The sequence below is a fragment of the Tinamus guttatus genome, unplaced genomic scaffold (genome assembly GCF_059628265.1).
Source record: "Tinamus guttatus ecotype Peru unplaced genomic scaffold, ASM5962826v1 Tinamus_guttatus_pri_ptg001137l, whole genome shotgun sequence".
Lineage (NCBI taxonomy): Eukaryota > Metazoa > Chordata > Aves > Tinamiformes > Tinamidae > Tinamus > Tinamus guttatus.
In genome coordinates, this window is record NW_028289671.1 from 1 (window position 1) to 66,205 (window position 66,205).

General features: G+C 67.5%; 5 protein-coding genes and 2 long non-coding RNA genes across 7 annotated transcripts; 3 read left to right on the forward strand and 4 right to left on the reverse strand.

The window, feature by feature from the left end:
* Positions 1 to 2,249: 2,249 nt before the first annotated feature.
* On the reverse strand, positions 2,250 to 12,318 carry LOC148590724 (RUS family member 1-like; the record flags this gene model as incomplete). Its single annotated transcript, XM_088538661.1, has 12 exons — positions 12,303 to 12,318; positions 10,927 to 11,003; positions 9,454 to 9,568; positions 8,515 to 8,560; positions 8,039 to 8,071; positions 7,557 to 7,665; positions 6,888 to 6,989; positions 6,349 to 6,419; positions 5,804 to 5,988; positions 5,191 to 5,251; positions 4,706 to 4,776; positions 2,250 to 2,365 (listed from the first exon to the last, which is right to left on the reverse strand). Coding segments are annotated over exons 1-12 (1,002 nt in total), but the record flags the coding sequence as incomplete, so codon positions are not given.
* A 1,865-nt stretch (positions 12,319 to 14,183) lies between these two features.
* Positions 14,184 to 33,719, reverse strand: LOC104565430 (E3 ubiquitin-protein ligase BRE1B-like). Its single transcript, XM_088538657.1, has 18 exons — positions 33,588 to 33,719; positions 32,639 to 32,806; positions 31,119 to 31,245; positions 27,763 to 27,827; positions 26,926 to 27,000; positions 26,362 to 26,481; positions 26,116 to 26,295; positions 25,031 to 25,166; positions 24,280 to 24,401; positions 23,958 to 24,011; positions 23,509 to 23,585; positions 22,772 to 22,889; positions 22,263 to 22,412; positions 20,211 to 20,423; positions 17,778 to 17,903; positions 17,004 to 17,144; positions 15,846 to 15,947; positions 14,184 to 14,360 (listed from the first exon to the last, which is right to left on the reverse strand). Exons 1-18 carry the CDS (start codon positions 33,717 to 33,719, stop codon positions 14,184 to 14,186), a joined length of 2,283 nt encoding a protein of 760 aa, XP_088394783.1.
* LOC148590725 (uncharacterized) lies at positions 28,073 to 29,516 on the reverse strand. The gene is made up of 2 exons (XR_015914268.1): positions 29,410 to 29,516; positions 28,073 to 28,218 (listed from the first exon to the last, which is right to left on the reverse strand). It is a non-coding gene; the product is annotated as an uncharacterized LOC148590725 (long non-coding RNA).
* A 3,578-nt stretch (positions 33,720 to 37,297) lies between the features above and the next one.
* On the reverse strand, positions 37,298 to 42,936 carry LOC148590726 (ceramide synthase-like). Its single transcript, XM_088538656.1, has 5 exons — positions 42,812 to 42,936; positions 41,323 to 41,406; positions 39,340 to 39,559; positions 38,131 to 38,226; positions 37,298 to 37,584 (listed from the first exon to the last, which is right to left on the reverse strand). The coding sequence occupies exons 2-5, from the start codon at positions 41,379 to 41,381 to the stop codon at positions 37,303 to 37,305; spliced, it is 657 nt and encodes a 218-aa protein (XP_088394782.1). The 5' UTR covers positions 41,382 to 41,406; positions 42,812 to 42,936; the 3' UTR covers positions 37,298 to 37,302.
* Positions 42,937 to 46,814: 3,878 nt separating this feature from the next.
* Positions 46,815 to 52,810, forward strand: ALDOA (aldolase, fructose-bisphosphate A). The gene is made up of 8 exons (XM_088538659.1): positions 46,815 to 46,942; positions 47,929 to 48,140; positions 48,740 to 48,794; positions 49,483 to 49,643; positions 50,366 to 50,449; positions 51,017 to 51,191; positions 51,776 to 51,975; positions 52,697 to 52,810. Exons 1-8 carry the CDS (start codon positions 46,831 to 46,833, stop codon positions 52,790 to 52,792), a joined length of 1,095 nt encoding a protein of 364 aa, XP_088394785.1. The 5' UTR covers positions 46,815 to 46,830; the 3' UTR covers positions 52,793 to 52,810.
* On the forward strand, positions 51,271 to 51,520 carry LOC148590727 (uncharacterized). The gene is made up of 2 exons (XR_015914267.1): positions 51,271 to 51,315; positions 51,486 to 51,520. It is a non-coding gene; the product is annotated as an uncharacterized LOC148590727 (long non-coding RNA).
* A 455-nt stretch (positions 52,811 to 53,265) lies between the features above and the next one.
* On the forward strand, positions 53,266 to 59,059 carry LOC104570997 (serine/threonine-protein phosphatase 4 catalytic subunit). The gene is made up of 9 exons (XM_088538660.1): positions 53,266 to 53,276; positions 54,159 to 54,260; positions 54,348 to 54,399; positions 54,991 to 55,041; positions 55,435 to 55,536; positions 55,606 to 55,779; positions 57,137 to 57,263; positions 57,780 to 57,969; positions 58,892 to 59,059. The coding sequence occupies exons 2-9, from the start codon at positions 54,163 to 54,165 to the stop codon at positions 59,019 to 59,021; spliced, it is 924 nt and encodes a 307-aa protein (XP_088394786.1). The 5' UTR covers positions 53,266 to 53,276; positions 54,159 to 54,162; the 3' UTR covers positions 59,022 to 59,059.
* The last annotated feature ends 7,146 nt before the right edge of the window (positions 59,060 to 66,205 follow it).

Below are 66,205 nucleotides of genomic sequence, written 5' to 3' on the forward strand. Positions count from 1 at the left end.
CCCCGGCAGCACGTGAGGGGGGGCGGGAATGTGGGGGGGGGGGCGGGAAAACCGGGAATGGGAGCGGGAATGTGAGGGGGGGCGGGAATGGGGGGGGGGGGGGAATACCGGGAATGGGGGCGGGAATCCCGGGAAGGGCCCCGGCGTCCGGGAATGACCCCAGTATCCGGGAGGAGGGGTCCTGGTGTCCCAGAAGGGGGTCCCGGTGTCTGGGAAGGCCCTGGGATCCGGGAATGACCCCGGTGTCCAGGAGGGGGTTCCCGGTATCCGGGAGGGGATTCCCGGTATCCGGGAGGGGATTCCGGTGTGCAGGTGTCCGGGATGGGATTCCCGGTGTCCGGGGGTGTCCGGGATGGGGTTCCCGGTGTCCCGGTGTCCGGGTGTCCCGGTATCCAGGATGGGATTCCCGGTGTCCGGGTGTCCCAGTGTCCGGGATGGGGTTCCCGGTGTCCCGGTGTCCGGGTGTTCGGTGTCCGGGATGGGATTCCTGGTGTTCCGGTGTCCAGGATGGGGTTCCCGGTGTCCTGGTATCCGGGGGGGTTGTCCCGGTGTCCGGGATGGGGTTCCGGTGTCCCGGTGTCCGGGATGGGGTTCCCGGTGTCCGGGTGTGCGGGTGTCCCGGTGCGCGGGCGCGTCGCCAGCGTCCGCCTGTTGCAGCTCCACGCCTGTTGCAGCTCCACCGCCTGGTGTTCGCCCTGCGCTACAGCCGGGAGCCCCGCGTGGACCTGGACCAGGAACCGGCGCCCAAGGAGGGACCCGGCGGGACCGGCGGCAGGGTCGGGAACGGGAACCCGGGAACGGGAACCCGGGAATGGGAACCCGGGAATGGGAACCCGGGAATAGGAATCCGGGAGTCCGGGAAGGGAATCTGGGAATGGGAATCGGGAAGGGGACGGGAATCCGGGAACGGGAACCCGGGAACGGGAACCCGGGAAGGGGAACCCGGGGAATGGGAATCCGGGAGTCCGGGAAGGGAATCTGGGAATGGGAATCCGGGAAGGGGACGGGAATCCGGGAACGGGAACCCGGGAACGGGAACCCGGGAAGGGGAACCCGGGAATGGGAATCCGGGAGTCCGGGAAGGGAATCTGGGAGATGGGAATCCGGGAAGGGGACGGGAATCCGGGAATGGAATCTGGGAAGGGGAATCCGGGAGTCCGGGAAGGGAATCCGGGAACGGGAATCCGGGAAGGGGAATCCGGGAACGGGAATCCGGGGAATGGGACGGGAATCTGGGAAGGGAATCTGGGAATGGGCCTGGAAACCGGGAATGGGCTGGGAATCCGGGAATGGAATCCGGGAAGGGGACGGGAATCCGGGGAAGGGAATCTGGAATGGGCCCTGGGAAACCGGGAAAGGGGCCGGAATCTGGAAGGGGCCTGGGATGTAGGAAAGGGGCCGGGAATCTGGGAATGGGAATCGGAGGACGGATCGGGTGGGGACGGGAATCTGGGAAGGGAATCCAGGAGTCGGGAAGGGAATCTGGGAAGGGAATCTGGAAAGGGAATCTGGGAATGGGCCTGGGAAAACCGGGAATGGGCTGGGAATCTGGGAAGGGGTCAGGATCTGGGAATGGGCCTGGGATGTAGGAAAGGGGCCGGGAATCTGGGAAGGGCCGGGAAACCGGGAAGGGGATGGGAATCTGGGAAGGGAATCCACGAGTCCGGGAATGGGGCTGGGAATCTGGGAAGGGGCCGGGAACCGGGAATGGGCCCGGGATCTAGGAAAGGGGACGGGAATCCGGGAAGGGGATGGGAATCTGGGAAGGGGATGGGATTCCGAAAAGGGGTCAGGAAACCAGGAAGGGGCCGGGGAAACCGGGAAGGGCCCAGGAGTCCGGGAAGGGCCCTGGGAACAGGGAATGGGCCGGGAATCTGGGAATGGGCCTGGGATCCAGGAACGGGGCTGGGATCCGGGAAGGGCCCTGGGATCCGGGAAGGGGCCCAGGGCGTCCGGGCCTGAACTAACCCCCCCCCCCCCCGATCCCAGATGTGGAGGCGGAGCCCCAGGCGGCCCCGCCCCCCGCCTCGGCCCCGCCCCCGGCCCCGACCCCCCGAGCCGGCCGCCTGGCGCCGGTTGGTGGACGCCAACGCGGTCGCCATGGCGGCGGTTCGCCGTCTTCCTGTGGGCCTATTTCGCCTGAATCCGCCCCAAAAACGTGTCCCCCCCTCCACCGGAAATGTACAAAAACACCCCAAAAATTCAGCGATTTTGGAACCGCTCTTTGAGGTTTTTGGCCCCGTTTTTACTGCGGGGGGCGGGGCTTGGGCGCGTCGGCCCCGCCCCCCGGCCCCCGCCCACTCCAGCCGCCATTCGTCGGTGGCCACGTGGTGGCGCTCGAGGTCCCAGCCCGCGGCCTCCAGCTCTGGGGGGGCAGGAAGTGACGTCACACGGCGTCGGGTGACATCACGTGACCGCGTGTGACGTCACTGCGGGGGGGGGGCTTGGGGGACCTCATGGGACAATGGGGGTGTGGGGGGGTGACAGGTGACATCATCACGTGACATCACACGTGTGACGTCACACGGCACCGGGGGGGGGGGGGTGGGATGGTGACGTCACCGCGCTGATGACGTCACCCGTGACGTCACCTCGCAGCATCCGGGTCGGCCAGGCGGGCGCAGGCGGCCAGGCGGCCCAGGGCACCGAGCCGGGCGCTGGGGGGACCCGAAACGGCCCCGATCGGCCCCAAAACGGCCCCAAGGGCCCCCAGACCCCCCCGTTGTCCCGCTGTCCCCCCCATTGTCCCCAACCCCCCCTTGTCTTCCCATTGTCCCCATGTCCCCCCATTATCCCCTTGTTGTCCCCCCCTTGTCCCCCCTGCCTCCATGTCCCCCCATTGTCCCCATTGCCCCCCACATCCCCCATTCCCCCCCCATTCGCCCCCCCACCCGTCCCCCATCGTCCCCAATATCCCCTGCGTGTCCCCTCTCATTGTCCCCATTGCTCCCCATTGCCCCCCATTGTGCCCGCGTCCCCCCATTATCCCCCCCATTGTCCCTCATTACCCCCCTTGTGTCCCCCCTATTGTCCCCATTCTCTCCTGTCCCCCCTTGTCCCCATTATCCCCATTGTCCCCCCCTTGTCCCCACTGTCCCCCCCTTGTCCCCATTGTCCCCCCATTGTCCCCATTGCCACCCCATTGGGTCCCCCCCACGTCCCCCCCCCATTGTCCCCATCGTCCCCCCCTGTGGCCCCCCATGTCCCCTCCCATTGTCCCCATTGTGTTCCCCCATTTCCCCCCCTTGTCCCCACTGTCCCTCCCATGTCCCCCCTATTGTCTCATTGTCCCCATTACCCCCCTTGTTCCCCTCATTGTCCCCCCATTGTCCCCATTGCCACCCCATTGTGTCCCCCCCGTGTCCCCCCCTCATTGTCCCCATGTCCCCCCCATTGTCCCCATGTTCCCCCCGTCCCCATTGTGTCCCCCCCGTGTCCCCCCCCTTGTCCCCATGTCCCCCCCGCTCACGGTGCCGCCCCCCCCGCAGGCTCCGCAGGCTCCGCAGGGCGGGGGGCTCCAGGGGGGGCTCCAGGGGGGGTCCCGGGGGGTCCCCCCCCCCCAGCAGCTCCTCCAGCAGCAGAGCCTGGGCCAGGGCCCGCAGGGGGGCGCGGGGGGCGGAGCCACGGCGGAGCCCCGCCCCCACCCAGCCTGGGGGAGGAGCAAGGGGAGGGGTCACGGCGGAGCCCCGCCCCCACCCAGCCGGGGGGAGGAGCAAGGGGAGGGGTCACGGCAGAGCCCCGCCCCCACCCAGCCGGGGGGAGGAGCAAGGGGAGGGGTCACGGCGGAGCCCCGCCCCCACCCAGCCTGGGGAAGGAGCAAGGGGAGGGGTCACCACAGCCCCGCCCCCACCCAGCCTGGGGGGGGGAGCAAGGGGAGGGGTCACGGCGGAGCCCCGCCCCCACCCAGCCTGGGGGAGGAGCAAGGGGAGGGGTCACCACAGCCCCGCCCCCACCCAGCCTGGGGGAGGAGCAAGGGGAGGGGTCACAGCAGAGCCCCGCCCCCTCCCAGCCTGGGGGGGGGGGCAAGGGGAGGGGTCACGGCGGAGCCCCGCCCCCACCCAGCCTGGGGGGGGGGCAAGGGGAGGGGTCACAGCAGAGCCCCGCCCCCTCCCAGCCTGGGGGGGGGGGCAAGGGGAGGGGTCACGGCGGAGCCCCGCCCCCACCCAGCCTAGGGGAGGAGCAAGGGGAGGGGTCACCACAGCCCCGCCCCCACCCAGCCTGGGGGAGGAGCAAGGGGAGGGGTCACGGCGGAGCCCCGCCCCCACCCAGCCTGGGGGGGGGGGCAAGGGGAGGGGTCACAGCAGAGCCCCGCCCCCTCCCAGCCTGGGGGGGGGGCAAGGGGAGGGGTCACGGCGGAGCCCCGCCCCCACCCAGCCTGGGGGGAGGGACAAGGGGAGGGGTCACGGCGGAGCCCCGCCCCCACCCAGCCTGGGGGAGGAGCAAGGGGAGGGGTCACGGCGGAGCCCCGCCCCCACCCAGCCTTGGTGGTTGTCACCATCCCGGGAGAGGGACCCGGACACGTGGGAACCCCCCCCGGGAATGACCCGGACACCGGGACCCCCAGGGACCCCCGGCCGCCTGGGCCCCTTCCCATTCCCGTTCCCATTCCCGTTCCCATTCCCATTCCCGTTCCCGTTCCCCTTCCCGTTCCCGTTCCCGTTCCCGTTCCCGTTCCCCTTCCCGTTCCCGATCCCGCGGCTCCCACCTCGCTCCGGCCGCAGCACCAGGATGTGGTCGGGGGAGCCGCATTCCAGGGCCTTGCGGAACTCGGCCTCGCTGGGGGGGACGGGGGGGTCAGCCCGGACGCCGGGAACGTCCCGGGAACATCCGGGACACCGGGAACGTCCCGGGATCATCCCGGGAACGTCTGGGACACCGGGAACATCCCGGACACCCCCCTGGACACCGGGAACATCCCGGGAACATCTGGGACACCGGGAACGTCCCGGGATCATCCCAGGATCATCCGGGACACCGGGATCATCCCGGGAACATCTGGGACGCCGGGAACGTCCCGGGAACATCCCAGACACCGGGATCATCCTGGGATCATCCCGGACACCGGGAACATCCCGGGAACATCCCGGGATCATCCGGGACACCGGGAACATCCCGGGAACATCCCGGGAACATCCGGGACACCGGGATCATCCCGGGAACATCCCGTCCCCCCCGCCCCCCCGCACTCACTCCCGGACCAGCCGGTGCAGGGGGAGGCCGATCTCGATGCGGAGGCCGGAGCGGCCGGAACCTGGGCGGGAAATCGGAAAAGACCCAAAATGACCCGAAATGCACCCAAAATCCCCTGGTGTCCCCCCAGAACGCCCGAATTCCCCCCACCCCCCATATCGCGGGATACCCCCCGATATTCCCCGCACAATTCCCGAAAACCCCTAATCCTGCAATACCCCCCCCATATCGTGGGATGAAACCCCCAAATCCCTCGATATTCCCCCCAAAACCCCAAATATCGCGTGATCTCCTTAAATCTCGCGATACCCCCCCACATTCTGCTGCCCCCCCAGATCTCGCGATACCCCCCGCCGTTACCAGGCAACAGCAGCTCCTCCCCCCCGCGCAGCTCCCCCGCCCACTTCCCGCTCTCGCGATACCTCCCCCCAACGCCGTTACCAGGCAACAACGGCTCCTCCCCCCCCGCGCAGCTCCCCCTCCCACATCCCGCTCTCCCCTCAATTCTCGCGATACCCCCCGCCGTTACCAGGCAACAGCGGCTCCCCCCCGCGCAGCTCCCCCTCCCATATCCCGCTCCCCCCTCAACTCTCGCGATACCTCCCGCCGTTACCAGGCAACAGCGGCTCCACGTGACGCAGGTCCTCGGGCGCGGGCGCCGCCCCCCCGCGCAGCAGCGCCGCCAGCGCCAGGCGCATGCGCGGCGCGTTCAGCGTGCGCAGCCGCAGTGCCCGCAGCGCCCGCACGTTGGCGCCCGCGTGCGCCGCGGCCAGCGCCAGCGCGGCCGCCCACGTGACCCTGCGGGACACGCCCCCTCAGCGCCGGGCACGCCCCCTCACGGCGGGACACGCCCCCCCACGGCGGGACACGCCCCCCGCCGCAGTCAACAACCCCCTCCCGCTGCAGGAGGAGCCCCCCCATTGACGAAGGACACGCCCCCTTGCAGGACACACCCCCCGGTGGACACGCCCACAGATGGACACGCCCCCCCCGGCGCTGAGTCAGGGACACGCCCCCTTCCCGGAGGACACGCCCCTTTATGGACACGCCCCCTCCCACTCCCCGAGGTCCCCCGCCCAGTACTGAGGCCCTCCGAAGCCCCGCCCCCGGGAGCCCCGCCCCCCTTGGGCAAGCCCCGCCCCCGGGAGCCCCGCCCACCATGGCCGCCCGTCCAGCAGCGGCAGCAGCAGCAGCCCCAGGAGCAGCCCCAGCAGGTTCACGAGGGTCTCCTGGGGGCGACAGCGGCGGTGACAGGCGGCGACACCCGGCAACACCCGGCAACACCCCCAGGAACATCCCGCAACACCCAGGAAACACCCGACAACACCCCTAGCAACACCCAGGCAACACCTGGCAACGCCCCCAGGAACATCCCGCAACACCCGGCAACACCCCTAGCAACACCCAGGCAACACCCCAGAAACATCCGGGCAACACCCGGCAAGACTTCCAGCCACACCCCCAGTGACACCTGGCAACACCCCCAGTGACACCTGGCAACACCCCCAGCAACACCTAGCAACACCCCTGACAATACCCAGGAAACACCCCCAATAACACCCAACAACACCCCCAGTAACCCCAGGCAACACCCGTAACCCCCGGTAACACCCCCCGTCCCCCCGGTAACACCCCCCCCGTCCCCCCGGTCACCCCGGCGACCCCCGGTCACCGCGGCAACGCCCGGCCCCGCCCACCTGGCTGCCGTCCTTGGCCGCCACGTCGGCCATGTTGTCCCTCCGCGCCTGGTGCACGGCCAGGGCCGCCCGCGTGGCCCCGCCCGCCACGCCCACGATGCACTGCGGGGGGCGGGGCCGCTGTCACCGTGGTGACAGGGCCCCTCCCACCCCCAAGGCACAAGCCCCCCCCAAGATCACCATGACAACAAGGCCCCTCCCCTCCCTAAAACACGAAGCCCCTCCCACTCCAAGTCACCATGGTGACAAGACTCCTCCCCTCTCTAAGACATGAAGCCCCTCCCATCCCACGTCACCATGGTGACAGGGCCCCTCCCCTCCCTGAGGCACAAAGCTCCTCCCACCCCACGTCACCATGGTGACAGGGCCCCTCCCCTCCCTGAGGCACAAGGCCCCTCCCACCCCAGGTCACCATGGCAACAGGGCCCCTCCCCTCCCTAGGGCAGGAGGCTCCTCCCACCCCGGGGCTGCCACAGCCGCGGGGCCCCTCCCCTCCCAGGGTTGCCATGACAACAGCGCCCCCTCCCTCCCCCCCGCGTCGCCGCGGCGACGGGGTCTAGCGGGGCCAGGGGAGCCTGGGGGGGGCGTGACGTCACAGCTGACGTCACGGGGGCGCGCGATGACGTCACGGCTGACGTCACGGGGGCGCGCGGTGACGTCACGGCGCACCTTGGCGACGGCGGTGACGCAGAGCAGGGGGGCGGCGGCCGCGCGGGGCCAGGCCGGCGCCGACACCTCGGCCAGCAGGGCCGCGTCGTTGAGCAGGTCGGCCGCCATGCTGGGGGCGGGGCCGAGCGGTGAGGGGCGGGGCCTGCGGCGGGGGCGGGGCTGGGAGGGGGTTATGAGTCTGGGGTGGGGCTAGGACAATGTGGGTGGAGCTAAAGGGAAGGGCGGGGCTTAGGATCTGGGGGTGGAGTTGGGAGTGGGGGTGGAGCTAAGGGGGGGCGGAGCCTGGGGGCGGGGCTCTGTAAAAGGGAGGGGCTACAGTCGGAGGCGGGGTTAGGGGCGGGGCTAGGACTCCAGGGGTGGGGTCAGGCCCCGGGGTGGGGGGCAGAGCCAGGATCAGGGGCCCAGGGGCGGGGCCGAGCACCCCAGGGGGCGGGGCCAGAGCCGAGGGGGCGGGGCCAAACCGAGGGGGGCGGGGCTCTCACCGCCACTGCTTGGCCTCACAGTCCAGGGCGCTCCTGAAAGACCCAGGGGAGGCGGTGACCTTTGACCCCTTCCTAAGCCACGCCCCAGGGCCCCCACGTCCCTCCGTGTCCCCATGACCCCCCCATGTCACCCCAATGTCCCTCCATGTCACCCCAATGTCCCCAATGTCCCCCACATCCCTCCCTGTCCCCCTGTGTTCCCCATTATCCCCCCATGTCATCCCAATGTCCCCAATGTCCCCAATGTCCCTCCATGCCCCTGTCTCCCCAATGTCCCCCACATCCCCCCATGTCCCCCCATGTCACCCTGTGTCACCCCATGTCCCCCCGTGTCCCCACATCCCCCCGTGTCCCCCCGTCTCCCCATGTCCCCCCATATCCTCCCATGTCCCCCCCATGTCCCCCCATGTCCCCCCGTGTCCCCCCATGTCCCCCCATGTCCCCGTGTCCCCCCCTGTCCCCCCGTCCCCGCTCACCCCTGCACCCAGGCGAAGCCGATTCTGGCCACCAGCCCCATCCCGTCTGCAGCAGGGGATTTGGGGTGAAAAACGGCCCTTTTGGGGGCCCCGAGGCGCCGTTTGGGGCAAAACGGGGCCGTTTGGGGGACCTGACGGGGAGGGGGGCGGCTGGGGGGTCCCAAGGGATTGGGGGGAACTGAAGGATTTGGGGTGAAATTGGGGGATTTGGGGTGCCCCAGGGAGGGATTTTGGGGTTAAACATGGGGATTTGGGGCACTGTGGGAAGAATTAGGTGCAAAACTGGGGGATTTGGGGTGTCCCGGGGGGAATTTGGGGTGAAACGGGGGGATTTGGGCACTGTGGGGCGGATTTTGGGGTGGACCGCGTGGTTTTGGCACCATGAAGTGGATTTTGGGGTGAAATGAGGGGATTTGGGGTGCGCTGGGGAGGATTTTTGGGTGAAACGCAGGGATTTGGGCACCGCAGGGAGAACTTCGGGGTGAAACGGGGGGATTTGGGCACCACTGGGCAGATTTTGGGGCCGAATATGAGGATTTTGGCGCCGCAGGGCAGATTTTGGGGTGAAACGGGGATTTTGGCACTGTGGGGCGGGTTTTGGGGTGAAACGGGAGGATTTCAGTGCTGTGGGGCGAGTTTTGGGGTGAAACAGGGCCGTTCTGGCACCGCGGGGCGGATTTTGGGGCAGTTCTGGTGCCACGGGGCAGATTTTGGGGTGAAACGGGGCAGTTCTTGTACCGTGGGGTGGGTTCTGGGGTGAAACCGGGGGATTTCGGTGCTGCGGGGCAGGTTTTGGGGCAGTTCTGGCGCCGCGGGGCAGGTTTTGGGGTGAAACGGGGGGATTTCGGCACCGCGGGGTGGATTTTGGGGTGAAACGCGGCGGTTCCGGGACACGTTTTGGGGTGAAACGCGGCGGTTCTGGCCCCGCGCGGCACCCACCGCGCAGCAGCCAGGTGACGGTGGCCCCGGTGGCCGTGGCCGCGCTGTCCCCGACGCCCAGGACGGCCAACGTGGAGCGGGCGGCCAGCGCGGCCAGCAGCGACGAGCAGAGCCCCTGCGGGAGGTGTGGGGGCTATGGGGGCTATGGGGGCTATGGGGACCCTATGGGGCCTATGGGGACCCTATGGGGTTATGGGGCCCTATGGGGGCTATGGGGCCTATGGGGCCCTATGGGGTTATGGGGGCTATGGGGGCTATGGGGGCTATGGGGGCTATGGGGGCTATGGGGACCCTATGGGGAGCCTATGGGGCCTATGGGGGCTATGGGGAGCCTATGGGACCTATGGGGCCTATGGGGCCTATGGGGCTTTATGGAGCCCTATGGGGTTAGGGGGACCCTATGGGGACCTATGGGGAGCCTATGGGGCTTTATGGAGCCCTATGGGGCCCTATGGGGTTACAGGGACCCTATGGGATTATGGGGACCCTATGGGGCCTATGGGGCCCTATGGGGCTCTATAAGGACCCTATGGGGTTATGGGGATCCTATGGGACCCTATGGGGCCCCTATGGGGAGCCTATGGAGCTCTACGGGGACCTTATAGGGTTTGTGGGGCCCTATGGGGTTATGGGGGCTCTATAGAGCCCTATGGGGACCCTATGGGGCTACGAAGACCCTATGGGGCCCTGTAGGGGCCTATGGAGAGCCTATGGAGCCCTACGGGGACCCTATACGGCTTGTGGGGTCCTATGGAGCCCTATGGACCTCTAGGGAGACCCTATGGAGCCCTATAGGGCCCTATGGAGACCTACAAGGACCCTATGGGGTTATGGGGACCCTATGGGGCCCTATGGGGAGCCTATGGAAGCCCTATGGGGCCCTACGGGGACCCTATGGGGCCTATGGAGCTCTACGGGGACCCTATGGGGCTACGGGGGCCCTATGGGGTGTATGGGGCCCTACGGAGCCCTACGGGGACCATAGGGGGACCCTAGGAAAACCCTATGGATACCCTACGGGACCCATGGACCCTTACGGAGATCCTATGGGACCTATGGAGATCTATGGGGACTCTATGGAACCCTACAGGGACCTTATGGGGATCCTACGGGATCCATGGGCTCCCTACAGTGACGCATATATGGACCTTATAGAACCTGAAAACACACGGAAATTCTCAGGTGGACTGTATTGAGTTATAACAACTTCTAAGGATCCCTACGGAACTATAAAGGTGTGTAAGAACTGTATAGAATCTACAGGACCAGAAGAGCCGCTGAAGACCCCTATGGAGACTGTATGGAGCCCTGCAGACCCCCAGGGCCCGGGCCATTCCCGGCCATTCCCGGCGTTCCCAGCCATTCCCGGCATTCCCAGCCATTCCAGCCATTCCCGGCGTTCCCGGCATTCCTGGCCATTCCCAGCCATTCCCGGCATTCCCAGCCATTCCCAGCCATTCCCGGTGCTCCCACCTGCACCGCGTCCCAGCCCTGGTACTCCAGGTAGTCGGGGCTGACGCTGTCGGGGAAGCCCTGGGGCAGCAGCACCGCTGGGGGGCAGAGGGGGGTCTGGGGGACGGAGACCCCAAAAACACCCCAAAAACACCCCAAAAACACCCCCAAAACACCCCCAAAACACCCGGATAACCCCCCAAAACACCCCCCAAAACCCCTGGGTACCCCCCCAAAAACACCCGGATAACCCCCAAAACCGTCTGGAGACCCCCCAAGGCACCCCCAAAAACACCTGGATAACGCCAAAAACACCCCCCAAAACACCCGAATACCCCCCAAACACCCCCAAAACCCCTGGGTACCTCCCAAAAACACCCGGATAACCCCCCAAAACCCCAATACCCCCCTAGAGACCCAAAAGCCCCCAGACACCCCCCAAACACCCCCCTGAGGGACCCCGAAACCCTCAAATTTCCCCCCAAATCCCCCCAATTCCCCCAAAACCCTCAAATTTCCCCCAAAATCCCTAATTCCCCCCAAAAATCCCTAATTTCCCCCCAATTCCCCCCAAAACCCTCAAATTTCCCCCAAAATCCCTAATTTCCCCCCAAATTCCCTAATTTCCCCCCAAAATCCCTGATTTCCCCCCAAAATCCCTGATTTCCCCCCAAAATCCCTAATTTCCCCCCAAATCCCTAATTTCCCCCCAAATCCCCACATTTTCCCCCAAATCCCCCGATTTCCCCCCAAATTCCCTTAATTCCCCCTAACCCCGCCCATTCCCCCCGCTCCCCCCCCCGCTCACGGCGGCCGCTCCGCGCATGCGCGCGCCGAGCCCGGGCGGGGCCTGCCCGGGGGGGAGGAGCCGCTCCAGGCCCCCCCCCGGGGCCGCCACGTAGCGCGCGACGGGGCGGGGCCCGAGCAGCTCCGAGCACAGCGGGGGCGGGGCTGCGGGGGGCGGGGCGTCAGGGGGGCGGGGCCGCCCCGGGACCCCCCCGGAAACACCGGAACCGCCCCGGAACCGCCCCGGAAACACCGGAACCGCCTCGGAGCCCCCCCCCGGAAACACCGGAACCGCCCCGGAACCGCCCCGGAAACACCGGAACCGCCCCAGAAACACCGGAGCCGCCCCGGAAACACCGGGACACCCCCCGAAAACACCGGAGCCCCCTCGGAACCGCCCCCGGAAACACCGGAACCGCCTCGGAGCCCCCCCCCGGAAACACCGGAACCGCCTCAAAACCGCCCCAGAAACACCGGAGCCGCCCCGGAACCGCCCCGGAAACACCGGAGCCGCCCCGAAAACACCGGAACCCACCCAAAACCGCCCCAAAACCGCCCCGACAGCGCCCAAAAAGCCCCGAAACCGCCCCAAAATCCGCCCGCCACGGTACCGCTGGGCGCCGCCATGTCCGCCGCGCAAAGGCCGTTGGGAGCGCCGCTCGCCTTATTTGCATAAACACCGCCCCGTCATTTGCATAATTAGACACCCTCTATTTGCATAAGCACCGCCCTTTCGCCTCCAGAGGCACCACCCCTTCATTTGCATAGCCCGCCCCGGAGCACTGAGCGCGCGGGCCGGAGCGGCAGCGCGACGGAAGTGACGCGCTGGGCGGGCGCTTCCGCCGCCGCTCTATGGCGGTGTGGCTCTGCGCTCCATGGCGCCGCGTTTCTATGGCCGCTGGGAGGTCAACCCACCCCCGCCATTTCCGCGTCTCTATGGTTGACCCGGAGGTCTCTACTGCTCCCGCCCCCTCCCCGTCTCTATGGTTGCCTGGGGAGGGGGCGCTCTGGTACCTCTTGGCGCCGCTCTCTACTGCTCCCCTCGGCGGTCCCCCCCAACACGGACCCAGGCGCCATTGGGGGCTCCAAGCGCTTTATTGGGGTCAATAAATTTATTGGGGGTCAATGGGGGGGGGGGGTCATGGGGGAGGGTTGGGGACACCGTGGAGGACCAATGGGGGGGGGGACACACCCGGGCTGGGGGCTCTTGGGGTGGCCATGGACACCCTGAGGTGACGGGGGACACCTACAGGTGACAAGGGACACCCACAGGTGACAAGGGACACCCATAGGTGACACAGGACACCCCTAGGTGACACGGGACACCCCTAGGTGACGCGGGACCCCCACAGGTGACAAGGGACACCTATAGGTGACACACGACACCCATAGGTGACACAGGACACCCCTAGGTGACGCGGGACACCCATAGGTGACAGGGGACACCTACAGGTGACAAGGGACACCCCTAGGTGACGCGGGACGCCCACAGGTGACAGGGGACACCCATGGGTGTCCACGGGACTCAAGTGACGTCATCATGGAGGAAACGCTGGGTTGGGACCCTGGGCCAATGGCTCTTGTGGTGGCCACAGACGCTCTAGATGCTCCAGGGCACCCATAGGTGACCTGGGGACACCCCTGGGTGACAGGGGCCACCCCTGGGTGACACAGGGCACCCCCAGGCACCATGGGGACACCCCTATGTACCATGGGGACGCCCCTGGGTGACACAGAATGCCAGTAGTGACATAGGGACATCCCTAGGTGACACAGGATGCCCTTAGGTGCCATGGGGACACCCTTGGGTGCCACGAGGACACCCCTAGGTGACACAGGACACCCTTCGGTGCCATAGGGACGCCCCTAGGTGACACAGGACGCCACTGGGTGACACAGGACACCCCTAGGTGCCAGAGGGACGCTCCTAGGCGCCATGGGGACACCCCTAGGTGACATAGGACACCCTTAGGTGCCATGGGGACACCCCTGGGTGCCAGAGGGACGCCCCTAGGAGACACAGGGACACCCTGGGTGACACAGGATGACCATAGGTGACACAGGGGACACCGCTCAGCTGATGTAGACGCGGTGGAAGTCGTGCGCGCCGAAGGCCGCATTGCACAGGACATGGGGACACCCCGGGGGACATGGGACACCCTGGGTGACACAGGGACACCCCTAGGTGACACAGGATGACCATAGGTGACACAGGGACACCCCGGGTGACCCAGGGACATCCCAGGTGACGCAGGGACACCCCTAGGTGCCGCTCAGCTGATGTAGACGCGGTGGAAGTCGTGCGCGCCGAAGGCCGCGTTGCACGGGACATGGGGACACCCTGGGTGACACAGGATGACCATAGGTGACACAGGGGACACCCCGGGTGACACAGGGACACCCTGGGTGACCCAGGACGCCCCTAGGTGACATAGGATGACCACAGGTGACCCAGGGACACCCCGGGTGACCCAGGGGACGCCCCGGGGCGCTCAGCTGATGTAGACGCGGTGGAAGTCGTGCGCGCCGAAGGCCGCGTTGCACTTGGGGCACTTGCGCTGGCGGCTCTCGTAGCGGCCGCGCACGCACTCGAAGCAGAACACGTGGAAGCACTTGGTGAGGACGGCGTCCTTCTTGCGCGCGTTGCAGCAGGGGCACGTGAGCCGCGCCTGGGGACGCAGCGCGCTGCCACCGCGGCCCGCGGGGTCCCCACGGTGTCCCCGTGTCCCCATGGTGTCCCCACGGTGTCCCCATGTCCCCACACGGTCCCCATGGTGCCCTCCCTGTCCCCACGGTGTCCCCACAGTGCCCTCCATGTCCCCATGCTGTCCCCATGTCCCCACACGTCTCCACGGCGCCCTCCGTGTCTCCACGGTTCCCCACGTCCCCATGGTGTCCCCATGTCCCCACACGGTCCCCACGGTGCCCTCCGTGTCCCCACGGTGCCCTCCACGTCCCCACGGTGTCCCCACGGTGTCCCCATGTCCCCACACGGTCCCCATGACGCCCTCCATGTCCCCATGCCGTCCCCACGGTGTCCCCATGTCCCCACGGTGCCCTCCGTGTCCCCACGGTGCCCTCCGTGTCCCCATGCCGTCCCCACGGTGTCCCCATGTCCCCACACGGTCCCCATGGCGCCCTCCCTGTCCCCACGGTGTCCCCACAGTGCCCTCCACGTCCCCATGCTGTCCCCATGTCCCCACACGGTCTCCATGGTGCCCTCCGTGTCCCCATGCCGTCCCCACGGTGTCCCCACGGCGTCCCCATATCCCCACACGGTCCCCATGGCGCCCTCCCTGTCCCCATGGTGTCCCCATAGTGCCCTCCACGTCCCCATGGTGTCCCCACGGTGTCTCCATGTCCCCACACGGTCTCCACGGCGCCCTCCGTGTCCCCACGGAGTCCTCCGTGTCCCCATCTCCCCACTGTGTCCCCATGTCCCTCCATGTCCCCCCATGTTCCCGTGTTCCCGCATCCACACAGCGTCCCCATGTCCCCCAAGTCCCTCCATGTCCCTCCATGTCCCCATGTCCCCATGTCCCCCAGTGTCCCACCATGTCCCACTGTTCCTGCATCCCCACGGTGTCCCCATGTCCCGCAATGTCCCCCATGTTCCCGTGTTCCCGCATCCACACAGCGTCCCCATGTCCCCCAATGTCCCCCATGTCCCTCCATGTCCCTCCATGTCCCCCAATGTCCCACCATGTCCCACTGTTCCTGCATCCCCACGGTGTCCCCATGTCCCTCCATGTCCCCATGTCCCCACACTGTCCCCGTGTCCCCACGGTGTCCCCGTGTCCCCCAATGTCCCACATGTCCCCCAGTGTCCCCATGTCCCCACACTGTCCCCATCTCCCCGCAGTGTCCCCATGTCCCCACAGTGTCCCCGTGTCCCTCCATGTCCCCACCCTGTCCCCATGTCCCCACGCTGTCCCCGTGTCCCATTCTGTCCCCGTGTCCCCCAGTGTCCCCATGTCCCCACGCTGTCCCCATGTCCCCACCCTGTCCCCGTGTCCCCACGGTGTCCCCGTGTCCCCCAATGTCCCACATGTCCCCCAGTGTCCCCATGTCCCCACACTGTCCCCATCTCCCCGCAGTGTCCCCCTGTCCCCACGCTGTCCCCGTGTCCCCACGCTGTCCCCGTGTCCCCGTACCCGGTACTCCTTGATCTCCTCCTGCAGGATCTGGTCGGCGTCGGCGTAAACCTCCACCTTGCGCTGCTTCTCCAGCTTCCGGCGCAGCCGCGACAGCTCCTCCTGCGGGGACGGGGACGTTGGGGACACGGGGACATGGAGGGTCATTGGGGACACGGGGGACACTGGGGACATGGGGGCCATTGGGGACACGGGGACATTGGGGACACGGGGACATTGGAGACACAGGGGACATTGGGGACACGGGGACATGGAGGGTCATTGGGGACACGGGGGACACTGGGGACACGGGGACATTGGGGACACGGGGACATTGGAGACACAGGGGACACTGGGGACACAGGGGACATCCCGAGCTCTCCCAGGGACACAGGGGACATCCAGGAACGTGGGGGACATCATGGGGACACAGGGAACAGCCCAAAGACCCAGGGCTGCCCCATGGGACCCTCCTGAGCCCCACGGGACCTCCCAGACCCCCTGGAGGACCCCCAGGAACCCCAAGAACCTCCAGGAACTTCCAGGAACCTCCCGGACCCCCAGGAATCCCCAGGACCCCCAAGGAACCTCCAGGAACCTCCCAGGACCCCTAGGAGCCCCCAGGAACCTCCTGGGACCCCCAGGAACCTCCAGGAACCCCAAGAACCTCCAGGAACCTCCTGGGACCTCCAGGAGCCCCCAGGACCCCCAAGAACCTCCAGGAACCTCAGGGGACCCCCAGGATCCCCAAGAACCCCCAAGAACCTCCCAGGACCCCCAGGAACCCCCAAGGCCCCCAGGAACCTCCCGGAACCCCCAGGAGCCCCCAGGACCCCCAAGAACCTCCAGGAACCTCCTGGGACCGCCAGGAACCTCCAGGAACCTCCTGGAACCCCCAGGATCCCCAAGACATCCCAGGAACCTCCAGGGACCCCCCGGAACCCCCAGGAACCTCCCGGAACCCCCCAGAACCCCGAGGAGCCCCCAGGACCCCCAGGATCCTCCAGGGACCCCCCGGAACCCCCAGGATCCTCCTGGAACCCCCAGGAGCCCCCAGGACCCCCAGGAACCTCCCAGAATCTCCAGGAGCCCCCAGGATCCTCCAGGAACCCCGAGGAGCCCCCAGGACCCCCAGGATCCTCCAGGGACCCCCCGGACCCCCCGGGCGCCCCGTCCCACCTGGGCGCGCTTCAGGCTCAGCGACTCCTTGTCCTTGGCCGCGCGGTTCTCGGCCGCGCAGGCCTGGAGCTCCCGCAGCCGCCCCTGCACGTGCTCCCCCTGTGCGCGCAGGTCCTCGGCCAGCTGGGCCGCCTCCACGGCCTGGGGACACGGGGACATCCCGGAGATCGGGGACGTCCGGGACGTTGGGGACATCCGGGACAGCGGGGACGTCCGGGACGTTGGGGACATCCCAGAGATCGGGGACGTCCGGGACGTTGGGGACATCCCGGGCGTTGGGGACATCCCGGGCATTGGGGGCGTCCCGGACACCGGGGGCGTCCCGGGCATTGGGGACATCCTGGGCACTGGGGACATCCTGGACATTGGGGGCATCCCGGATATTGGGGACATCCCGGACATTGGGGACATCCCGGATATTGGGGACATCCCAGGCATTGGGGACATCCCGGACACCAGAGACATCCCCAGGCATTGGGGACATCCCAGACATTGGGGGCTTCCTGGATATTGGGGACATCCGGGACATTGGGGGTGTCCCGGACACTGGGGGCTTCCTGCCCACCAGGCTCCCCCGGACGCCGGGGCCCCTTTCCCAGACACCAGGTCCCTCTCCTGGACCCCAGGGCCCCTTTTCCAGACATCTGGACCCTTCCTGGACCCCAGGTCCCTCTCCTGGACCCCGGGCCCCCCCCCCGGACGCCGGGGCCCTTTCCCGGACCCCAGGTCCATTTCCCGGATCCAGGTCCCCCCCGGCCGCCTGGCCCCCCGCACCTTCCTCTTGTTGAGCTCCAGCGCCTGCGCCCGCAGCGCCAGCTCCTTCTCCACGGCGCCCAGGCTGCCCTGCAGCAGCCGCTCCTTCTCCTCCAGCTTCTGCACCAGGAGCAGCTGCGCGTCCACCTGCGCGGGGACATGAGGGGACAGCGCGGGGACAATGTGAGGACATGAGGGGACAACATGGGGACGGGGACAGCATGGGGACAGCGTGGGGACAGGGACAGCGCGGGGACATGAGGGGACAGCGTGGGGACGGGGCAGCGTGGGGACATGAGGGGACAGCGTGGGGACAACGTGGGGACGGGGGGACAACGCGGGGATGGGGGGACAACGCGGGGATGGGGACAGCGCGGGGACATGAGGGGACAGCGCGGGGACGGGGACAGCGCGGGGACATGAGGGGACAGCGTGGGGACAGCGCGGGGACATGAGGGGACAGCGTGGGGACAACGTGGGGACGGGGACAGCGTGGGGACATGAGGGGACAGCGTGGGGACAGTGTGGGGACGGGGGACAGCGTGGGGACAATGTGGGGACGGGGGGACAACATGGTGACAGGGGACAGTGTGGGGACAGGGGGACAACATGGGGACAACATGGGGACAGCGCGGGGACAGGGGACAGCGTGGGGACAATGTGGAGACACGTCTGGGACATGAGGGGACACAGGGGGACAGCGTCGGGGACACGAGGGGACAGCACAGGCACGGGGGGACAGCGCGGGGACACGTGGGACGTGTTGGGGACATGGAGCGACACATTGCGGACACGAGGGGACGCGTTGGGGACATGGAGGGATGCGTTGGGGACACGCAGGGGACGTCTCAGGGACACATAGGGGTATTTGGGGACATTTTACGAGACGTTTAGGGACATTCAGGCACGTTTTGGGGACGTTTCAGGACATTTAAAGGACACCTGGGGGATGTCGTGTCCCCACCTGCGCCTCGAGCGCCAGCACCTCCCCGGCCAGCCTGTCCCCTCGGTGTCCCCATGGTGTCCCCACGGTGTCCCCTCGGTGTCCCCATGGTGTCCCCATGTCCCCCCATGTCCCCCCACCTGCGCCTTGAGCGCCAGCACCTCCCCGGCCAGCCCGTCCCCTCGGTGTCCCCATGGTGTCCCCATGTCCCCCCATGTCCCCCCACCTGCGCCTTGAGCGCCAGCACCTCCCCGGCCAGCCCGTCCCCTCGGTGTCCCCATGGTGTCCCCACGTCCCCCCATGTCCCCCCACCTGCGCCTTGAGCGCCAGCACCTCCCCGGCCAGCCCGTCCCCTCGGTGTCCCCATGGTGTCCCCATGTCCCCCCATGTCCCCCCACCTGCGCCTTGAGCGCCAGCACCTCCCCGGCCAGCCCGTCCCCTCGGTGTCCCTATGTCCCTATGGTGTCCCCATGTCCCCTCGGTGTCCCCATGGTGTCCCCCCGTCCCCACGGTGTCCCCATGGTGTCCCCATGTCCCCATGGTGTCCCCCCGTGTCCCCACCTGCGCCTCGAGCGCCAGCACCTCCCCGGCCAGCCCGTCCCCTCGGTGTCCCCATGTCCCCAAGGTGTCCCCATGTCCCCAAGGTGTCCCCATGGTGTCCCCATGTCCCCACGGTGTCCCCATGACCCCCCACCTGCGCCTTGAGCGCCAGCACCTCCCCGGCCAGCCCGTCCCCTCGGTGTCCCCATGGTGTCCCCATGGTGTCCTCATGTCCCCCCATGTCCCCATGGTGTCCCCATGGTGTCCCCATGTCCCCTCGGTGTCTCCCCGTGTCCCCATGGTGTCCCCACGGTGTCCCCATGTCCCCCCACCTGCGCCTTGAGCGCCAGCACCTCCCCGGCCAGCCCGTCCCCTCGGTGTCCCCATGTCCCCATGGTGTCCCCATGTCCCCCCGTGTCCCCACCTGCGCCTTGAGCGCCAGCACCTCCCCGGCCAGCCCGTCCCCTCGGTGTCCCCATGGTGTCCCCATGTCCCCCCATGTCCCCATGGTGTCCCCATGGTGTCCCCATGTCCCCTCGGTGTCTCCCCGTGTCCCCATGGTGTCCCCATGGTGTCCCCATGTCCCCCCACCTGCGCCTTGAGCGCCAGCACCTCCCCGGCCAGCCCGTCCCCTCGGTGTCCCCATGTCCCCATGGTGTCCCCATGTCCCCCCATGTCCCCTCGCTGTCCCCACCTGCGCCTTGAGCGCCAGCACCTCCCCGGCCAGCCTGTCCCCTCGGTGTCCCCATGCCCCTATGGTGTCCCCACGGTGTCCCCATGGTGTCCCCATGTCCCCACGGTGTCCCCCTGTGTCCCCATGTCCCCACGGTGTCCCCATGTCCCCCCACCTGCGCCTTGAGCGCCAGCACCTCCCCGGCCAGCCCGTCCCCTCGGTGTCCCCATGTCCCCACGGTGTCCCCATGGTGTCCCCATGTCCCCCCATGTCCCCCCATGTCCCCATGTCCCCCCACCTGCGCCTTGAGCGCCAGCACCTCCCCGGCCAGCCCGTCCTTCTCGTCGCGCAGCAGCCGCTGGATCTGGTTGGCCTTGATGCGCTCGGACATGAGTTTGAAGTTGGCGTCGTCCTTCTCGCGCAGCTGCTGCAGCAGCCGCAGGTTCTGCTCCTGCATGTCCTCGAAGGCCTGGCCGGTCACGTCCATCTCGGACAGCAGCGCCTCCTCCTCCTGCGGGGGCGTGGCGGCAGCGTGACGTCAGCACGATGGCAGCGTGACGTCAGCGCCACGTCAGTGTGACGTCAGCGTGACGTCAGCGTGAGGTCAGCGTGACGACAGCGTGAGGTCAGCGCAACGTCAGCGTGACGTCAGCGTGACGACAGCGTGAGGTCAGCGTGACGTCAGCGTGACGACAGCGTGACGGCAGCGTGACAGCAGCGCGACATCAGTGTGACGTCAGCGCGACGGCAGCGTGACGTCAGCACACCGTCAGCGCGACGTCAGCGTGACATCAGCGTGACGTCAGCGTGAGGTCAGCGCAACGTCAGCGTGACGTCAGCGTGACGGCAGCGTGACGGCAGCGTGACGTCAGCACAACGGCAGCGTCACGTCAGCACACCGTCAGCGCGACGTCAGCATGACGTCAGCGTGAGGTCAGCGCAACGTCAGCGTGACGGCAGCGTGACGTCAGCGTGACGTCAGCACAACGGCAGCGTGAGGTCAGCGCAACGTCAGTGTGACGGCAGCGTGACGTCAGCGCAACAGCGGCGTGACGTCAGTGTGGGGTCAGCGTGAGGTCAGCACAACGTCAGTGTGACGTCAGCGTGACGTCAGCACGACGTCAGCACAACGGCAGCGTGACGTCAGCGTGACGTCAGCATGAGGTCAGCGCAACGGCAGCGTGACGTCAGCGTGACGTCAGCGTGAGGTCAGCGCAACAGCGGCGTGACGTCAGTGTGGCGTCAGCGTGAGGTTAGCGTGACGTCAGCATGACGGCAGCATGACAGTGCCATGACATCAGCACAAGGTCAGCGTGACGTCAGAGTGACGTCAGCGTGACATCAGCGTCACAGCGGCATAAGATCAGCGTGACGTCAGCGTGACGTCAGTATGAGATCACCACGATGTCACCGCAACGTCAGCGTAAGGTTAGTGTTACGTCAGTGTGACGTCAGAGCAAGCTCAACGTGACATCAGCACAACGGCAGCGCGACATCAGCGTCACAACAGCATGACATCAGCGTGACATCAGCGTGACAGCAGCGTAAGGTCAGCGTGACAGCAGCATGAGTCAGCGTGACGTCAACGCGACGGCGGTGTGACGCCATCACAACAGCAGCATGACATGAGCATGATGACAGCATGATAGCACCATGACATCAGCATGAGGTCAGCATGACATCAGCACGATGTCAGCATAAGGTCAGTGTTACGTCACAGTGAGCTCAGCATGGCGTCAGCGTGACATCAGCGTGAGGTCAGCACGATGCCAGCGCAACAGCAGCACGAGGGCACCATGTCGTCAGCATGACATCAGCGTGAGCTCAGCATGACATCAGTATGAGGTCAGCGTGACGCCAGCGTGACGTCACCGGCAGCGCCATTGGCGGGGTGGGAAGGGGACAGCCTGGCCCAAGAGCGGCGTGGCCGCGTCCTGCTCGTTCTCTGACGTCACCCATGACGTCATCGTGATGTCATGGGGTTGGGGACAGGCGCAAGCGCTGCAGGTGCTCGATGGTGTCCGAGGCCCCGCCCCTCCGTGTCCCCGCCCCTCCGTGTCCCCGCCCACCCCGAGGCCCCGCCCACCTGCTTGGTGGCCGCCAGCTTGCGCTGCAGGTGCTCGATGGTGCCCGAGGCCCCGCCCCTCCGTGACCCCGCCCCCCGAAGCCCCGCCCACCCCGAGGCCCCGCCCACCTGCTTGGTGGCCGCCAGCTTGCGCTGCAGGTGCTCGATGGTGTCCGAGGCCCCGCCCCTCTGTGTCCCCGCCCCCCATGGTCCCACCCACCCCGAGGCCCCGCCCACCCCGTGGCCCCGCCCACGAGGCCCCGCCCACCCCGAGGCCCCGCCCACCTGCTTGGTGGCCGCCAGCTTGCGCTGCAGGTGCTCGATGGTGTCCTCGGCCGCGCGCAGGCGCCGCAGGGCGTCGTCGTCGGCGCCGCGGCGCCCGTCCCGGCGCTCCCGCTCCTCCAGCTCCCGCGCCCGCGCGCGCAGCTCCTCCACCTGCCGGGAATGCCGGGAACGACCGGGAGCGCCGGCAGGAGCGAGAAAACCCGGGGGGATAACGGGAAATGCGGGATGGGGAGGGATTCGGGTGTGCGTGGCGTGCTTTTTGGCATGTTTTTGGCGTGTTCTTGGCATGTTCTTGGTGTGTTTTTGGCATGTTCCTGGCGTGTTTTTGGCATGTTCCTGGCGTGTTTTTGGTGTGTTCTTGGCATGTTCTTGGTGTGTTTTTGGTGTGTTCTCGGTGTGTTCTTGGCATGTTCTTGGTGTGTTTTTGGTGTGTTTTTGGCATGTTTTTGGCGTGTTCTTGGTGTGTTTTTGGCATGTTCTCAGCGTGTTCTCCGCGTGTTCCCGCTCACCTCGGCCTTGCTCTTGCGCTCGGCCGCCATCAGCGTCACCTTGTCCCGCTGCTCCTTGGGTGCCGACTTGTACATGTCCAGCAGCAGCTTCATCTCCTTCTGGCTCTCCTGCGCCTTCCTGCGCACACGCGTGGCACATCCATGTCACACCCGTGTCACACGCGTGTCACACCCGTGTCACATCCGTGTCACACGCGTGTCACACCCGTGGCACATCCGTGTCACACGCGTGTCACACCCGTGGCACACCCGTGGCACACCCGTGTCACACCCGTGTCACACCCGTGTCACACCCGTGGCACACCCGTGTCACACCCGTGGCACACCCGTGTCACCCCCCCATGTCCCTATCCCACCCCCACGGGGAGGAGGGGGATGCGAGGAGGGGGGAACACGCGTGTGCTTGGCGTGTGCTTGGCGTGTGCTTGGTCTATAGCCCCCCCGACACCCCATAGGACCCTACAGAGACCCCAAACCCCCCATAGGTGCCCCCCACAGCCCCCCCCGGCTCCCTATAGACCCTATAGATGCCCCCTGGCACCCTACAGCCCCCCCATAGCCGCCCCATAGACACCCCATCACCCCATAGCCCCCTATAGCCCCCCCATCACCCCATAGCCGCCCCATAGGCCCCCCCATCACCCCATAGCCCCCTATAGCCCCCCCATCACCCCATAGCCCCCCACAGCCCCCCCCCAAAACGCCCTATAGCCGCCCCCCCTGCAGCCCCTCCTCACTTAAGCTCCGCCCGCAGCTGCTTCAGTAGCTCCGCCTCTTTCTTCTTAGGCTCCTCCCCCGAGGAGGAGGAGGAGGCCTTGGGCCGGGCCCCTCCCCCCCCGGGGCCCCTCCAGCCCCCGCGGGGGGGGGCCGGGGGAGGCGGCGGAGGGGGCGGTTCCCGGGGGCGGGGCGGGGGCGGGGCCACCGCTGGCTCCTCCTCCTCCGGCCGCCGGGCGCCGCCCCCCTCGCTGGGGGTGGGAGGGGGCGGGGGCTCCTCCCGTGGCCGGGGCGCGGGGCGGGGCTCGGTGGGGGGCGGGGCTTGCGGCGCCGGCCCCGCCCCCTCCTTGGGCAGCGGCTCCTCCTCCTTGGGCGGGGCCTCCTCGGGGCCGCCCCCCCCTCCTCCTCCTCCTCCTGGAGCTGGGGGGGCAGGGGAGGGGCCGGGGGTGGGGCCTGCGGGGGGCGGAGCCACCGCGGCCGCGGGGGGCGGGGCCTGAGGGGCGGCACCGCTCGCCTGGAGGCGGAGCTGGAGGGAAGCAGAGACGGGGGCGGGGTTAGGGGAGGCTCAAAGCCCCCCCAGTGCTTAGCCCCGCCCCTACAGGTTTGACCCAGCCCCGTGGAGCTGTGGCCCCGCCCCCAGGCACTTTAGCTCCGCCCTCAAGGTTATCAAAGCCCCCCCCACTTGGTCCCGCCTCCAGGCACTTTAGCTCCACCCCAAGCTTGTCCAGGCCCTGCAAGGCCTGGCCCCGCCCCCTCGGGTTGGGCCCCGCCCCCGGCACCCTGGCCCCGCCCACCTTGGCGATGTCAGCCTGCGCCTCGCGCAGCTTCCGCTTGTAGCGCTGGACGTCACCCTTGAGCTGGTGGTTGTGGTTCTGCAGGCTGGAGATGAGGTGGCGCATCTCGCGGTTGATGGGGCCTGGGGACACCAAGGGGACATGGGGACATTGGGGACATCTCGCGGTTGATGGGGCCTGGGGACACCAAGGGGACATGGGGACACTGGGGACATGGGGACATCTCGCGGTTGATGGGGCCTGGGGACACCAAGGGGACACTGGGGACATGGGGACATCTCGCGGTTGATGGGGCCTGGGAACACCAAGGGGACATGGGGACATTGGGGACATCTCGCGGTTGATGGGGCCTGGGGACACCAAGGGGACATGGGGACATTGGGGACATGGGGACATCTCGTGGTTGATGGGGCCTGGGGACACCAAGGGGACATGGGGACATCTCGCGGTTGATGGGGTCTGGGGACACCAAGGAGACATTGGGGACATTGGGGACATGGGGACATCTCGCGGTTGATGGGGCCTGGGGACACCAAGGGGACATGGGGACACTGGGGACATCTCACGGTTGATGGGTCCTGGGGACACCAAGGGGACATGGGGACATTGGGGACATGGGGACATCTCGCGGTTGATGGGGCCTGGGGACACCAAGGGGACATGGGGACACTGGGGACATCTCGCGGTTGATGTGGCCTGGGGATGTGGGGACGTTGGGGACGTTGGGGACATCGCGGACGCGGACACGGACCCGCCTGCTCGTTGGCCGCCAGGTTCTGCTCGAACTCGATGCGCAGCATCTCGTACTCCTTGCGCACCTGCGCCAGGGTGTCCTCCAGCTGGATCACCTCCGTGCGCAGCTTCTTCTGCACGTTCAGCTCGTCGCTCTGCGCGGAGCGCGGGCGCGTGAGCGGCGCCGGGACCCGGCGGGACCCAACACAACCCAACGGGACTCAACTGGACCCAACAGGAGCCAATGGGACCCAACACAACCCAACGGGACTCAACTGGACCCAACAGGAGCCAATGGGAGCCAACAGAACCCAACGGGACTCAACTGGACCCAATGGGACCCAACGGCAGCCAATGGGACCCAACAGGACCCAACTGGACCTGGCACGACCCAATGAGACCCAATGGGACCCAACGGGACTCAATGGGAGCCAATGGGACCCAGCGGGACTCAACTGGACCCGACGGGACCCAACAGAACCCAACGGGACTCAATGGGAGCCAACGGGACCCAGCGGGACTCAACTGGACCCAATAGGACCCAACAGAACCCAATGGGACCCGGCACAACCCAATGAGACCCAACGGGACCCAACAGAACCCAACGGGACTCAATGGGAGCCAACGGGACCCAGCAGGACTCAACTGGACCCAATGGCACCCAACAGGACCCAAAAGGACTCAACGGGACCCAGCAGGACCCAACAGAACCCAACGGGACTCAATGGGACCCAGCAGGACCCAATGTAACCCAGTGCGACCCAATGGGACCTAATGTGACCCAGCGGGACCCAACATCAGCCAACGCAACCCAATGTGACGCAACAGGACCTAATGTGACTCAATGGGACCCAACATGAGCCAGCGGGGCCCAACGCGACCCAACGCAGCCCAACAGGACTCAATGCAACCCAATGGGACCCGGCAGGACCCAATGTAAACCAACATGACCCAACGGGACCTAACGTGACCCGACAGGACCTAATGGGACCCAACATGACCTAACCCAACCTAATGTGACCCAATGGGACCCAACGCGACCCAACGCAGCCCAACAGGCTGCAACGCAACCCAACGCGCCGCAAGGTGTCCCCGCGGTGCCACCTCCATGTGCTCGATGTGGCGCAGGTGGCTGTTCTTGGTGGCCAGCAGCAGCGCGCGGGCCTCGTCCAGCTGCGTCTTCACCTGGAGGCTCTCGTTGTAGAGCAGCGAGAACTGCGACTGCAGCACCTTGTACTCGAGCGTCTCCTTCACGGCCTCCTCGGGCAGCGCGCGCAGGGCCACCTGCGCCAGCGGCGTCACCGGGCGTCCCCGCGCGGCCCCGCGGCGCCCCGCGTTCCCCGCGCCCACCTTGAGGCGCTCGTGGCCCCGCACGGCCTCCTGCAGCTCCTGCTGCAGCTTCTCCAGCTCCGCCATGCGGCTGTTGGCCAACTCCTGGTTGCCCTCGAGCTCCGCGTTCAGCATCTCGAACTGGGGGGAACGGGGCCGTTCGGGGGGTTCTGGACGCTCGGGGACGTCCCCAGGGCCCAAGGGACGTCCCTGTCCCCATCAAGTCCCCAGTGTCCCCCTAGATCCCACAGGAACCTCCCAGGAACCCCCTAGGTCCTCCAGATCTGTGTACAGCTCCCCAAACTGTGAGGAAATGGGGCTTTTGGGGCATTTTGTGGGATTCTGTGGACTCAGAGACACCCCCCCGCCCCCAAGGGACATCCCTGTCCCCAACAGGTCCCCAGGGTCCCCCTAGACCCAACAGGAACCTCCCAGGAACCCCCAGATCCTCCCGCCCCATGGTTGATATTTCAAAACACAAGGAATAAGGGAACAATTCGGGGGTTTTGGGGTGTTCTGGTCACTGAGGGACCCCCCAGCCCCCCGGGACACCCCCGTGTCCCCAGTGTCCCCAAGGGCTGTCACCTTCTGCATGCTGAGCGTGATCTGGCCTCCCTGGAAGCCCCCCGAGCTCCCGGACGCGTAATAGCCCGAGTTGAGCTGCCACCGGGGGGACACGGGGGACACGTCAGGGGACACCTCAGGGGACACGTGTCCCCATGTGCCCCGTGTCCCCTCATATCTATCCATGTCCCCCATGTCCCCCCCCGCGTCCCCCATGTCCCCCGTGTCCCTCCGTGTCCCCTATGTCCCTCCATGCCCCTCTACGTCCTGCCATCCCCCACATATCCCCAATGTCCCCATTATCCTTGATGTCCCCAAATGTCCCCAATGCCCCCCATGTCCCCAATGTCCCCAATGTCCCCGTGTCCCCAATGTCCCCGTGTCCCCATTGTCCCCAACGTCCCCTGTCACCTGCTCCAGCGCCTCGGCCAGGTGCCGGTTGAGCCGCTGCTCCCTCTTGCGCACAGCGCGCGCTGTCCCCAATGTCCCCGTGTCCCCAATGTCCCCATGTCCCCATTGTCCCCAATGTCCCCATTGTCCCCAATGTCCCCGTGTCCCCTGTCACCTGCTCCAGCGCCTCGGCCAGGTGCCGGTTGAGCCGCTGCTCCCTCTTGCGCACTGCGCGCGCTGTCCCCAATGTCCCCAATGTCCCCGTGTCCCCAATGTCCCCAATGTCCCCGATGTCCCAAATGTCCCCATTGTCCCCGTGTCCCCGTGTCCCCTGTCACCTGCTCCAGCGCCTCGGCCAGGTGCCGGTTGAGCCGCTGCTCCCTCTTGCGCACGCAGCGCGCTGTCCCCAATGTCCCCAATGTCCCCGTGTCCCCAATGTCCCCAATGTCCCCAATGTCCCCGTGTCACCTGCTCCAGCGCCTCGGCCAGGTGCCGGTTGAGCCGCTGCTCCCTCTTGCGCACGCGCGCGCTGTCCCCAATGTCCCCATGTCCCCAATGTCCCCAATGTCCCCGTGTCCCCATTGTCCCCAATGTCCCCATTGTCCCCAATGTCCCCGTGTCACCTGCTCCAGCGCCTCGGCCAGGTGCCGGTTGAGCCGCTGCTCCCTCTTGCGCACGCGCGCGCTGTCCCCAATGTCCCCATGTCCCCCAATGTCCCCGTGTCCCCAATGTCCCCGTGTCCCCAATGTCCCCAATGTCCCCAATGTCCCCTGTCACCTGCTCCAGCGCCTCGGCCAGGTGCCGGTTGAGCCGCTGCTCCCTCTTGCGCACGCGCGCGCTGTCCCACTGCAGATCCTCCACCGTCGTCTCCATCTCCAGCACTTTGGTCTCGGCCGAGGTCGCCTTGTCCTGCAGCTCCGCCAGCTGCCACCGCGCGCCCCGTGTCCCCGTGTCCCCGAGGGAGAGAGGGCGGCGTCAGGGGGCCACCAAGGGGTCCCCAAGGTGTCCCCGAGGGTGCCCAAGGGAGACAGGGTGACATCAGGACACTGGTTTTGTCCCCAGTGTGTCCCCAAGGGGGTCCCCAGGAGGACAGGGGCACCCTGGGGTCCTGCAGCTCCACCGCTTGTGTCCCCAAGGTGTCCCCAAGGGGTCCCCAAGGGTCACAGGGTGGCATTAAGGGGCTGCTCTGGCCACTTGTGTTCCTGTGTCCCCAGGGTGTCCCCGAGATGTCCCCAAGGGTCACAGGGTGACATTAAGGGGCTGCTTTGGCTACTTGTGTCCCCAGGGTGTCCCCAGGGTGTCCCCAAGGGGGGGTGCTCTGACACTCAAGGAGGTGACAGGGACCAGGAAAAGGTGACAACAAGTAACAGAGACCCCAGAGAGAAAACAGAAAGTGACAGCGGGTGACAGGTCATGGGAGACAACAGAAAATGACAATGGGTGACAATTGGTGACAGCGGGGCACAGCAGGACATTAAAGATGACAGATAATAACAGCTACTACGAAACCATAGAAAATGGCAGTAAATGAGAAAAGATGACAAGAAACAATGAGAGGCAACAAGAGCTGCCAGTGGGTGACAGCGGGTGGCAGGAGGTGGCACTGGGGGCAGGGAGGGCGCAGCAGGTGACGCGGTGGCACTGGGGACGCAGCGGGTGACAGCAGGTGACATGGGGACGCGGCGGCACTGGGGACACAGGGGGCGCAGCGGGTGACACGGTGGCACGGGGGACACGGTGACGCGGGTGACACGGGTGACGCGGGTGGCACTGGGGACAGGGAGGGCGCAGCGGGTGACGCGGGTGACACGGGTGACACCGGGTGACGCAGTGACGCGGCGGCACTGGGGACAGGGAGGGCGCAGCGGGTGACACGGGTGACACGGGTGACACCGGGTGACGCAGTGACGCGGTGGCACCGGGGACAGGGAGGGCGCAGCGGGGTGACACCGGGTGACACGGGGGACGCAGCAGGTGACGCGGGTGACACCGGTGACACCGGGTGACGCGGCGGCACCTCCAGCCCCGCGCGGTGGTGCTGGGGACAGGGAGGGCGCAGCGGGTGACGCGGGGGACGCGGGTGACACCGGGTGACACCGGGTGACGCAGCGGCACCTCCAGCCCCGCGCGGTGGTGCTGCTCCTGCAGCTGCAGCGCCAGCTCCTGCAGCCGCCGGTTCTCGCGCAGCAGCTCCCGGGTGACGGCGCGCGGGGCCTCGGCCACCTCGGCTGGGGACAGGGGACACCGCGACGTCACCGCGATGTCCCCCCTTGTCCCGGGCGTCCCCACAATGTCCCCATGTCCCCCCCCCGGTGCTCACTGTGCACCAGCAGGCGGGCACCCGGCTCCCAGCCGTGTGTCCCCCATGTCCCCCCGTGTCCCCAATGTCCCCACATTGTCCCCAATGTCCCCCATGTCCCCCCGTCACTCACCGTGCACGAGCAGACGGGTGCCCAGCTCCCCTGTCCCCAGCAGTGTCCCCAGTGTCCCCCCGTACTCACCGTGCGCCAGCAGCCGCGCTCCCAGTGCGTGTGGCCGCCGCTGCGCTGCCACCAGCCGCGTCCCCGTGTGTCCTCATGTCCCCTCATTGTCCCCATGTCCCCCTCATTGTCCCCATGTCACTCACCGTGTGCCACCAGCCGTGCTCCCAGCGCGTGGGGACGCCGTTGTGCCGCCGCCAGCCCCCGCACCAGGCGGCAGAGCAGGGCCCGCGCCGGCGCCAGCCGTGTCCCCGTGTGTCCCCATGTCCCCTCATTGTCCCCATGTCCCCTCATTGTCCCCAATGTCCCCATGTCACTCACCGTGTGCCACCAGCCGTGCTCCCAGGGCATGGGGACGCCGTTGTGCCGCCGCCAGCCCCCGCACCAGGCGGCAGAGCAGGGCCCCGCGCGGGCGCCAGCCGCGTCCCCGTGTGTCCCCATGTCCCCTCATTGTCCCCAATGTCCCCATACTCACCGTGTGCCACCAGCCGTGCTCCCAGGGCATGGGGGACGCCGTTGTGCCGCCGCCAGCCCCCGCACCAGGCGGCAGAGCAGGGCCCGCGCCGGCGCCAGCCGCGGCCGCAGCTGCAGGGCCCCCTCCTCGGCGCTGCCCCCCGCCAGGGCCGCCAGCAGCGACGCCAGCGCCGACGGCAGCGGTGACGGCAGCGGTGACGTCACGCAGGCCCCGGGCGGGGGACGGCGCCGCCGGCCCCCCCCGGCGGGGGAGGGGGAGGGGGGGAGGAGAGGGGAGGGGAGGGGGCGGAGGGGGGGCGGCGGGGGAGGGGGGGGGCGGCGGGCGGAGGGGGGGGCGCCTGGGGGGGCCGCCCAGGGCGGGTCTGGGGGAGGGGGGGCGGGGTTAAGGGAGGCTCCTCCCCCATGAGCCCCCCATGACCCCCCTCCATTGACCCTGGACCCCCCCCACCTGGATCCCTCCCCCATGAGCCCCCCACGACCCCCCCATTGACCCCACCCACTTGGAGCCCCATGACCCCCCCATTGACCCTTGACCGCCCCCCACCAGGACCCCCCCCATGAGCCCCCCACAACCCCCTCATTGACCCTGGACCCCCCCCACTTGGACCCCCTCCCCCCATGAGCCCCCCCATTGACCCTCGACCCCCCCCCACACCAGGACCCCCCCCCCGTGAGCCCCCCCGCAACCCCCCTATTGCCCATCGACCCCCCCTTCTCCTCCAGGGCCCCCCCCAGATACCCCAGGGCCCCCCCAGCCCTTTGCCCCCTCCCCAAATAACCCCCCATGTCCCCTCCCCCCATGTCCCTTTGTCCCCCCCCATGTCCCTTTGTCTCCCCCCCCCCCATGTCCCCTCGTCCCCCCCTCCTCACCGCTGCCCGCGGGGGGGTCTCCGGGTGCAGGGGGGGCCCCCGGGGGCTCGGGGGGGTCCCCGGGGGGGGGGCTCTCGCCCTCGACCCCCCCCCGCCGCAGCAGCAGCGCCTGGAGCTCCGTGTCCAGCTGAGGGGACAAGGGGGGGACGTTGAGGACACGGGGGGACACTGAGGACACGGGGGGACATTGTGGACACGGGGGGACATTGGGGCCAGTTTGGGATGTTCTGGGGTCACTTTGTCATCTCGACCCATTCTTGATCACTTTGGGGTCATTTGGGGACAATTGAGGGAAGTAAGAACTGCATTAGGAGCAGTTGACCCAAAATTCGGCACCCTGGACCCATTATCGCTCCCACAGAGGCCGTTTTGGGCCATTTCCAGTCACTTTGGTGACGTTTTGGGCCATTTTCATTCCCCGGAGCCATTCAGGGCCAATTTCACTCCTCTTTGGGCCATTCTGGACCAATTTTGGGCACCTGGGAGCCATTTTTGGCCATTTTCACTCCCCTCGGGGCCATTGAGCACCATTTTCAGTCACCCTAAGTCCATTTCGGGCCATTTCCAGTCTCCTCAAATCCCTTTTAACCCATTTTCAATCACCTCGGGTTCATTTAAGACCATTCCCAGTCACCTATGGGCCACTCAGTGTCATTTTCTGTCCCCAGAACCCATTCAGGGCCATTTAGGGCCACCTGGGGGCCATTTCGGGACATTTCCTGCCCCCCGGCCCCATTCAGGGCCATTTCGAGCCCTCCGGGTGCCATTTCGGGCCATTTCCAGTCTTCTTGAATCCCTTTTAGCCCATTTCCAGCATTTCCAGTCACCTGCAGTTCATCCAGGGTCATTTTCTGTCCCCAGAACCCATTCAGGGCCATTTACGGCCATCCGGGTGCCACTTTGGGCCATTTCCTGCCCCCTGGGCCCATTCAGGGCCATTCCGAGCCACCCGGGCGCCCTTTCGGGCCATCCCCCCGTCCCCAGCCCCATTCAGGGCCATTTGGAGCCGGGTGCCATTTCAGGCCATTTCCCCAGTCCCAAGGACCCGTTTAGGGTCATTTAAAACCCCCCAGGTGCCATTTCGGGCCACGTGGAGCCCCCCAGCCCCATTTTGGGCCATGTGGAGCCCCCCAGGTGCCATTTCGGGCCATATGGAGCCCCCCGGGCGCCCCTCGGGGCCGTCCCCCCGTCCCCAGCCCCATTCAGGGCCATGTGGAGCCCCCCGGACGCCCTTTCGGGCCATTCCGAGCCCCCCGGACGCCCTTTCGGGCCATGTGGAGCCCCCCGGGGGCCCCTCGGGGCCGTCCCCCCGTCCCCAGCCCCATTAAGGGCCATTCCGCACCCCCCGGGTGCCATTTCGGGCCATGTGGAGCCCCCCAACCCCATTTCGGGCCATGTGGAGCCCCCCCAGCCCCATTAAGGGCCATTCCGAGCCCCCCGGACGCCCTTTCGGGCCATGCGGAGCCCCCCGGCGCCCCTCGCGGCCGTCCCCCCCGTCCCCGGCCCCGTCGCCGTCCCACCTGCGCCCAGTAGCGGTGCACCAGGCGCAGGGTGGCGTCGTCCGTGGCCTGGCGCTTCTCCAGCTTCTCGATGCGCTCGCGCAGCTCGTCCTCGCACGCCTGCCGCTGCTCCAGCCGCTCCGCCAGCTTCTTGTTGCGGAACTGCAGCACCTTGGCGTCCATCTCCTCCTGCGGGGGGGCCGGCAAGTCGGGGGGGGGGTCTGGCGTCTGGGGGGGGGGTCTGGGGGGGGGTCTGCAGGGCCCCGGCGTCCGGGGGGGGTCCGGGGGGGGGTCCGAGAGGGGGTCCAGGGGGAAGTCCGGGGGGTCCAGGGGGCCCCGGCATCCAGGTGGGGGTCGGGGGGGGGGTCCCGGGGGCCCCGGCGTCCGGGGGTGGGTCCAGGGGGTCTGGGGGGGTCCGGGTGGGGATCCGGGGGGCCCCGGCGTCCGGGTGGGGGTCCAGGAGGGGTCCCGGGGGCCCCGGCGTCCGGGGGCGGGTCCGGGGGGGCCCCGGCATCCCGGGGGGGGTTTCTGGGGGGTCCGGGGGGCCCCAGCATCCGGGGGGGTCCGGGGGCCCTGGCGACCGGGTGGGGGTCCGGGCAGGGTCCGGGAGCCCCGTTATCCGGTTGGGGGGGTCCGGTGGGGGTCCAGAGGGTCCAGGGGGCCCCGGGGTCTGGGTGGGGGTCCAAGGGGGGGTTCCGGGGGCCCTGGTGTCCGGGGGGGGTCCCAGCGGGTCCGGGGGCCCCGGGGTCCGGGTGGGAGTCCAAGGGGCCCCGGCATCCGGGGGGGGTTCCGGGGGGGGTTCCCGGGGGCCCCGGTGTCCGGGGGGGGGTTCCGGGGGCCCCGGTGTCCGGGGGGGGTCCCAGGGGGTCCGGGGGCCCCGGCGTCCGGGGGGGGGTTCCGGGGGGGGTTCCCAGGGGCCCCGGTGTCCGGGGGGTTCCAGGGGTTCCGGGGGCCCCGGCCCCCCGCGCACCGTGCTCGACACCCCCCCCAGCCGCAGCGGCTCCATGAGGGTCGTGGGCGGCTGCTCCTCCCGCGGCGCCTTCTTGTCGGGGGGGCCGGCGCCCCCCTCCCCCGCCGCCCGCTTGGTCCCCGCCCCCGACATGGTGCTGGGGGGGGCGGGGCGGGGCCTGGGGGGGACCTGCGGGGAGAAATGGGGTAAAAAAGGGGGAAAATGGGGGCAGGAGAAGGCCAACTGGGGGAGGAACACGGAAGAGTCCCGGCCCCCCTCCCCGAGGGCTCTGATCCCCCCCGGCCCCATAGACCCCCCCCAAACTCCCCCATAGACCCCCCCTGGACCCCATAGACCCTCCGGGCCCCATAGACCCTCCGGGCCCCATAGATCCCCCAAGCTCCCCCATAGACCCTCAACCCACCCCACAGACTGCCCGCGGGCCCCATAGACCCCCACCCGCCCCATAGGACCCCCAAATTCCCCCATAAATCCCCCTGGGCCCCATAGGCCCCATAGACCCCCCCGGGCCCCATAGGCCCCATAGACCCCCCCCAACCTCCCCCATAGACCCCCCCCCGGCCCCCACCCTCGGGCCGCGGCGCCTCGCGCAGAGACACAGAAGCGACGGAGGCGACGCCGGAACTGACGTCACCGCGCGCGCCTCGCGAACGTAGCAGACGGGGTGGGGAGGGCGGGGGCGTGGCCAGGCGCCCTAGTGCCGCGCGGCGGAAGCGGCCGCCATCTTGCCGTACGGCAGAGACGGCTGCCATGTTGCCACGGGGCAGAGGCGGGCGCCATCTTGTTGTCCCGGGCGCCTTCCTGTCACGGGTCGGGGCAGGCGGGGCGGCCCCCCGGCGGCGCCGTCTCGATGGTCAGGCGGCTGCTCTGGGCCGCCCTCCAGGCCGACTCTGTGGTTTCCTGGAGGTGTAACGGTCTGGGGCACGTCCCCCCTTGTCTTCCCCTTGTCCCCCTGTCGCCTTATGGCCCCCCGCGTCCCCATCGTCCCCCCATTGCCCCCCTGTCCCCCCGGCGCCCTATGTCGCCATGGGCTGCACGGGGAGTGCGCAGGCGCGGAGGGGGGGGGGCTGCAGGGGGGCGCGCAGGCGCAGTGGGGGAAAGCGCACGGGGAGCGCGCAGGCGCAGTGAGGGGGGTTGCATGGAGCGTGCGCAGGCGCAGTGCGGCGGGGCGGGACCGTGCCCGCTCGCCCCGCCCCCGCGCAGGAGGGAGGCGGGCGCGCGCCGAGGCCTGACGTCACCCGTGACGTCGTTCGCGCCGGGCCCGAGCTGCAGGTGGGCGGGGCCTCCGCTCGTGGGGAGGCGGGGCCTGTGCAGGAGGCAGCGGGGGGGGGGTCGGTACAGGGTGGGTGGGGCCTTGCAACCCCAGAGGGGGCGGGGTCAACGGGGAGAGGGCGGGGTTACCAGACGGATGTGGGTGGGGCCTGGAAGGCAGAAGGTCTCCTGGTCCTCCGGGGGCGGGGCTCCCGCTTGGGTGGGCGGGGCCAAGCGAGCCCTCCCTCCGTGGGAGGCGGGTCCTGGGACAGGGGGTGTGTCCCGGGGGCGTGTCCCGGGGGGCGTGGTCCCATGAAGGCGCAGCTGCTGTGGGGGCGGGGCCTCCAGGCCGCCCTCGTCACGGATGGCCCCGCCCCCCTCAACCTCTGCGCGGGGGCTGCTGGGCCTGGCCCCGCCCACGGCCCCGCCCCCGTGCCCGGCCCCGCCCCCTGAGCGGTGCGGCCCCGCCCCCTCCCTTGCCCGTACACCAATAAACGCAGCTTCAGCCGCGGCGGTGTCATATGTGGGGGCGGGGCTGTGACATCATAGCTGCGGGGGCCATGTTGTAATCATTGGGAGAGCCGTGATGTCATAGCCCATGTGATGTCACCACGCTGGGCTGCGCGTCGCTGTGATGTCACAGCCCAGGGGGCAGGGGGGACAGCTATGAGGTCACCATTGCAGGCCAGCAGTGGTGTCTGTGACGTCAGCAAGCTGGGAGTGTGATGTCATCAGGAAAAGGTGTGATGTCATCAGGCTGGGGCATGATGGGGGGTGGCACAGGGTGATGTCACTGGGCTCCAATGTGACATGGGGGAGGGGTGATGTCACCAGAGCAAGGTGTGACATCACCAGGGTGCGGTGTGACATCACAGGGCTCGGGGGGGGGGGGGGGTGACGGCGATGCGGGCCCGGACGCCTGGGCCCCCAAGGAGGACACAGCAGCTCCAGAGGCTCCTTTAATACTGAGGTTATTGCTGCCGGGGGCCCCGCCCCCGCGGTGACGTCACCGACGCGGGGACACGGGGGCTGCTACAGTCCTGGGGACACCCGCGGCGGGGCGGGGGGTGTCCTTTGGGGACACGAGTGACACCTGCAACGGGGGTGGCCGGTTCCTTGGGGACACCCGGGGGGGCTCCCAGGAGCCGGTCACCAACCTGGTGACACCCCTGGGTGCCCCTAGGAGGGACATGTGGCCTTGGGGACACCCCGGTGACACCGAGTGACACCCCTGGGTGCTCCTAGGAGGGACGTGTGGCCTTGGGGACACCCCGGTGACACCCCTGGGTGCTCCTAGGAGGGAGCCGGGACCTCGGGGACACCCTGGGGACACCGAGTGACACCCCTGGGTGCTCCTAGGAGGGACATGTGGCCTTGGGGACACTCTGGTGACACCCCTGGGTGCCCCTAGGAGGGAGCCGGGACCTTGGGGACACCCTGGTGACACCCCTGGGTGCCCCTAGGAGGGACATGTGACCTTGGGGACACCCTGGGGACACTGAGTGACACCCCTGGGTGCTCCTAGGAGGGACATGTGGCCTTGGGGACACCCCGGTGACACCCCTGGGTGCCCCTAGGAGGGACGTGTGGCCTTGGGGACACCCTGGGGACACCGAGTGACACCCCTGGGTGCTCCTAGGAGGGACATGTGGCCTTGGGGACACCCCGGTGACACCCCTGGGTGCTCCTAGGAGGGACATGTGGCCTTGGGGACACCTAGGGGGACTCCTGGGGGCCACTCACCACCCCGGTGACACCCCCGTGTCACTGGGTGTCCCCATGTGTCCCCGCGTCCCCCCGCGGTGTCACTGGGTGTCCCCCCGCGGTGTCCCCGCCGTGTCCCCGTGGCGCAGCAGGCGCCAGGCGCGGCGGCAGAGCAGCCCGAACCAGTAGATCTGGGGCGCCAGGAGGGACCCCCCGTGTCACTGGGTGTCCCCACGTGTCCCCACGTGTCCCCCTGTGTCACTGGGTGTCCCCACGTGTCCCCGCGTCCCCCCGCGGTGTCACTGGGTGTCCCCACGTGTCCCCGCCGTGTCCCCGTGGCGCAGCAGGCGCCAGGCGCGGCGGCAGAGCAGCCAGAACCAGCAGACCCGGGGTGCCAGGAGGGACCCCCCCGTGTCACTGGGTGTCCCCACGTGTCCCCGCGTCCCCCCGCGGTGTCACTGGGTGTCCCCGCGTCCCCCCGCGTCCCCCCGCGGTGTCCCCGCCGTGTCCCCGTGACGCAGCAGGCGGCAGAGCAGCCCGAACCAGTAGATCTGGGGCGCCAGGAGGGCCCCCCCGTGTCACTGGGTGTCCCCACGTGTCCCCGCCGTGTCCCCTCGCGGTGTCCCCGCGGTGTCCCCGTGGCGCAGCAGGCGCCAGGCGCGGCGGCAGAGCAGCCCGAACCAGTAGATCTGGGGCGCCAGGAGGGACCCCCCGTGTCACTGGGTGTCCCCACGTGTCCCCGCCGTGTCCCCTCGCGGTGTCACTGGGTGTCCCCCCGCGGTGTCCCCGTGTCCCCGTGGCGCAGCAGGCGCCAGGCGCGGCGGCAGAGCAGCCCGAACCAGTAGATCTGGGGCGCCAGGAGGGCGGCGGCGGCCGCGTTGACGCCGGGGGGCAGCGCGGGGGGCACCCGCAGCAGCGGCAGCCCCCGGTGCCGCCCGTAGGCCCAGTACAGGTAGGGGAACAGCAACACCCGGCAGCCCAGGAAGGTGACGAGCGCCGCGGCGCCGTTCAGCTTGTGCAGGGCCGTGTGCTGCCGCTTGTACTGCGGACAGGCGGACGGCGTCACCCGCGCGTCACCCGCACAGCCCCATGTCACCCACGCATCACCCCCATGTCACCCACACATCCCCCGTGTCACCCGTGTGTTCAGCTTGTGCAGGGCCGTGTGCTGCCGCTTGTACTGCGGACAGGCGGACGGCGTCACCCTCGTGTCACCCCTGTGTCACCCGCACATCCTCCCTGTGTCACCCGGGTGTTCAGCTTGTGCCGCGCCACGCACTGCCGCTTGTACTGTGGACAGGTGGTGTCACCTGCACAGCCCCCTGTGTCACCCGCGTGTCACCCCCGTGTCACCCACACATCCCCTGTGTCACCCAAGTGTTCAGCTTGTGCAGGGTCATGCGCTGCCGCTTGTACTGTGGACAGGCGGACGGTGTCCCCTTGGGCCCCCCTGTGTCACCCGGGCGTTCAGCTTGTGCCGCGCCATGCGCTGCCGCTCATCCCCATGTGTCCCCCCGTCCCCGTGTCCCCCCGTGTTCCCGTGTCCCCCCGTGTCCCCCCGTGTCCCCGTGTCCCCCCGTGTCCTCACCAGGATGAGCACCTTGCCCAGGCACACGAACGGGGTGCTCAGCTCGGCCATGAGGAGGCAGCCCAGGAAGAAGTCGCCCTTGTCCTGACGCCACAGCTGGGGACACGGGGGGGACCCGGTGACTCCAGCATGTCCCCGCGGTGTCCCCAAGGTGTCCCCGCGGTGTCCCCAACCCCGTCCCCACTCACTGTGGCCACGGGGAAGCAGACGAGCACCATGGCGGATCTAAGGAGGTGGCCCCTAGGCCACATCCCCACGCGGTTCCTCCAACCCCAGCCCATCTCAGTGTCCCCAAGGTGTCCCCGAGATGTCCCCAAGGTGTCCCCGAGGTGTCCCCAAGCCCGTCCCCACTCACGGTGGCCATGGGGATGCACACCAGCACCATGGCGGCCACCACGAGATCCACGGAGGTGGCCCCCAGGCCACATCCCCACGCGGTTCCTCCAACCCCAACCCATCTCAGTGTCCCCAATGTGTCCCCGGGGTGTCCCCGAGGTGTCCCCGCGGTGTCCCCAAGCCCGTCCGCACTCACGGTGGCCACGGGGAAGCACACCAGCACCATGGCGGATTTAAGGAGGTGGCCCCTAGGCCACATCCCCGTGCGGTTCCTCCAACCCCAGCCCATCTCAGTGTCCCCGAGGTGTCCCCAAGGTGTCCCCAAGCCCGTCCCCACTCACGGTGGCCACGGGGAAGCACACCAGCACCATGGCGGCCACCACGAGATCCACGGAGGTGGCCCCCAGGCCACATCCCCTTGCGGTTCCTCCAACCCCAACCCATCTCAGTGTCCCCGAGGTGTCCCCGAGGTGTCCCCAAGGTGTCCCTGAGGTGTCCCCGCGGTGTCCCCAAGCCCGTCCGCACTCACGGTGGCCACGGGGAAGCACACCAGCACCATGGCGGCCACCATGAGATCCACGGAGGTGGCCCCCAGGCCACATCCCCATGCGGTTCCTCCAACCCCAACCCATCTCAGCGTCCCCGAGGTGTCCCCGAGGTGTCCCCAAGGTGTCCCCCAGGTGTCCCCAAGCCCGTCCGCACTCACGGTGGCCACGGGGAAGCACACCAGCACCATGGCGGATCTAAGGAGGTGGCCCCCAGGTCACATCCCCACGTGGTTCCTCCAACCCCAGCCCATCTCAGCGTCCCCGAGGTGTCCCCAAGGTGTCCCCGAGGTGTCCCCGCGGTGTCCCCAAGCCCGTCCGCACTCACGGTGGCCACGGGGAAGCACACCAGCACCATGGCCGCGTGGTGCAGCACCATGAGCAGGTCCTTGCGCAGGTAGGCGGCGGCGGCGGCGCGCAGCGGCGGGGGCGGCCCGGCCTCGTGGCCCTTGACGCGGCCGCGGTGCCGGTGGCACAGGAACATGGCGTAGACGTCGTACACGAAGTAGGGCACCGCGAAGGGCGGGTAGGCGCGCGCCAGCCAGTGCCTGCGGGTGTGCGGATGAGCGCGGAGGGGCCCTGGGGGACGGGGGACGGGGGGACCCGGGGGGACGGGGGGACATGGGGGACAGGGACACCTTGAGGGGACGGGGACACGTGGGAGGAAGGGACACCTGGGGGGACAGGGACACATGGCGGGGACAGGGACACCCAGCAGGGAGGGACACATGGGGACACCTGGGGGGACAGGGACACCCGGGGGGGACAGGGACACCCGGGGGGATGGGGGGACATGGCGGGGACAGGGACACCCGGGGGGGAGGGGCCCCGGCATCCCAGGACTCTTTGGTCACCGCTAGGGGGACCCGGGTGGCCGGGGGGGGGTTGGCCCTGTGACTCCCATGTCCCTCCATGTCCCTCTGGGTCTCTCCATGTCTCCTCGTGTCCCTCTATGTCCCAAAGTCCCCCAATGTCTCTCCGTGTCCCCTCGTGTCCCTCCATGTCTCCTCATGTCCCTCCATGCCCCACAATGTCCCCCAATGTCTCTTCATGTCCCCCATGTCCCTCCATGTCTCTCCATGTCCCCCATGTCCCTCCATGTCCCCTCGTGTCTCTCCATGTCCCCCATGTCCCCTCGTGTCCCTCCATGTCCCCCATGTCCCTCCATGTCCCCTCATGTCCCTCCATGTCCCCCATGTCCCTCCATGCCCCCCATGCTCCTCCATGGCCCCCAATGTTCCCCGATGTATCCCCATGTCCCTCCATGTCCCTCTGGGTCTCTCCATGTCTCCTCGTGTCCCTCTATGTCCCAAAGTCCCCCAATGTCTCTCCATGTCCCCTCATGTTCCTCCATGTCCCCTCGTGTCCCTCCATGTCCCCCATGTCCCCTCGTGTCCCTCCATGTCCCAATGTCCCCCAATGTCTCTCCATGTCCCCCAATGTCTCTCCATGTTCCTCCATGTCCCCCATGTCCCTCCATGTTCCTCCATGTCCCTCCATGTCCCCCATGCTCCTTCATGCCCCCCAATGTTCCCCGATGTATCCCCATGTCCCTCCAGGTCCCCACGTGCCCGTGTCCCCTATGTCCCTCTATTGGTGACCCAGGCATCCCGGTGCCACCCCGCCCCCCCCCCGCAGAGGGCCCAGGCATCCGGGCACTGCCCCTCCCCCCGCCGAGGGGCCCCGGCGTCCGGGCGCTCCGGGTTAATCCCCGCCAAGGACGGACGGGGCTGCGGAAGGGCCCAGGCGTCCGGGGGTCACCCCTGCCCCCCGCCGCGGAGGGCCCAGGCGTCCGGGCTAATCCCCATCTGCCGGCCCTGCCTAATCCCCCCCCGGAAGGGCCCCGGCGTCCGGGCCCCTCCCCCCGCTCCGCGGGCCCCGGCGTCCGGGCGCTGTCCAGTGCTGAAGCGGCGCCAGCGCCTGCGGGGCCTATGGGGCCCTATGGGGAGGAGCTGGGGGGCTGATGGGTGCCCTATGGGGCAGAGGGAGCTGCCCTGGGGGGCTGTGGGGCAGGGCTGACACCCTATGGGGTGGAGCTGGGTGCCCTATGGGCTCCTATGGGGCCCTATGGGGTGGAGCTGGGTGCCCTATAGGCTCCTATGGGGCCCTATGGGGTGGAGCTGGGTGCCCTATGGGCTCCTATGGGGCCCTATGGGTGCTGTAGGGCAGAGCTGGGTGCCCTATGGGCTCCTATGGGGCCCTATGGGTGCTATGGGGCAGGGCCGGGGTCCGTTGGGTCCCAGCGTCACCCCGGGGTCCCGGTGCCACCCCCCGGTCCCGGTGTCACCCCCCCGGTCCCGGTGTCACTCACTGGTCATCCATGACGTGGTGGCAGGAGCTGGAGATGATGTAGCCGGCCGTGGAGGCCATGATGGCCTGGACCGAGGACACCAGCCTGCGGGGACAGCAGCGTCACCGCGGGGGGACGGGGGACATGAGGGGACATCTGCCTGCTGGGGGCCCCTCCCCCTCTGTCCTCACACTGTCCCTGTCCCCAGGGCCACCCCTGTCCCCTCCTTGTCCCTTCAGGACCCTGTCCCCCTCCATGTCACCACGATGTCCCCGTCCTCGTCCCCTCCCCCCCCGTGTCCCTCATTGTCCTCCCAGTGTCCCTGGCCCCGCCCCCTCCACCATCCCTGTCCCCACAGTGTCCCCTCGATTGCCCCCCCCGCGGTTCTTGTCACTGTCACCTCAACGTCCCCTCAGCCCCTCCCCCCGTCCCTGTCACCATCCCCCCCATTAATGTCACCTCTGTCCCCCCATTCCTTCCAATGTCCCCTCAGGATCCCCCCCCCGTCACTGTCCCCTCCATGTCCCTCATGTCCACCCCCGTCACGGTCCCCTCAACGTCCCCCCCCCCGATTAGTGTCACCTCCCCCCCCGTTCCCGTCACGGTCCCCTCGGTCTCTCCTCACGTTTCCCGCCGTCCCCCCCGTTCCCGTCACGGTCCCCTCGGTCTCCCCTCACGTTTCCCGCCGTCCCCCCCGTTCCCGTCACGGTCCCCTCGGTCTCCCCTCACGTTTCCCGCCGTCCCCCCCGTTCCCGTCACGGTCCCCTCGGTCTCCCCTCACGTTTCCCGCCGTCCCCCCCGTTCCCGTCACGGTCCCCTCGGTCTCTCCTCACGTTTCCCGCCGTCCCCCCCGTTCCCGTCACGGTCCCCTCGGTCTCCCCTCACGTTTCCCGCCCTCCCCCCGTTCCCGTCACGGTCCCCTCGGTCTCCCCTCACGTTTCCCGCCGTTCCCCCGTTCCTGTCACGGTCCCCTCGGTCTCCCCTCACGTTTCCCCCCGTTCCCCCGTTCCTGTCACGGTCCCCTCGGTCTCCCCTCTCTCCCCTCACGTTTCCCGCCGTCCCCCCCCATTCCCGTCACGGTCCCCTCGGTCTCTCCTCACGTTTCCCGCCGTTCCCCCCGTTCCCGTCACGGTCCCCTCGGTCTCTCCTCACGTTTCCCGCCGTCCCCCCCGTTCCCGTCACGGTCCCCTCGGTCTCTCCTCACGTTTCCCGCCGTTCCCCCCGTTCCCGTCACGGTCCCCTCGGTCTCCCCTCACGTTTCCCGCCGTTCCCCCCGTTCCCGTCACGGTCCCCTCGGTCTCCCCTCACGTTTCCCGCCGTTCCCCCCGTTCCCGTCACGGTCCCCTCGGTCTCCCCTCACGTTTCCCGCCGTTCCCCCCCGTTCCCGTCACGGTCCCCTCGGTCTCTCCTCACGTTTCCCCCCGTTCCCGTCACGGTCCCCTCGGTCTCCCCTCTCTCCCCTCACGTTTCCCGCCATTCCCCCGCGCTCCCCGCCCGCTCCCGCCGTTACCGCGCGGCCACGATGACGGCGTCGGGCTCGGGCCAGCGCAGCCCCGGGAGCCGCCGCAGGGCCGCGCGCGCCGCCACGAACAGCAGCGGGAAGAAGGCGGCGCCCGCGGCCAGGAGCGCGGCCGCCGGCGCCGCCATCTGCGGCCTCGCGGGCGGCGGGGGCGGGGCCGGCGGGGGCGGGGCTAGAGGGGGCGGGGCCGGCCGGGAGAGTAACGGACCAGCCCAGCATCGAGGTACGGGGGGGCGGGGCCAGCAGGGGGCGGGGCCAGCAGGGGGCGGGGGGAGTAACGGACCAGACCAACATCGAGGTACCGGGGGGCGGGGCTAGAGGGGGCGGAGCTAGAGGGGGCGGGGGGAGTAACGGACCAGCCCAGCATCGAGGCACGGAGGGGCGGGGCCAGCAGGGGGCGGGACTAGAGGGGGCGGGGCTAGAGGGGGCGGGGAGAGTAACGGACCAGCCCAGCATCGAGGTACGGGGGGCGGGGCCATCAGGGGGCGGGGCCATCAGGGGGCGGGGGGAGTAACGGACCAGCCCAGCATCGAGGTACGGGGGGCGGGGCCAGCAGGGGGCGGGGCCAGCAGGGGGCGGGGGGAGTAACGGACCAGCCCAGCATCGAGGCACGGGGGGCGGGGCTAGAGGAGGCGGGGCTAGCGAGGAGGGAGGAAGTAATGAACCAGCCCAATCAGAGCATGGGGCGCCGGGGGCGGGGCTAAAGGAAGGGCGTGGCTAGAGAGGGGGCGGGGGGGCTAGGGACCGGCCCAGCTGGAGCACCTGGCACCGGGGGCGGGGCCGGCAGGGGCGGGCCTAGAGAGGGGCGGGGCCAGAGAGGGGGCGGGGGCTCACGGGGAGAGTAATACCCCAGCACAGGGAGGCCCCAGTATTTGCACATGTTTGCATAAATCTGCATAAATTCGCATGCGGGCGGCGCTATTTGTTGCCTTGCCACACGCCCCTCCTCCTCGAGGGCGCCGCGCGTTGCCGCGGCAACGGCCGCCGCGCATGCGCAGCGCTCCGCTAGTGCCCCTCCCCGTTGGCCGCAGCGCCAGCCAATGGGAGCGCGTTGCCAGGCAGAATCTCGAGGCGCAGCGTGGACAGGACGGCGGCTCTAATTGGCTCCAGGGGATCGGCGCCTGAGGCCCCGCCCGCAGCGTCCTCATTGGCTGGGTAACGCCCACCCATCCACCCCAGCCAATAGAAAGCCGCGACAAGAGGTTTCCATGGCAGCCGCGCAGGTGGGAGGGCGGGGTGTCGCCGCGGTGCGCGCGCCACAGTGGCAACCCAATATCCATTACGTCACGATGAATATTCATGAGGGGCGGGGCCGCGCCAGGACAGATAACATATATCATGAATATTAATGAGCGCACCTCATTAATCGCTAACTACGGCGCTGCTCCTCCCTCCACGTGACGCTGGAAAATGCTCCCCCCCCCGTGCGCGGGGGGGGGGGGGGGCTGTCTGGTTGCCATGGAGACCCACAGCCTACCCCATCGCCATGGCAACTGTGAGCTCGTTGGGGGGGGCACTGGTTGCCATGGCCATGGCGGGGGGTTGCCACGGCAACCAGCAGCCTCCCCCCCCCTTCCCTATGGCAACTATCCCCCCCCCCCAGGTTCTGGGGCCTGGACCGTTTCCATGGTTACCCGGAGCCTGCAGGCAGTGCTGGGGGGGAGGGGAGGGGGTCAAGATGGCGGCGGGGGGGAGGGGGTGGCCCCTCCTCCCGGTTAATGTCACGGGGGGGGGAGGGGGCGGGGGGGGCTATTTTTGGCTCCCCGCAAAGGGCAGGGGTCGGCGGGAAAGGTCGCGGGGGGGGCGGCCCTAGATAAGGGGCGGCCGCGGGGCCGGGGGGGCAGAGGGACCCGGTGCTGCCCCCAAGGTGAGTGCGGGGGTCCGGGCCCCCCGCCCCGGATACCCCCAAATACCCCCGGATACCCCACAAATACCCCCCAAATAACCCTGGATACCCCCGGATACCCCACAAATAACCCTGGATACCCCCCCACTACCCCCAGATACCCCCCAAATACCCCACAAATGCCCCTGGATACCCCCCAAATGCCCCCAAATAACCCCGAATAACCCCCCTACTACCCCCAGATACCCCCCAAATGTCCCCAAATAACCCTGAGTACCCCCCCACTACCCCCAAATACCCCAAAATAGCCCCACATACCCCTATACTGTCCCATATATCCCCCCTCTGGCACCCCTATATTGCCCCCAGGGGCCCCATATACCCCCCGGCAACCCTATATCCCCCAGGGACCCTATATACCCCCCCCCCAGCACCCCATATACCCCCTTGGCAACCCTATAGCCCCCACATTCCCCCCCCCATCACCCCTGTATTGCCCCCAGGGACCCTCCCCCGGCAGCCCTACACCCCCATGCACCCCATATACCCCCCAGCACCCATATATTGTCCTCTAGGGAGCCCTTACAGCCCTGCCAATACCCTATAGAGCCCCTTGGCAACCCTATACCCCCCCCGCTGACCCTATAGGCCCCTGCAGATACTCTACATGCCCCCCCAACACCCTATAGCCCCCCCAACACCCTATAGCCCCCCCCCCAACACCCTATATACCCCCCTGACACCCTATATCCCTCCCAACACCCTATATACCCCCCTGGACACCCCCCCGCGCAGCCCCATAAGCCACCCCCCAGCTCCCTGGTACCCTATATACCCCCCACACCCTATATAACCCCCTGGAACCTCCCCCAGACACCCTAAACACCCCCTTAGATACCCCTATACCCCCCTGTACCCCATACACCCCCCCGGACACCGCCCCCCCCGCATCCTATAGACCCCTTTGGACACCCCTACACCTCCCATCACCCTATACCTGTACCCCCCCAACACCCTAAATACCCTATGGCCTCCATGTACCCCCCATACCCTATAGACCCCCCCCGTGACTCAGCGCTCCGGGACGCGGCCCCTTTAAGGCCCCCCCGCCCTTTCCCGCCGCTTCCGCACGCGCGCTCTGACGTCACGACCCCCCCCCCCCCGCCCGCACTGCAGCCCCGGCAGGACCAGGTGGGGAGAGGGAGGGGAGCAGATTTTGGGGTGAAAAAGGAGGATTTGGGGGCTGGGGGGGGCTAAGGCAGGAGATATGGGGGGGGGGAGCAGGTTTGGGGTTAAAAGGTCGGGTTTTAGGGCGGGTTTTGGAGCTGCAGGGTCAGATTTGGTGAGATTTTAGGGATGGGTCGCTCAGATTTGGAGCCCGAAAGTGGCATTTTAGACCTGGGGCAGGAAATTGGGGGCAGAAAAGGAGATTTGGGGCTGTAAAGTGACGTTTTAGGGCGGGGGGGTGTGAGATTTGGGGTTTAAAGTGGAGATTTTAGTGCTAAGGTGGCAAATCCGGGGTTGAAAAGTGAGATTTTCAGGGCTGGGGTTCAGATTTGGGTCTGAAAATGCACGAGTTTGGGGCATAGGGAAGAGATTTGGGGCTAGAAGGACGAATTTGGGGCCTTGGGGGCGGATAGGCGACATGGGAGGGGGCAGATTTGGGGTCAAAAAGGGAGATTCGGGGGCTGAACGGGGGTTTCCACCCGGCCCTAGGGAAGGGGGGGGGGGGAAGGGGCCCTGCCCGGACGCCTGGGCCCTTCGGGCCGCCCTTGAGGCGCCCTTGGGGCTCCTTGCCCGGACGCCTGGGCCCCTTGGGCTGCCCCCCCCCCCCCCCCCCCCCCCGACGCCTGGGCCCCTTGGGCTGCCCCCCCCCGGACGCCTGGGCCCCTCCCCTGCTCCCTGGCCCGGCCACGCCCCAGCCCTTCCCGGACGCCTGGGCCCCTCCCCGGGCACCATCCCCGACCCGGACGCCGGGGCCCCGTTTCCCCTTCGGAGCCGCTGCCCGGACGCCCCGGTCCGGCTGCCCCCCCGCCCGGACGCCTGGGCCCCTCCGGAGGGCTCCTGCCCCCCCCCCCCGGACGCCTGGGTCCCTTTGGCGGGTCCTGCCCCCCCCCGGACGCCTGGGCCCCCTGCTGACCTTCCCCCCCCCGCAGCCGCCGCCATGCCGCACCAATACCCGGCGCTGAGCGCGGAGCAGAAGAAGGAGCTGGCCGAGATCGCCCTGCGCATCGTGGCGCCCGGCAAGGGCATCCTGGCCGCCGACGAGTCCACCGGTGCGGGGGGACGGGGGGCGCCCTCGGGTGTCACCAGGTGCCGCTGGGCACCGTTGGGTGTCACCAGTGGCCATTGGGTACCATTGGGTGTCACCAGTGGCCATTGGGTGCCACCAGCAGCCATTGGGCATCGTTGGGTGTCACCAGTGTCCACTGGGCATCGTTGGGTGTCACCAGTGGCCATTGGGTGTCACCAGGTGCCACTGGGCATCGTTGGGTGTCACCAGGTGCCTTTGAGCACCATGTGCCATTGGGCACCATTTGGTGTCACCAGGTCCTATTGGGCACCACTGGGTGTCACCAGGTGCCATTGGGTGTCACCAGGTGCCATTGGGTACCGTTGGATGTCACCAGGTGCCATTGGGTACCGTTGGGTGTCACCAGGTGCCAATGGGCATCGTTGGGTGTCACCAGTTGCCATTGGGTGCCATTGAGCACCAGGTGCCACTGGGCACCATTCGGTGTCACCAGGTGCCATTGGGCGCCATTGGGCCCCTTTGGGTGTCACCAGATGCCATTGGGCCCTGTTGGGTTTCATTGGACCCTGCTGGGTGTTACCAGGTGCCGCTGGGTACCGTTGGGTGTCACCAGTGGCCATTGGGTGCCATTGAGCACCAGGTGCCACTGGGCACTACTGGGTGTCACCAGGTGCTATTGGGCACTGTTGGGCCCCGTTGGGTGTCGTTGGGCCCCGTTGGGTGTCACCAGGCACCATTGGACCCGTTGGGTGTCATTGGGCCCTGCTGGGTGTCATTGGGCCCCATTGGGTGTCACCGGATGCCATTGGGCCCCGTTGGGTGTCATTGGGCCCCGTTGGGTGTCATTGGGCCCCGTTGGGTGTCAGCAGGCACCATTGGACCCATTGGGTGTCACCGGATGCCATTGGGCCCTGTTGGGTGTCACCAGGCACCATTGGGCCCCGTTGGGTGTCATCGGGCCCCGTTGGGCACCAGTGGCCGCCCAGGGTGACGCTCGTGTCCCCGCAGGCAGCATCGCCAAGCGGCTGAGCTCGGTGGGCGCCGAGAACACCGAGGAGAACCGCCGCTGGTACCGGCAGCTGCTCTTCACCGCCGACCAGCGCGTGGACAACTGCATCGGCGGCGTCATCCTCTTCCACGAGACCCTCTACCAGAAGGCCGACGACGGGCGCGCCTTCCCCGCCGTCATCCGCGCCAAGGGCGGCCTCGTGGGCATCAAGGTGGGGACGCGGGGACGGTGGGGACGTTGAGGGGACGTGGGGATGACAGGGACGATGGGGACATGGGGATGTTGGGGGCATTGAGGGAATGTTGGGGACATTGAGGCAGCGTTGGGGACATGGGACGTTGAGGGGACATTGGGGACGTTGAGGAGATGTCGACATTGAGGGGACATTGGGGAACACGGGGACGTTGAGGGGGTGTTGGGGACGTTGAGGGAATGTTGGGGACGTTGAGGCGGTGTTGGGGACATGGGACGTTGAGGGGACGTTGGGGTGTTGGGGGCATGGGGATGTGGGGGTGTTGGGGACGTTGAGGGGACGTGGGGATGTTGGGGACGTTGAGGCAGCGTTGGGGACATGGGACGTTGAGGGGACGTGGGGATGTTGGGGACGTTGAGGCAGCGTTGGGGACATGGGACGTTGAGGGGACGTTGGTGACGTTGAGGAGATGTCGACATTGAGGGGACATTGGGGAACACGGGGACGTTGAGGGGACTTCAGGAATGTGGGGACGTTGAGGGGCCAGAGGGACATGGAGGGACGGGGGATTTGGGGGGACATTGGGGTGACCGTGTCCCCGTGCCCTTGTTCCCCAGGTGGACAAAGGGGTCGTCCCCCTGGCTGGCACCAATGGTGAAACCACCACCCAAGGTGAGTGACCGTCCCCGAGCTGTCCCCGTGTCCCCAGGACTGTCCCCAAGGCTGTCATCCTGTCCCCAGGGCCATCCCCGTGTCCCCAGACCTCTCCATAAGGTCCTTCCCGTGTCCCCGAGGTCATCCCTGCGTTCTCGGGGCCATACCCGTGTCCCCAGAGCTGTCCCTAAGGTCATCCCGATGTCCCCGAGACTGTCCCCATGTCCCTGAGCTCATCTTCGTGTCCCCAGGGCCATCCTCAGGATCGTCCCCATGTCCCCAAGACCATCTCCATGTCCCTGAGCTCATCTTTGTGTCCCCAGGGCCATCCTCAGGATTGTCCCTATGTCCCCGAGACCGTCCCTATGTCCCTGAGCTCATCTTCGTGTCCCCACAGCCATGCTCAGGACTGTCCCCATGTCCCTGAGCTCATCTTCATGTCCCCAGGGTCATCCTCAGGATCGTCCCCATGTCCCCGAGACCATCCCCATGTCCCTGAGCTCATCTTCATGTCCCCAGGGCCATCCTCAGGATTGTCCCTATGTCCCCGAGGCTGTCCCCATGTCCCCGAGCTCATCTTCGTGTCCCCAGGGCCATCCTCAGGATCGTCCCCATGTCCCCAAGGTCATCCCTATGTCCCCAGTGCCCTCCGGGTGTCCCCCCGCCGCGTCCCCACGTGTCCCCACGTTCCCCCGTGTCCCCCCAGGCCTGGACGGGCTCATGGAGCGCTGCGCCCAGTACAAGAAGGACGGCGCCGACTTCGCCAAGTGGCGCTGCGTGCTCAAGATCTCGGAGCACACGCCGTCCGCGCTGGCCATCATGGAGAACGCCAACGTGCTGGCGCGCTACGCCAGCATCTGCCAGCAGGTGGGTGTCACCGCGTCACCCCCCGGGTCATCGCGTCACTGTCCCGGGTCACCGCGTCCCTCCCCGGGGCATCCCGTCACCTCCTCCTTGGCCATGTCCCCATTGGCCATCATGGAGAACGCCAACGTGCTGGCGCGCTACGCCAGCATCTGCCAGCAGGTCGGTGTCCCCGGGTCACCGTCCCAGGTCACCGTGTCACCTCCCTGGGCCACCATGTCCCTCCCCGGGGCATCCCGTCACCTCCTCCTTGGCCATGTCCCCATTGGCCATCATGGAGAACGCCAACGTGCTGGCGCGCTACGCCAGCATCTGCCAGCAGGTGGGTGTCCCCGTGTCCCCGTGTCACCCCCCGGGGCCTCCTGTCACCCTGTTTTGGTGGTGGTTGCTTCTTCTTAGCGCTGGTGGTGGTCTCATGTCAAATGGTTGTCACCTGAGGCGGCTGGGGACACCCTGGGGCCACAACCAAGACCTCATCTTGACACCAGAGAATAGTGATGTCAACCAGTTGTCACCTGAGGCGGTTGGGGACCTCCTGGGCCTCCTCTGGGGTCAAGATGGGGCCTTGGTGGTGGCCTCGTGTCAACCAGGCGTCACCCCAAGGTGGTCGGGGAGCTCCCGGCTGTGCCCTGGTGTGGCCTTGGTGGCAGTTCTTTGTCACCCTCTGTCACCTGGCATGACCGGGTCCCTCCTGTCCCCAACGTGTCCCTGCTGTGTCCCCTCAGAACGGCATCGTCCCCATCGTGGAGCCCGAGATCCTCCCCGACGGTGACCACGACCTCAAGCGCTGCCAATACGTCACCGAGAAGGTGGGTGGCCCCGCGGTCCCCAACGGGTCCCCAACGGGTCCCCAAGCCCCCCCTCCAGCGCATGCGGCTGGTCCCACTGTGTCCCCACCGTGTCCCTGCGCTGTCCCCAGGTGCTGACTGCTGTGTCCCTGCTGTGTCCTCACACTGTCCCCAATGTGTCCCCAACGTGTCCCCATGTCCCCAGGTGCTGGCGGCCGTGTACAAGGCGCTGTCCCTGCATTGTCCCCAATGTCCCCAATGTGTTCCCAATGTCCTCAACGTGTCCCCAGGTGCTGGCAGCTGTGTACAAAGCGCTGTCCCTACGTTGTCACCAAGTCCCCAACGTGTCCCCAATGTGTCCCCGTGTCCCCAGGTGCTGGCGGCCGTGTACAAGGCGCTGTCCCTGCATTGTCCCCAATGTCCCCAATGTCCCCCCAGGTGCTGGCGGCCGTGTACAAGGCGCTGTCCCTGCGTTGTCCCCAATGTGTCCCCATGTCCCCAATATCCCCCCAGGTGCTGGCGGCTGTGTACAAGGCACTGTCCCTGCGTTGTCCCCAATGTGTCCCCAATGTCCCCATGTCCCCCCAGGTGCTGGCCGCCGTGTACAAGGCGCTCAGCGACCACCACATCTACCTGGAGGGGACGCTGCTCAAGCCCAACATGGTGACGGCCGGACACTCCTGCAGCAAGAAGTTCAGCGCCGAGGAGATCGCCATGGCGACGGTGACAGCGCTGCGGCGCACGGTGCCGCCCGCCGTGCCGGGTGAGTGTCCCCAGGGTGTCCCCGAGTGTCCCCGAGTGTCCCCGGGTGTCCTCAGGGAGCCCTGTGTCCCCACGTGTCCCCACGGTGACAGCGCTGCGGCGCACGGTGCCGCCCGCCGTGCCGGGTGAGTGTCCCTGAGTGTCCATCCTCAGCATGATGTCCCCATCATGGTGACCCCATGGCGGTGTCCCCATGCCCGTATCCCCATCCCCATCATGGTGTCCCCATCATGGTGTCCCCATGCCCATGTGCCCACCATGGTGTCCCCATGATGGTGTCCCCGTGTCCCCGCAGGCATCACGTTCCTGTCCGGCGGGCAGAGCGAGGAGGAGGCCTCCATCAACCTCAACGTGTCCCCGTCCCCATGTCCCCATCCCCATCGTGGTGTCCCCATGTCCCCATCCCCATGACGGTGTCCCCGTGTCCCCGCAGGCATCACGTTCCTGTCCGGCGGGCAGAGCGAGGAGGAGGCCTCCATCAACCTCAACGTGTCCCCGTCCCCATGTCCCCATCCCCATCGTGGTGTCCCCATGTCCCCATCCCCATCACGGTGTCCCCATGACGGTGTCCCCGTGTCCCCGCAGGCATCACGTTCCTGTCTGGCGGGCAGAGCGAGGAGGAGGCCTCCATCAACCTCAACGCCATCAACCGCTGCCCGCTGGCCAAGCCCTGGGCCTTGACCTTCTCGTACGGGCGGGCGCTCCAGGCCTCGGCCCTGCGCGCCTGGGGCGGCAAGAAGGACAACACCAAGGCGGCGCAGGAGGAGTACGTCAAGAGGGCGCTGGTACGAGCGGGGACGCAGTGACACGGGGGGGACGTCCTCGAGGGGCGGCCGGGATGGGCTCCTCCATGGGGGTCCTCCATGGGGGTCCTCAAGGGGCACCTGGGATGGGGTCAGGGGTGGGGGTCCTCCATGGGCGTCTGGGGTGGGGTCATGGATGGGGTCCTCCATGGGGGTCACAGAGCTCTTTGGATGGGGGTCCTCCATGGGGGTCATGGAGGTCTTGGGATGGGGTCTGGGACAGGGTCATGGTTGGGAGTCTTCAATGGGGGTCTTGGGATGGGGTCATGGTTGGGAGTCTTCAATGGGGTCCTCAGCAGGGGTCATGGAGGTCTTGGGATGGGGTCATGAATGGGGTCATGGTTGGGGGTCCTCAAGGGGGGTCTGGGCTGGGGCTCCTGGGCATGGGGACAGGGGGGCCTTGGAGGGTCGTGGGGACACGTGGGGACACGTGGGGACACTTGCTGGAATATGGGGACACGGGACATGGGAGGGACATGGGAGGGACATGGGAGGGACAGGGGTGGGACATGGGAGGGACATGGGAGGGACATGGGAGGGACATGGGAGGGACATGGATGGGACATGGGAGGGACATGGGAGGGACATGGGTGGGACATGGGTGGGACATGGGAGGGACATGGGAGGGACACGGGTGGGACCCGGTGGCCCCGGGAGCTGCCGCCGCGTCCCCACGTCCCCCGTGTCCCCCGTGTCCCCCCAGGCCAACTCCCAGGCCTGCCAGGGCAAATACACCCCGAGCGGCCACGCGGGGGCGGCCGCCAGCGAGTCCCTCTTCATCTCCAACCACGCCTACTGAGGGCCACGTCAGCGCCACGTCACCGCGACGTCACCGCGACGTCACCGCCACGCCCCCCGTCCCCTCCCCCCTGCGCGCGGCAATAAACGGGATCTGCCTCTGCAGCCGCCTCTCTGCGGGCCCCGGCGTCCGGGGGGAGGGACCGGGGGGGACCGGGGGGGTCGGGGGGGCCCCGGCGTCCGGGAGGGGGGGCGGAGCCTCGGCCAGGGGGCCACGGGGGGCCCCGGCGTCCGGGGGGCGGCCGGAAGGGATCGGGGGGGCCCCGGCGTCCGGGCTCCGCCCCCCGGCGCGACTTCCGCTCCGTGCGCGGCTTCCGCTCCGTGCGCCGCTTCCGCTCCGTGCGCCGCTTCCCGTTACGTCACTTCCGTCCCGCACCCCGCCTCCTTTCTCCGGAGCGGAAGGGGCGGGGACAACGCGCGGCACTTCCGCTTCCGGCGGGGCCGCGGCCCGGAAGTGACGCGCCGCTGGGGACGGAGGCGGCCGGGTGCGAACCGGGCGGGTTTGGGGCCTTTGGGGGCCGTTTTGGGGCTTTTGGGGCGATTCGGGTGTTTTGGGGGACGATCCGAGGGCCTTGGGGGCTTTTTGCGGGGCGATTCGGGGGGTTTCGGGGCTTTTTAGGGCGATTCGAGGGGTTTTGGAGACTCTGGGAGGCGGGCGGCGCCGGTTGGGGCCCTCCTTGGGGGCTCAATTAGGCTTTGGGGGGCTCTAATTAGCGCTAATTAGTGCTCAGGGCGGCTCGTTAGCCCCGGGGGGGGTGTCAATTAGTGCTAATTAGCGGAGGGGCGGGCAATAAGCGCGGGGGGGGGTCCCAATAGGCTCCTATGGGGGGGCGCAATGGGGGCGGGGTTTATGGAGGGGTAATTAGCAGCGTGGGGGGGTAATTAGTCCATGGGGGGGTAATTAGCCCTTGGGGGGGGAGTAACTATCCGGGGGGGGGTCTTAATTAGCCAATGTGGGTGGTCAGATGGCCCGGGGGGGGTTAATTGGTGCTTTTGGGGGGCAATTAGCCCAATTGGAGCCCAATTAGCACGGGGGGGTGTTTAATTAGAATGGGGTGGGCTAAATTAGCCCTTGGGGGTTAATTAAAATGGGGGGGTCAATTAGCCCTTGGGGGTTAATTAAAATGGGGGGGGGTCAATTAGCATTTGGGAGGCTAATTAGAATGGGGGGAGGGAGCTGGTTTTGGGGGGGCTAATTAGCGCTGGGGAATTAATTAACTAATTAATGAAAGTGTTGGGGGGGACCGGCTCCATGTGAGGGGAGGGGATTGGATTAATCAACCATGGGGGGGGGTCGATAAGGGAGAAATTAAGAGGGGGGATGGTTAATTTGTTAATTGATGGATTAATTAGCGCGCTAATTGCAGGGCCATGGGCGAGTGCAGCGACCTGGACCGGCAGATCGAGCAGCTGCGGCGCTGCGAGCTCATCAAGGAGAGCGAGGTCAAGGCCCTGTGCGCCAAGGCCAGGTCCATTAGCGCTAATTAACGCTCATTAACCCCCGGGCTCGTTAACCCCCCCCCACCGGGCTCGTTAACCCCCCCGTTCGTTAACAGGGAGATCCTGGTGGAGGAGAGCAATGTGCAGCGGGTGGACTCACCTGTCACGGTAATTAGCGCCCTTGTTAATTACGGGGGTAATTAGGGGGCTGAGGAGGTGTTAAATAAGTATTAATAAACTGGGGTATTAATGAGTAATTAAGGGAGACATTAGGGGTTCTGGAGGGGGTAAATTAGGGGTAGGGGGTAACTAATTGGGGCGTTAATTAAGGGTCCACGAGAGTTAATTAGGGGGCTAAGGGGGTTAATTGGGGGGGGAGTAAATTGCGGGTTAAATAATTGGTGGGGTAATTTGGGAGGTAATTAGCACATAAATGGGGGTGGTGGGGTAAATTGGGAGTAGGCAGTAACTAAAGGCTCGTATGGGGTTAATTAAGGGGCCAACAGGGTTAATTAGGGAGTAATCAATCTGTGTGGTCATTGGTGGGTTAATTAGGGGCTCCGGGGGGTAGACTGGGTAGCTAATTAACATCTGGGGGGGTAATTAATGGGTAGTTGGGGGGTAATTAGGCCTGGAGAGAGCTAGCAAGGGCCTTGTGGAGGCTAATTAATCAGTGGGGTAATTACTGGGTGGATAGATTAAAAGAGAGAGGAAGAAAGTTAATTGGGGGGTTAATTAGGCTCATTAACCCCCCCCCAGGTGTGCGGCGACATCCATGGGCAGTTCTATGACCTCAAGGAGCTCTTCCGGGTGAGCCTCGCTAATTAATGTTAATTAACAGACTCTCTGCAGGACCTAATTAACATACCCGATCCTAATTACCTCCCTAATTGCTCTTCTGATTCTGGGGGTGCCCAATTGCCCCCTGCTAACTGCTTCCCCCTACCTAATTATTGTCTAATTGTTTAATTGCGCTTGGTTGCTAATTATGCTATCATTTCCTTTTAATTGCTCCGTAGTTAATAATTAATACCTTCGTTACCCACCCCAGCATCCTCAGGGCTGCTCCTTGAGCCCCCGCCAGCCCTCAAAGCTCCTTTAATTGCCATGAAACCCCCTAATTACCCCCTAATTGTGCCCCAACGACCCCCCCTCGCTAATGACCCCCCTTCTTTAACGAGCCTGTTGCTAATTACCCCCCAGGTGGGGGGCGACGTCCCCGAGACCAACTACCTGTTCATGGGCGACTTCGTGGACCGGGGCTTCTACAGCGTGGAGACCTTCCTGCTGCTGCTGGCGCTCAAGGTGGGCCCCGGCGTCCGGGACGGGCCCCGGCGTCCGGGCGGCTCCGCGGCAGCGTTCCCGCCGCTCCAGGTGCGCTATCCCGACCGCATCACGCTGATCCGCGGCAACCACGAGAGCCGGCAGATCACGCAGGTGTACGGCTTCTACGACGAGTGTCTGCGCAAGTACGGCTCGGTGACCGTGTGGCGGTACTGCACCGAGATCTTCGACTACCTCAGCCTGTCGGCCATCATCGACGGGAAGGTGCGCGCGGGGGGCGCGGGGGGACGGTGGGGACGCGTTGGGGACACGCTGGGGACGCGTTGGGAACACGTTGGGGACGCGGTGGGGATGCGTTGGGGACACGTTGGGGACACCGTGGGGATGCGTTGGGGACGCGTTGGGGACACGGTGGGGACGCGCTGGGGACGCGTTGGGGACACGTTGGGGACGCGTTGGGGACACCGTGGGGACACCGTGGGGACACATTGGGGACGCGTTGGGGACACGTTGGAGACACGTTGGGGACACCGTGGGGACACGTTGGGGACACATTGGGGACGCGTTGGGGACGCATTGGAGACACGTTGGGGACGCGTTGGGGACGCGTTGGAGACACGTTGGAGACACGTTGGGGACGCGTTGGGGACACGGTGGGGACGCGTTGGGGACGCGTTGGGGACACATTGGGGACACGTTGGGGACGCGTTGGGGACGCGTTGGGGACGCGTTGGGGACACGTTGGGGACACGGTGGGGACACGTGGGGGACGCGTGGGGGACGCGTTGGGGACACGTTGGGGACGCGTTGGGGACACGGTGGGGACACGGTGGGGACACGTGGGGGACGCGTGGGGGACGCGTTGGGGACACGTTGGGGACGCGTTGGGGACACGCTGGGGACGCGTTGGGGACGCATTGGGGACACGTTGGGGACACCATGGGGACGCGTTGGGGACACCGTGGGGACGCGTTGGGGACGCGTTGGGGACGCGTTGGGGACGCGGTGGGGACACGCTGGGGACACCGTGGGGACGCGTTGGGGACGCGCGTTGGGGACGCGCGTTGGGGACACGTTGGGGACACCGTGGGGACGCGTTGGGGACGCGTTGGGGACACGTTGGGGACGCGCCGGGCACGTTGGGGACGCGGTGGGGACACCGTGGGGACGCGTTGGGGACGCGTTGGGGATGCGCGTTGGGGACGCGTTGGGGACGCGTTGGGGACACGCCGGGCACGTTCCGGGCACACGGGGCCTCCCCGGGGCCTCCCGAGCTCCCTTGGTGCCACCCGGAGCGGTTCTGGTTGCATTGGAGGCGCCTGGGGCCGGGTTTGCGGCACACGCAAAGCACACGCTAAGGACACGTTAAGGAAGGGAAAGGGAAGGGAAAGGAAAAGGACACGCTAAGGACATGCTAAGGACACGCTAAGGACACACAGCCACCCGGGTGTCCCCATGCCCCTTGGTGCTGCCCCGAGGGGTTGGGGGGTGTCGGGGAGCTCCCCACTAAGCACATGCTAAGCACATGCTAAGGACATGCTAAGGAAGGGAACGGGAAAGGACACACTAGGGACACGCTAAGCACACGCTAAGCACACGCTAAGCACACGCCTGCGCGCAGATCTTCTGCGTGCACGGGGGGCTGTCGCCCTCCATCCAGACCCTGGACCAGATCCGGACCATCGACCGCAAGCAGGAGGTGCCGCACGACGGGCCCATGTGCGACCTGCTCTGGTCCGACCCCGAAGGTGGGTGGCACCGTGACGTCACCGTGACGTCACCGCGGCGGCACCGTGACGGCACCGTGACGTCACCGTGATGTCACCACGACGGCACCGCTGTTGTCCTGTCACCTGCACCGTCCCCGCAGACGTGACGGGCTGGGGCGTGTTGGGGACACGTCCCCCGCGTTGTCACCCGTTTTGTCACCTGTGGCAGATGCAATGGGCCGGGATGTGTCAGGGACCCGTGTTGTCACCCGCGCTGTCACTCGCGTTGTCACCTGCGTTGTTCCCCAGCAGACACAACGGGCTGGGGCGTGTTGGGGACACGTCCCCCGCACTGTCACCCACATTGTCACCCTGGTGTCACCCTTGTCCCCCCCCGCAGACACCACCGGCTGGGGCGTGTCGGGGACGCGTCCCCCGCATTGTCACCCGCGCTGTCACCCTCTTTGTCACCCCGCAGACACCACCGGCTGGGGCGTGTCGGGGACGCGTCCCCCGCATTGTCACCCGCGCTGTCACCCTCGTTGTCACCCGCAGACACCACCGGCTGGGGCGTGTCCCCGCGCGGCGCCGGGTACCTGTTCGGCAGCGACGTGGTCGCCCAGTTCAACGCGGCCAACGACATCGACATGATCTGCCGGGCGCACCAGCTCGTCATGGAGGGCTACAAGTGGCACTTCGGGGAGAGCGTCCTCACCGTGTGGTCCGCGCCCAACTACTGCTACCGGTGCGGGGGACACGGGGGGACACGGGGGGACACGGGGGGACAGGGGGACACCATGGGGACAGGGGGACACGGGGGGACACCATGGGGACATGAGGACACGGGGGGACACGGGGGGACGGGGGGGACACCATGGGGACAGGGGGACATGAGGACACGGGGGGAAAAGGGGGGACACGGGGGGACACAGAGGGACATGAGGACACGGGGGGACAGGGGGGGACACGGGGGGACACCATGGGGACGGGGACACGGGGGGACAGGGGGACATGAGGACACGGGGGGACAGGGGGGGAAAAGGAGGGACACGAGGGGACAGGGGAACCTGGGGGGACACAGAGGGACATGGGGACACGGGGAGAAAATGAGGGACATAGAGGGACACAGGGGGACATGGGGGGACAGGGCAAAGTGGGGGACATGGGGACACAGGGGGACATGGGGGACACGGGGACATGAGGACACGGGGGGAAAGGAGGGACACAGGGCGACACGGGGAAAATGGACAGGGGGACATAGGGATATGGGAAAATGAGAGACAGGGGGACATGGGGACATGGAGGGAAAATGAGGGACATGGGGGGACACTGCGGGAAAAGGAGGGACATGGGGGGACAGGGGAAAAGGAGGGACACGGGGGAAAAAATGGGGGACATGGGGGGACACAGGGGGACATGAGGGGACACAGAGGGACATGGGGAAGGAGAGAGGTGGCCCCAGTATAGGGATGGAGGTGACACCTGGGTGGGGATGGAGGTGCCATGGCCAAGGTCACCCGGTGGGTGACATGGCCAGAGATGGGGTGACAGGGCCAAAGCCACCCAATGGGTGACACGGCCATGATGGCCCCACAAGACCCAGGCCACCCAATGGGTGACGAGAGCAGCCGAGGCGAGAGGCCGCGGTGTCACCGCTGTCCCCCCAGGTGCGGCAACGTGGCGGCCATCCTGGAGCTGGACGAGCACCTGCAGAAGGAGTTCATCATCTTCGAGGCGGCGCCGCAGGAGACGCGCGGCGTCCCCGCCAAGAAGCCCGTGGCCGACTACTTCCTGTGAGCGCCGCGGGGACACGCGGGGACACGCGGGGACACGTGGGGACACGTGGGGACACGTGGGGACGTGCAGGGACACGTGGGGACGCGTGGGGACGTGCGGGGACACACGAGGACGTCCCCACGGCCACCCGCGTTGGTGCTCGCGGGGCCCCCAGGACACGTGTGCGGAGCCAGGTCACGCCAGGGACACGTGTGTCCCCTTCCGTGTGTCCCAGGGTCACCTGTGTGTCCTAGGGTCACACGTGTCCCCTCCCGTGTCCCCCAGGGTCACCTGTGTGTCCTAGGGTCACGTGGGTGTCCCAGGGTCACACGTGTCCCCTCCCGTGTCACCCAGGGTCACGTGTGTGTGCCAGGGTCACGTGTGTGTCTTAGGGTCACCTGTGTGTCCTAGGGTCACACGTGTCCCCTCCCGTGTCCCCCAGGGTCACGTGTGTGTCCGTCACACGTGTCCCATCCCAAGGACACGCGTGACCCTCCCCTTGTCTGGGCACACTCGTGTCCCTCTCTGTCACTGCAGGGACACGCGTGTCCTGCCCTGTGTGTCCCAGGATCACGTGTGTCCCTCTGTCACGTTTTGGGTTGAAAGCAGGGGGTTTTGGGGTTGTCTCTGTTTTTGTTTTCTGGACGCTTTTTCTGCTCTTTTTAGATAAAAAAAAACAAAAAAGAAAAAAAAAGTGCATAAAACTACAAAATTGTAATAGAAAAAAAAAAGAAAAAATAAGAAAAAATCAAACGAAAAAAGGGAGTTGTTGCCTTTCCCCTTCCTCACGGAGCACAGGTGTCCGGGGCCCCGCCCCCTCTCTTAGCCCCGCCCCCAGGACGAGCCCCTCCCCTCCCACAGCACCTACGTGCCTGCTGGCCCCGCCCCCTCCTGCCTATTGGAATTGGAGCCAATAGGAGTGATTTGGGGTGGCCCCGCCCACTGCCGTGGCCCGTCCCCCATTTCCTGAAGGGGAGGGCGTCACCTGCACCCCCCCCCGACGTGGGGCTTGATGACGTCGCTGGTGGCGCTTGCGTCATCGGCGGGGCGGTGTCATGGCGGCTCTGAGCCTGTGCTCCGGCAGCAGGACTACAGCTCCCAGCAGGCACCGCGCCGCGAGACCCGCAGATTCCCGGCAGCTCTCGCGAGACCTCGGCCAGGGGGGCGGGGCCCGGCGCCACGCGCCTGCCGCCGCCATTTTTGCCCCGTTCCCGCGCGGCAGAGCACGCTCCCCGGCGTGCCCCGCGACGCCCCCTTGGCAGGCAATTCTCGCGAGACCTCCCGCCCGCTCCCCCCCGCCCCTTCCCCCAACTCTGCCGCGATCTTCTGCTCATCTCCACCCGCTCAAGTCTCGCGAGATCTCCCGCTCCTACCTCACCCCTCCCAAACCCCGCGACTGTCCCACCGCCTCTATTTCCCGCCCCGCTCTGCGGTCTCGCGAGATCTCCCCCTCCCCGCCCCTCTGCCCTCTCGCGAGATCTCGCGGAGCCTCCCCCCCGCCGCCGCCTCCTCTCGCGGGATCTCCCGGTCGCGCCGCTCTCCTCTCGCGAGGCCCCCGCGCGGCGCGGGGGGGAGGTCGCGCGGCGGGCGCCATTTTGCGGCGGGGCGGGCGGATGGCGGCGGATCGGCCGCCGCGGCGGCGGCGCCGGGGCTGAGGCGGCGGCACCGGCACCGGCACCGGCACCGGGCACCGGCACCGGGCAGGCCCCGCCCCCGCGCCCCCACCCCCCCCGCCGCACAGGTAAAGATGGCGGCGCGGACGCGGCCCCCGCGCCCTCCCCGCCTTCCCCCGCCCCCTGCACACGGCGGGAAACGGCGCTGCCCCCCGTCCCGGTACCGGAGAGCCCCTGCCCCGCGGTTCCGTAGACCCCCCCTCCCCCAGGGCCCTGGAGCCTCCCCCCTCCCTGCCGTAGGGGCCCCCCTCGGTACCGGAGCACCCCCCCCCCCCGGGGCAGCCCCGGGGAGGGCGCCGGTCCCGGTGTGGGGGGGGGGGGTGTTGAGAGCCCGGGGGGCTCGGAGGGTCCCGGGGACTCGTTGGGGGGGGGGGGCGAGAAGGAGGGTCTTGGGGGGCTCCCGGGGGGACCTTGGGGGGGGGGGTCCCCGTGGCGACCGGGGGCTCCTGGGGGGGGGATCAGGAGGCTCCTCGTGGGCCCAGGGAGACCCCTCGGGGGGGGCCATGTGGGGGTGGGGGGGGCGGGTCAGGGGTCAGAGCGTGGGGGGGGGGCAACGCCTGGGGGAGCACCCCGGGGTGCCCCCCCCCATGACCCCCACGGGTGCCCCCCGTGACCCCCCCATGACCCCACGGGTGCCCCCCGTGACCCCCCCATGACCCCCACGGGTGCCCCCCTAATGACCCGAGCACCCACGGGTGCCGCCCATAACACCCCAACACCCGGGGGTGCCCCCCCGATGACCCCCACGGGTGCCCCCCCGTGACCCCCCATGACCCCTGCAGACACCCCATAGTAACCGCAGCACCCACGGGTGCCCCCCTCTCACTCCCATAATGTCCTATAACCCCCACGGGTGCCCCCCCGACCCCCCCCAGCACCCGTGGGTGGCCAGCCCCCCCCACAGCCCGAGCACCCACGGGTGCTGCCGTAACCTCTTGTAACCCCCATGGGTGCCCCCCCCCCCCATAACCCCTAGCAGCTAGGGGAGCTCCGCCCCCCCAGCACCCAGGGGTGCCCCGACCCCTCATAACCCCCTTGCAGCACCCAGGGGTGCCCATGACCCTCCCCCTGAGCGCCCAGGGGTGCCCCTGACCCCCCCCAGCACCCATGGGTGCCCCTGACCCCCCTCAGCACCTGGGGGTGCCTCTGATGCCCCATAACCCCCACCCCAGCACCCCGGGGCGCCCCTGGCCCCTTCCCTCAGCACCCAGGGGTGCCCCGGATGCCCCATAACTCACCCCCCCCCAGCACCCTGGGGTGCCCCGACCCCCCCAGCACCCTGGGGTGCCCCTGACCCCCCCCCAGCACCCAGGGGTGCCCTTGACCCCCCCCCCCAGCACCCAGCGGTGCCCCCTGACCCCTCCAGCACCCCAGGGTGCCCCTGACCCTCCCAGCGCCCATGGGCGCCCCTGACCCCCCCCCAGCACCCCAGGGTGCCCCTGACCCCCCCCAGCACCCATGGGCGCCCCTGACCCCCCCCAGCACCCCGGGGTGCCCCTGACCCCCCCAGCACCCCGGGGCGCCCCCCCTGACCCCCCCCAGTACCCATGGGTGCCCCCCTGACCCCCCCGTCCCCGCAGCAGCGTCGGCCCCGCCGCCGCGGCGGCACCGCGGACGTGGAGAGCGAGGAGGGGGGCGGAGGGCCCAGCGCACGCAGGTGGGTGCAGGGGGGGGGGGCACCCCTGGGTGCAGGGGGGGCGGGGGCACCCCCCGGGTGCTGACCCCCCCCCGTGTCCCCGCAGGCGGGGGGGTCGCCGAGCGCAGGCTGGGCCACCAGGGCGCCCAGGAGCTGGACGGGCCGCGGCGGCGGCCGCCCCCCCCCGCAGCCGCATGAGGGCCCCGCGCAGCCCCCGCCCCGCGGGGGGGGGCGGCCCCCCCCCGCGCCGCCGCCGCCGCCCGCCGCCCCCCCCCCCGAGGCCGCGTCGGCCGGGGAGCCCCCCCCCCCGCGCGGAGCCCCCCAGCCGCTGGGAGCGGGCGCAGGCCGACATGGCGGAGCAGGCCAAGCACGTGAGTGGGGCGCTTTGGGGGAGAAACGGGGCCGTTTCGGGTCAGCTCGGTGCGTCGGGGCGCGCGGAGGGTACCCGGGAGATGGGAGGGGGTTTAGGGAGAAACGGGGCCGTTTTGGGTCAGCTCGGTGCGTCGGGGCGCGCGGAGGTCACTCGGGAGATGGGAGGGGGCTGGGAGGGGGTTTGGGGTGAAATGGGGCTGTTTTGGGTCAGCTCGGTGCGTCGGGGCGACACTGAGGTCACCCGGGAGATGGGAGGGGGTTTGGGGTGGAACGGGGTCGTTTTGGGTCAGCTCGGTGCGTCGGCGCGATGCTGAGATCACTCAGGAGCCAAGCTTGGGATTTGGGGCAAAACAGGGCCGTTTTGGGTCAGCTCCGTGCGTCGGGGCGTGCTGAGGTCACCCGGGAGCCCAGCTTGGGATTTGGGGTGAAACGGGGCCGTTTCGGGTCAGCCGAGATTGGGTCAGGGCGGTGCTGAGGTCACCCAGGAGATGGCAGGGGTGTGGGAGGGAGTTTGGGGCAAAACGGGGCCACTTTGGGTCGCCCGAGCAGCTTGGCGCGGCGCTGAGGTCACCCAGGAGCCGAGATTGGGATTTGGGGCGAAACGGAGCCGTTTCGGGTCAGCCAAGCGTGTCAGGGCCTGCTGAGGTCACCCAGGAGCCCAGCTTGGGCTTTGGGGCAAAACAGGGCTGTTTTGGGTCATCCCAGCGCGTCGAGGCGGCGCTGAGGTCACCCAGGAGCCGAGATTGGGATTTGGGGCGAAACGGGGCTGTTTTGGGTCATTGGGGCGGCACTGAGGTCACGCACAAGCTGCTTTAGGGGGCGGGAAGGGGGTTTGGGGCAAAACGGGGCCGTTTCGGGTGTTCCCCGGCGACCAAGGTGCTGCTGAGGTTCCCGAAACGGTAGTGCTGTGGGGGAGGAGGGTTTTGGGGCAAATTCAGGCTCTTTTTGCCCATCCGCGGCAGCCAGGGGCAGCACTGAGGTCGCCAAGCGCACGGGGATAACGGTGGGTAGGGGAGTTTGGGGGCAATCGGGGCCGTTTTGGGTCTTTCCTGGTGACCCGCGTGGTGCTGAGGTCACCAAGGACACGCGGGTGGCGCCGCCGCAGCGTTTTGGGGCCAGTCGGGGTCGTTTTGGGTCTTCTTTGGTGCTCAAGACCCCATTGAAATCACCAAACGCAAGAGCATGCGGGTTGGGAAGCGTTTTGGGGTAATTTGGGGCCGTTTTGGGTCGTTTTTGAAGATCAAGAACCCCAAAGGGTTCCTCTGGAGGCCGATGCTGCGAGCGTGGGCTCAGCCCTGGGTTTTGGGGTGAATCGAGGCTGTTTTGGGGCCTTTTGACATGAGCCCTTCCCCAGGGCCGCCAGCGTGGGGGCAGGGAACCGTTTTGGGGCAATTTGTGGCAGATTTGGGCCCATTCCTTCAACATTGTTATTTTTGGGTCTGTGTTGGTGCATTTTGGGGCCGTTTGGGGTGATTTGCGGTGCTTGTGGTTCTTTTCTTGTCGTATTTTCATCGTAGGGGTTTCATGGCCGGGTCCTGGGGCTGCACGAGGTGTTTTGGGGCAGTTTCTGATGGTTTTTGGGCCTTTTGCGGCCTTGTGTTGATTGTGGGGCTCCGTGGCGGCGTTTTGAGGCCGATTGAGGTATTTTGGGGTGATTCACGGTGCTTTTGGGTCCTTTCCTGTCACGTATTCGTTGTGGAGTCTCTCTGGTTGCTGGGCCGGGTGTTTTTCGGGTGATTCGTGGTGGTTTTGGCCCCCTTCCTGCCATATGTTCATTGTGACGCGTTGGGGTCAAGTTCTGGGGTGTTTTGGGGGTTTTTGGGCGCTCACGGCCGTTCCGTCCCCCCAGGAGGCCGAGGTGGAGCACCGCATCGCCGCCATGGAGCGTTTCGGGGCGTTCCGGGGCGTTCTTAGGGTGTTTCTGGGTGTTTCTGGGTGTTTTTGGGGTGTTTCTGGTTGGTTTTAGGGTGTTTCTGGGTGTTTTTAGGGTGTTTTTTGGTGTTTTGGGGTGTTTTTGGCCCTCACGGTGCTCCGTTTTCCTCCAGGAGGCCGAGATGGAGCGCCGCATTGCCGCCATGAAGCGTTTTGGGGCGTTTTCTGGTTGTTTTTAGGGTGTTTCTGGCTGTTTTGGGGGTGTTTCCGGGTGTTTTTGGAATGCTTCTGGCTGTTTTTAGAGTTTTTTTCGTGTTTTTTGGGTGTTTTTGCCCCCTCACGCCGTTCTCCCCCCCAGGAGGCCGAGGTGGAGCACCGCATCGCCGCCATGAAGCGTTTCGGGGTGTTCTTAGGGTGTTCCTGGGTGTTTCTAGGGTGTTTCTGGGTGTTTTTAGGGTGTTTTGGGGTGTTTTTTAGGGTGTTTTTTGGTGATTTTTGGGTGTTTTTGGCCCTCACGGTGCTCCGTGTCCCCCCAGGAGGCCGAGGTGGAGCACCGCATCGCCGCCATGAAGCGTTTCGGGGCGTTCCGGGGTGTTTCTGGGTGTTTCTAGGGTGTTCCTGGGTGTTTTTAGGGTGTTTTTTCGTGTTTCAGGGTGTTTTTGCCCCCCTCACGCCCGTTTTCCTCCCATCCCAGGAGGCCGAGGTGGAGCACCGCATCGCCGCCATGAAGCGTTTCGGGCTGTTTCTAGGGTGTTTCTGGGTGTTTTTAGGGTGTTTCTGGGTGTTTTTAGGGTGTTTTTTCATGTTTTTTGGGTGTTTTTGCCCCCTCACGCCCGTTTTCTCCCCCCAGGAGGCCGAGGTGGAGCACCGCATCGCCGCCATGAAGCGTTTTGGGGTGTTCTGGGGTGTTTCTAGGGTGTTTCTGGGTGTTTTTAGGGTGTTTTTTCGTGTTTTTGCGGTGTTTTTTCATGTTTTCGGGGTGTTTTTTGCCCCCTCACGCCCGTTTTCTCTCCCATCCCAGGAGGCCGAGGTGGAGCACCGCATCGCCGCCATGAAGCGCGACGGGTTCTGGTCGCTCAAGCGGCTGCCCAAGGTGGCGGAGCCGGCGCGCGCCAAGGCGCACTGGGACTACCTGTGCGAGGAGGTGCAGTGGCTGGCGGCCGACTTCGCCCAGGAGCGCCGCTGGAAGCGCGGCGTCGCGCGCAAGGTGCCGCCGCCGCCGCCACCGCGACCGGGGGGATCGGACTGGGGGGAGAATTGGGGTGATTTGGGGGGGAATTGGGGGGATCTGGGGGGGAATTGGGGGGATCTGGGGGGGAATTGGGGGGATTGGGGGGGATCGGGGGAGGGATTGGGGGGAATTGGAGGGAATTGGGGGGTTTGGGTGATTGGGGGGATCCTGAGCGGATTGGGGGGATTGGGATGATTGGGGAATTGGGAATTGAGGCCTTTGGGGGGGACTGGGTGTGATGAGCTGGAAGTCGGGGTGTTCAGGAGGGGTGTTGGGGGGGTCGTGGCTATGGGGGTGCCGGGTGTAGGGGGTTCGTGGCTGTGGGGGTGCAGGGGGTGTCGGGATGCAGGGGGTTCGTGGCTGCGGGGGTGCAGGGGGTGTCAGGGTGTTCGTGGCTGCGGGGTGTCGCAGTACCGGGTGT

Bases quoted from the DNA above. Each gene is read 5' to 3' on its own strand.
- LOC104565430 (XM_088538657.1), bottom strand. From the start codon at position 33,719: ATGTCGGGGGCGGGGACCAAGCGGGCGGCGGGGGAGGGGGGCGCCGGC. The intron at 27,828-31,118 runs GTGAGGAGGGGG...GGGACATTGGGG, and splicing joins AGACCCCCCCGCGGGCAGCG to ACAGCGCGCGCGTGCGCAAG. The intron at 26,482-26,925 runs GTGACAGCCCTT...CGTTCCCCCCAG, and splicing joins TCACGCTCAGCATGCAGAAG to TTCGAGATGCTGAACGCGGA.
- LOC148590726 (XM_088538656.1), bottom strand. From the start codon at position 41,381: ATGGCCTCCACGGCCGGCTACATCATCTCCAGCTCCTGCCACCACGTC. The intron at 39,560-41,322 runs GTGAGTGACACC...GCACACCCGCAG, and splicing joins CACCACGTCATGGATGACCA to GCACTGGCTGGCGCGCGCCT. The intron at 38,227-39,339 runs GTGAGTGCGGAC...CCGTGTCCCCAG, and splicing joins TGTGCTTCCCCGTGGCCACC to CTGTGGCGTCAGGACAAGGG.
- ALDOA (XM_088538659.1), top strand. From the start codon at position 46,831: ATGCCGCACCAATACCCGGCGCTGAGCGCGGAGCAGAAGAAGGAGCTG. The intron at 46,943-47,928 runs GTGCGGGGGGAC...GTGTCCCCGCAG, and splicing joins GGCCGCCGACGAGTCCACCG to GCAGCATCGCCAAGCGGCTG. The intron at 48,141-48,739 runs GTGGGGACGCGG...CTTGTTCCCCAG, and splicing joins GCGGCCTCGTGGGCATCAAG to GTGGACAAAGGGGTCGTCCC.
- LOC104570997 (XM_088538660.1), top strand. From the start codon at position 54,163: ATGGGCGAGTGCAGCGACCTGGACCGGCAGATCGAGCAGCTGCGGCGC. The intron at 55,537-55,605 runs GTGGGCCCCGGC...CCGCCGCTCCAG, and splicing joins TGCTGCTGCTGGCGCTCAAG to GTGCGCTATCCCGACCGCAT. The intron at 57,264-57,779 runs GTGGGTGGCACC...TGTCACCCGCAG, and splicing joins GCTCTGGTCCGACCCCGAAG to ACACCACCGGCTGGGGCGTG.